The 69,887-nt window shown below is 44.0% G+C and overlaps 3 protein-coding genes across 4 annotated transcripts in view; 2 read left to right on the top strand and 1 right to left on the bottom strand.

Moving 5' to 3' along the window:
• Positions 1-2,435, top strand: part of PSME2 (proteasome activator subunit 2) — a 30,253-nt gene extending 27,818 nt beyond the window's left edge. Inside the window, exon 11 of the mRNA XM_088470252.1 lies at positions 2,224-2,435. Coding sequence (XP_088326378.1) covers positions 2,224-2,304 — 81 coding nt within the window. The 3' untranslated portion in view covers positions 2,305-2,435. The remainder of the gene's footprint in view (positions 1-2,223) is intronic.
• A 26,444-nt stretch (positions 2,436-28,879) lies between these two features.
• Positions 28,880-37,689, top strand: EMC9 (ER membrane protein complex subunit 9). Of its 2 annotated transcripts, none has more exons than XM_088470014.1 (6): positions 28,880-28,946; positions 32,545-32,740; positions 32,944-33,020; positions 33,735-33,804; positions 33,889-33,986; positions 36,873-37,689. In XM_088470014.1, the coding sequence occupies exons 2-6, from the start codon at positions 32,549-32,551 to the stop codon at positions 37,051-37,053; spliced, it is 618 nt and encodes a 205-aa protein (XP_088326140.1). In that variant the 5' UTR covers positions 28,880-28,946; positions 32,545-32,548; the 3' UTR covers positions 37,054-37,689. The 2 variants fall into 2 exon arrangements, with proteins under 2 accessions (XP_088326140.1, XP_088326139.1); XM_088470013.1 differs by lacking the exon at positions 28,880-28,946 and adding an exon at positions 29,031-29,083.
• On the bottom strand, positions 35,983-63,491 carry PSME1 (proteasome activator subunit 1). Its single transcript, XM_088470012.1, has 11 exons — positions 63,331-63,491; positions 55,450-55,482; positions 55,273-55,335; positions 46,339-46,434; positions 45,314-45,359; positions 42,688-42,785; positions 42,457-42,525; positions 42,308-42,375; positions 42,135-42,189; positions 41,921-42,007; positions 35,983-37,490 (listed from the first exon to the last, which is right to left on the bottom strand). The coding sequence occupies exons 1-11, from the start codon at positions 63,367-63,369 to the stop codon at positions 37,410-37,412; spliced, it is 735 nt and encodes a 244-aa protein (XP_088326138.1). The 5' UTR covers positions 63,370-63,491; the 3' UTR covers positions 35,983-37,409.
• Between the last annotated feature and the right edge of the window lie 6,396 nt (positions 63,492-69,887).

The raw sequence follows: 69,887 nt of genomic DNA, 5'->3' as shown, positions 1-69,887 counted from the left end.
ACTAATGGTTTACATCTTGTGGTGAACCCTCTATATTCACTCTTGTGAAGTCTTCTCTTGATTGTTGACTTTGACACATATACACCTACCTCCTGGAGAGTGTTCTTGATTTGGCCAACTGTTGTGAAGGGGTTTTTCTTCACCAGGGAAATAATTCTTCCGTCATCCACCACAGTTGTTTTCCGTGGTCTTACGGGTCTTTTGGTGTTGCTGAGGTCTCCGGTGCGTTCTTTCTTTTTAAGAATGTTCCAAACAGTTGATTTGGCCACACCTAATGTTTTTGCTATCTCTCTGATGGGTTTGTTTTGATTTTTCAGCATAATGATGGCTTGCTTCACTGATAGTGACAGCTCTTTGGATCTCATATTGAGAGTCGACAGCAACTGATTCCAAATGCAAATGTCACACCTAGAATCAACTCCAGACCCTTTACCTGCTTAATTGATAATGAAATAACTAGGGAATAGCCCACACCTGTCCATGAAATAGCTTTTGAGTTGATAGTCCCATTACTTTTGGCCCCTTAAAAAGTGGGAGGCACATATAGAAACCGTTGTAATTCCTACACCGTTCACCTGATTTGGATGTAATTACCCTCAAATTAAATCTGAAAGTCTGCAGTTAAAGCACATCTTGTTTGTTTCATTCCAAAGCCATTGTGGTGGTAAATAGAGGCCAAAATATGAAAATTCTGTCAATGTCCCAATATTTATTGACCTGACTGTATATATATACAGGAGGCCGCTCCATTTTTAGGTAGGAGGGCCCTGATTCAGAGAGAGCGCTCTGGTCAGAGCGTCCGGCTCTGAATCAGGCCCTCTGTCCCACCCACCACTTATTAACCCAATCCATTGATCAATTTCCACAACCCATTAACACATTCACTTCCCATACACGCACACACCACCCACATACACACACACACATATACACACACACACATCAATCATTAATTGACTTTCCTCACCATGAAGCCATTAAACAAATAACTTACCAAGATCCATCCAGCAGCAGCATCTTGTGACTGACAGGCTCAGGAGGACCCAAGTGAAGAAGAGGACTGGAGAAGAGGGAAGGGGTGGCCACCACACTGCCTGCACACTGCACAGCATTTAAGCTGGGTACATACTTAGCGATGTGTACCCAGCCCGATGTTGCATGCAACGGGACCCGGCAGTGGTGCCAGCATCAGCAATTACATACACATTTGCTGATGCCGGGAGCGACAGCGGGGGCCATGCTGCATCCGGCGGGCGATGTCGCTGACGACCCGCAGGTGTGCCGATATGTCATCTGATCCGCCGGGGATCAGATGACATATAGTTTAGTGTGTCCCCACCTTAAGAACTGATCTCACTGACAGATGAGAGTGCTGTGCCAGGGCAGGAGGAGGCAGGGTTCTGGGAAGATGGCCGCTGGCAGTCAGTGTTGACAGGAAAAAGCTATTCCAATCAACACTGTCAGTCTCCTGTAGGCTCGGCCCTGATAAAAGTTGAATAATCACTTCCACATACAGTGGGCGGAATTCAATTGATTTCGCGGCCCGCATCTCCCGTCTGAAGTGACAGGAGATCGCGGGCCGCTATTCAATTGTGCCAGAATTTCACGCTGATCGCGCCCATAGAGGTCAGGTTTAGCCGCGTAAAGCAGCTAAACCTGACCAAAGTGCTGGGCGCGATCGCGAAAAGTGATGTTTGGGCGCCCAAACAGGTCACTTTTCGCACATTTCAGCTCTCATCCCCCAGGGGCTGCGAGCTGAAATGTAGCGCTGGCAGCTGATCGCGCCCGACAGGAGCAAGAATAGAATAGCTCAGTCGGGAGCGATAGGGGCTGGAGAGAATTGAATTCCGCCCAGTATGTCCATTTCAGCTGAAGTTATATGTCCTCCCACTTTTATTACAGGATTTATTTAAAATGTACTTCATTGTGAAATAGACTATTGCAAAATAATGCAGGTCTCACCTTTCAAATACTGAAGAACGGGTTCCAGGTTCCAAAGTTCTACTTATAAATATGATGCATACACCAGCTTAAAACATATACTACTTATTGTTCTTATAATGAGGGTATCTTTATAAAGAGCAAATGATAAGAGAATTAGGACACTTTAATGTTGTTTTGTAGTACAGTAGTAAGTGAGGGTGGCATTATGTTATACTGAGGGAGCATTGTTCTTTGCACAACTGTTCTTACAAGTAATACATACGTTTCTATCTCTTTCAGGTTGAAATATTTGACATTATTCTCAAAAATTTAGAAAAAATTACAAACCCAAAGGGAGAAGAGAAGAGTCCAATGTACTGACTTCTATTCATGACTACTTTAAAGTATGACACCTGCCCTCATGTTTCCACCAGAACACTTCCATTTGTAATCCCAGGTCTCTTATTTCTTTCTACACTGGATACAATCAAAATAAATTGAATTACAGAGGACATTGGAATTGGGTTTCATTTCATAGTACTGGCCCCAATTGTTCTATTGCATTTTTGGACAATACATTTTAAATGGGTTTAAATAAAATAAATTACACTGCTTTATTTCATACAATGCGATATTGTTCCATTACAAGTGCCAGTTATTGCGTTATATGCATATTAAAATAAATGCAATCAAAATGTGGTATTGTTTGGGTTAGATTACATTAAATAAATAAAAGAAGAAAAAAATCACTTAAATGCGCTTCCACAATCTAGTCACTATTTGTGCAATGATATAAGCTGACACTATCTTCTGCTGGGTGATTGCATTTTTGGATGTAGTCATTAAGTCGACATTAAAAATGTTGAGAAGTATTATGTCGATATTCTCAGAATGCCGACATATGAAATGTCAACATCAGGGTTAGGCGATGGGAGGATTAGGCACTAGGCAGAGGTTACGCTATGGGGGGGAGGTTTGGGTTAGGCACTAGAGCAGCGTTTTTCAACCACTGTGCTGCGAGTGGTTGTCAAGTGTGCCGCGGCATGCTACAGGAAGTTGGGGACCCAGGGGCTGATTCAGACCCGCTTGCGAGCGCAGGACGCTCGCAAGCGGGTCGATGGTGCCGAATTGCGCATGCGCACGACGGAGGGAGCTCCGTCGTGCGCATGTGCGAGACCCGAATAACGATGGCCAAGCCGTCGTTATGGGTCTCGCACCATAGGGGGCGTGCTGTCGATGGTGAGTGACAGCACGCCGCCTTTGGTGGACGTGCCGGGGGCGTGGCTGCCAGAAGGAGGCGTTCCCACTACTGATGTCAGTGGGAGTGATTTTGGCTCTGATAGAGCCAAAATCACTCCAGGGCTTGCGGTCATCGAGACCCTACCGCAGGGTCTCGTCGCAAGCCCGATGGTCTTGACCATCGCGACCATCATCATGGACGCTCGCTATAGCTGTGGGTGGTAACCCACAGCTATGCGAGCGTCCATGAGGCCACTGCAAGTTGAGGGAGGAGGGCCCTGATTCAGAGCGAGCACTCTGGTCAGAGCTTTCGGCTCTGAATCAGGCCCCCAGTTTTTAAAACTGAGCAGGTCCTGCAGGATGCGTTGTTTGTGCTGTGCACAGTGCCACAGCAGCCAATCATCACCGCCGGCGGCGTCTTCTTAACCAATTGCCGCCAGCAGATTCTCATCAACCCATTGCTGCTGGCAGTGTCTTTCCCCGCTGGGCACAGACCGGCTGGCTAGAGATGGATACGTGAGCTACAGCTCCCAGAATCCCCATGTCCGCCTTCTGCAGCTGCCGCTCCCTCACTCAGGTCCCTCTCGCTTACACTCTGCTTCCGCCTCTGTGATGATGTCAGACCCAGGCGGGGGAGAGGACAGCAGCACCGAATTGGAGGCGACGGCCTTGGTGCAGAACGTTGCGGACCCTTTGGTGCCGCTGCTGCTGGAAGATGGCGGGGATGACCCGGCCTTCCTGGAGGCAGCCCTGGAGGAGAAGAGTGCCCTGGAGCAGATGAGGTATTTCCTGACCCTCTGTGGCACTGCTGGAGAGTAGCACCCTGAAAGGTGAGGTCCCTGTCCTGGCCAGCTGTGTGGTTCCTGGCCGGCTATGGCCCCTGTCCCTGGTGTTATTGACCAACTGTGTGGCCCTGTCCCTGGTGTTACTGGCCGGCTTGGTGGCCCGTCACTGGCCGGCTGTGTTGCTACTTCCTGATATTACTGGCCAGCTGTGCCCCCCCCTCCCAATTCTGTGACTGAGTTAACTCCGTGTAACTATGTGCATTCCTTCACTAGCCTCGACTGTGTAGCTGTGTGTATATCCCATTTACCCTGTTAACTGTGTGCATCCCCCACCTTATTCCCGGCACTGCCTGTCCCTAAACTCCCCCCTTTCCCCCAATACTACCCTAGCTATCTACCTGTGCCCCTCCCTACTGTCAGTACCCAACTGCTATCCACCCTTTCCCTCTTCCTACCCCCAGCACTACCTGACCCGAGCCCCTGCCTTGCCCACAGCACTGCATTCACCCCTCCCTACCCCCAGGTCTACCTGCCCTAACTCCCCGCTAGCCCCTGCACTACCCCAACTTTTCCCTGCAATTACCCCCAGCTCTATCCCAACTGCTGCTTGCTCTTAACCCCCTGTATCCCAACTGCTACCTGCCCCCAGCACTGTCCCAACTGCTGCCTGCCCTCACCCCCCATAATATGTGATGGGACCCAAAAAAAGTGGAGTAGGACCCACATTTTTCAGTGAAGGGTGCCTGGGACCCACTATTTTTTTCACTCAGCGCAATCACTGCTGTAGTGTGTTTTATTCCTGTGGAGGCCAATGTGTGTGTATTTTTTTATGTGGGAACCAATGTGTATGTTATTCATAGGTCGCACACGCAACATCACTGGATAATGTGCCTTGACAATTTAAAAATCTTGTGTAGTGTGCCTCGAGCTGAAAATCACTGCACTAGAGGCAGAGCCGGCCCAAACTAAGCAAATGCCAGCTGGGCAGAGGCTCTGGCAGCTGCTACTGATAGCGGGAGGGCTGCTGCAGTATGAGCCTTCGTGGAGCTCGGAGTAGTGAGTCACACCTCACAGCTCTGGGTTCCGCCTCCAGCTGCGGCCTTCCAGCCTGAGATGGGAAAAGCGGGACTTGCTGTACCTTGTGTCGGACAGTTCTGCAGGCTAAGCTCTAGTAAAGTAAGTTTGGAACTGGGAGAGGGCCGGGGGTGCTGTGGTGGTCACTGCTGGGAGAGGGGTGCTCTGCTGGGATAGGGGTGGTGGGTGAGTGCTGATACCGTGTTGTGCTGGCCACACCTCTTTTCAGGATCCCACAGTGAGGGGGGCACCACCCAAAATCTTGCCTAGGACACTAATGTAGCTTGGGCCAACTCTGACCAGAGGGAGGGTTAGGCACTAGGGACAGGTTAGGGTTAGGCTACAGGAGGGAGGTTTGGGTCAGGCACTAGGGAGAGGTCAGGGTTATGCTACGGGGGGGAGGTTTGGGTTAGGGCTATTAAAATATTGTAGCAACTATTAATGCAATGTGGCATATCAAGTAAATATGCTGGGCATTGATGTAATGTTGGGGTTTAGGGGGTAAATACACAGAATAAATTATTAGAATTAATTTAATATTGGAGCTGGTCTGGGGGAAAATGTAATCTGATTTAAATCTGAATGCTACTAATTTAATGTCGAGACTGGGAGGAAATAGATTTACTTGTTAAATATAAATGTTATTAATTTCATTTCATGGCTGGTTGGAGTATAGGAGGCACATTTATAAGACAAATATGTTAATTTAATTTATGAAAAAAAATCAATGTTGAGGCTTGTTGGGGAGGAAGGAGACATATAATTAATAAATTTCATTGCTGTTGATTTACTATCGGAGCAGGTTTGGTTGCGGGAGGACTAGAGTGGTTACTTGTTGCTCAATTTTTCAAAAGGTGAGTAGTACCTAACCTCTCTGTAAAGTGCTGCAGAATATGTGTGCACTATATAAATAACTGGTAATAAATAAATGACACTTGGTATGACCTAGACACTCTGCCATGGGTAGGACTTTTGTACTTATTTCTTGTCACGATTCCTTGCTGTACCACCGCCTGCCAGTGGTGTCACTCTCCCGATGGTGCCTTCAGCACACCTCAGACTCTTTGGGCCAAATGTAATAGGGTAAGAGTTTATAAAATATGAGAGTTTAGCAGTAAAACTCTCACACTAATAGATTGATCTAGTTGTATTTTCAATACAGGAAACAACTGGATGAGAGTTTAAATATTGAGTGTTTTTTGAGTCTGAAAACATGCAAGTCTTATTACATTGGCTGAGTTTAGAAAATGTGAATTTTGTCTCACATTTTCTAAACTCTCACCCTATTACATTTCGCCCTTTGTGTTTGCTTACTAATTAAGCACCTGTGGGTGACAGCTGGGACTTGCTAATTTATACCTGTTTCACTATGTTTTCTGGGCCTGTTCATCAAGTTAGATCCAGCATATTTGTTTCCAGTGTTTACTTGTCACAAGTCGCCGCACTGCCAACAGCTGGCCAAGTCATACCAGCCCTTAGGCTGCTGCACGGCCCAAAAGCCGCTTCATACTCTACGGCCCTTAGGCACACCTAGCCAAGCTTCTCCCAACTCTTAATGCTGTTGTACGGCCGCATCCAGCCAAGAATTCCAGCCCTCAAGGCTGTTGCAGGACTGCTCAAAAGAGTCACACATGTGCCCTAACATCACCGGCCACACATATTTTTTCTTTCAGTATAGTTGAGTTGCCTGAGGCCTCCATCTTTTTTAAGATTGATCTTAGAGGCGCATATAACCTCATCCGCATCAGAGAAGGAGACAAGTGGAAGACGGCATTTAACACTCATTCGGGACACTTTGAATAACTTGTCATGCTGTTTGGCCTCTCCAATGCCCCAGCCGTCTTTCAAGATTTCATTAATGAGGTGGTAAGGGATTTCCTTTCTTCCAGGTTTACTCCTAGACATTCAATCAGGCCCCCACCAGTACTCGTCCAGGGGCGCCATGAGTTTGTTGTAGAGAAGATCCTGGACTCTAGAATATCTCGTGGATGTCTTCAATTTCTTGTCCACTGGAAAGGGTATGGTCCAGAGGAGTTCCAGAAAGATCTTTGCATGCTCCTATGCTGCAGAGAAGATTCTTTGAGAACTTTCAGGACAAGCTTGGGGCTAGAAGTTCCTTAACCCCTCGTCAAGGAGGGGTACAGTCACAAGCCGCCGCACTGTGAATGCTGTGCGAGGCGAACGAAGGGTAAGTGTTTGCTGAAGTCATACCAGCCCTCAAGGCTGCTGCACGGTCCAAAGGCCGCTTCATACTCTACGGCCCTTAGGCCCACCTAGCCAAGTTTCTTCCAGCTCTTAAGCTGTTGCACGGCCGTATCCAGCCAAGAATTCCATCCCTCAAGGCTGTTGCAGGACTATACTCAAAAGAGTCACGCACGTGCCCTAACACTACCCTCCTAGTCTGAAGATTATCCTGACTTCTGGCTTCTTGGCAAGAACCCTACTACAGTGATTCCATTCCATTGCAAGTATTCAACATTCCTCTCTGTAGCCCCTATATAAAAACAAAGCCTAACCCCATTTTGCGCTCGCTGAAGGGGTTATGCCACCCTTTCTAAGTGTACCGCTACACTAACCATTTCAGCATGGTATCTGTGGATCTTCCAAATATCTGTGCAATCTAAATATCTGTATCTGCTTTGAGTGACCCTCAAACTCAAATTTCTATACTGCACCCTGCGTAGTTGTTGGAAAAAGAAAACAAGGTGCAGTGGTCAGAGAAAGCCTGCACAGATGGACAATAATACCACTTTTCCATCTAAATTCCGGGTCTGACCCGGAGTTGGAACAAAGTTGCTATCCAGATCAGACCCGGAATTTTGCCGGCGCCGACTCGGGATATTCCCGAGTCAGCGCCACTTACACCGCAGTCGGGTCTGCATAGACCCGGCTTTTGCGGAGTGAAAGTGGTCGCTTGGAGATGACGTCATCTCCAAGCGCCACTGAAGCCGGACCAATCGGCCGGCTAGCAGCGCACTCCAGGTCGTGACCCGGAGTGCGCTGTTCTCACAGCAGGGTTTCACGGGCTACGCCCGTGTTAAACCCTGCTAGTTACCTGGGTTGGATTGCCGGGTCACTCGACACGTCGATCCAACTCTCTGCCCTTTTACACCAGGGAGCTGCCCGGGTTAACCCTTCAAAAACCCGGGTTTTAGCTCCGGTGTAAAAGGGTTATAAGTCTGCTCTTTAGCCAATTATCCCACTAATGTGAGATGTTTTAAAATGGGTGTTATCATGCATAAAACTGTTTATTGAACAGTAAAAGAGAAAATGTACATGATATGTGAATATACATTTCAATCTGTCAGAATTCTGCGTACATTCAGTATTAATGTAAAAGACAAATGCATTAATTACTGTCCTCCTTTTTTTTTTTTTTATAACAGAATAGAAATGAAAATAATAAAACATAAAAATAACCATAGAGTAAGAATAATACGACAAAGTAGTAAAATAATGAAATAATGAAATAAAATAAAATAGAATAAAACAATATGTGCACCACACAATGGCGTCTCAGATTATATAATAAAACATACATTTTTTGTAAAAGTAGTGTGTCACCAGTAGGGTTGCGTAAAGGGTTTCCATGTCACACTTGGGTCATAACTAACACCATGAAAAAATATACATACAAGTCTAAGTGTTCAAACCCCCAAATCGGGCACAGGCCATATATAAGATAAAACGGGATGGATGACAAAAATGTAAGTAAACTTGTATCTAAACAATTTGCTTCTGTAAGAACCATTCCGTATGCTCAAACACCTTCCAGATGTTATCTTGCAAATGATCAGGTAATTGGTTTATATATAATTCCCACTTTCTAGAGAAGGCCAAAATGCCTCTTTCTATATCATACGTGGCCATCCTCCTCTCATGATATAGCACTTCTAGCATGGCATTTTTCCATTCAGATAATGTAGGTGCCGAGCTCGAAATCCAATGTTTAAGGATCAAGTGCTTAGCTACTGTGACCACAACAGTCAGCAACGATCTCCAAGGTTGCAAAGGATAAATTGATTCCCAAGAGGAAAACTCCGCAAATAGAAATGGCGTAGCGGTTTTAGGCAACCGTGCCTGTAACATGGAGTTTATGTGCTCCAATAATTTGTTCCAAAATTTAGCAATCTTACCACATTGCCACAAGTTGTGAGACAATGATGCTTCGGATTGACCACATTTAATGCAATTGCCCGAATCAGAGGGAACAAAATACTTCCTTTGGATGGGAGCTACATAAGTACGGTTTAAAGTACGAATATGTACTTCTTGTAAACGGGCAGATTTAAGGGCTGGCAAAATTTTATCTAGACAATCAATAATTGATTCAAAATCTGATAGGTCAGGTAATTCTGATTGCCATGCCTGGATGGTTGATGACCACGTATGAGGAAGAGCTTCAACTAGATGTGAATAAAGGTGCCTGATGTGGTATTTAATTAATTTACAGGAAGATAGTATTGATAGTAATACATCTGAGGAACTGAGGGTAGTCGGAGGAGGGTCTAAGGACTGAATGTAATGGCGGATTTGTAAGAACATGAAAAAATGTGAGTGGGGGACATCATATCTTTCCCTCAAATCTGCAAAAGAAAGGAGATGGCCACCTGGGTCAAATACTTCCTTAATAGACATTATGCCCTTCTGATACCAAGTTCGGAAATTCGAGTTAGTGAGAGGGGGGGTGAAAGATGGGTTACCCCATATGGGTATATATGGAGACGAAAAGGGATTTCTCTTTAAATTTTTGTTTATATTGATCCATGCTCTATATGTGTCCCAAAATAGTATATTGGATTTAGGCCCTCATTCAGAGCCGTTCGCTATTTGCGGTCGTTCGTTCAAAAACAAGGGGTGGCTATTCAAATGATCCGTTCGCAAATTGCAGTCTGTTCACACCTCTAAGTCTGAACGAGCGAGCAAAACATACGCTCGTTTATTTGTTAAAAACGCCCCCTGGCCGCTCGCACCATACGTCATGTCCGCTATTTATTAGATTAATCGAGTACATCGACCAGCGTATGAACTGCTCGCTATTCTTGTGGTTGGTGTTTGCTACCACAAATTTGCGAGCAGTTCTGGCTATAAAATAACCCAGTGACGTGGTCAATGACGCTGCTGTATTAATTATGCACACCCATAATACGCCCGTTTTGACCTTTAAGCACGCCTGCGTTCGGATCTCCACTCCCCATTTTCAAGCACCTTCCCCTGTTACCACCCACATACGCCTCATTCTGTCACTCAAAATAGCAGGCACTCGCTATATAGCGTACAAACGATTTTTGGCCGCACTGACTGGTTTGCGCATGCGTACTAAAAACCGTACGCATGCGCAGATGTGCAAACATCGCTCGGAACGAGCGTACTGCCGCTAACGAGCGGCTCTGAATGAGGGCCTTAATCCCTGAGGGAATTTGCACAGTTGGAGTGTGGAGTAGAGCTGCTGGGGCATACGGATGAATAAGGGCCTCCTCTAGGACAGGGTCAGTGTAATTGCTAGTGTGTAGCAGCCAGTCTGTTATATAACGAAAGAGGGCAGATCTGGCGAACCCCTCAATATGTGGCACACCCAGACCACCTCTAGTTTTAGGTAAATAAGTACGGGAACGGTTCATTCTGGGTTTACGGTAATGCCAAACAAATTTAGAAAAAATCTGCGTGCACATTAAAGCATCAGCCCTCGTGATCATAACAGGCAGCATTTGTAGCAAATACGCCAGCTTAGGAAATATTATACTTTTGATTACTACTACTCGTCCTAATAAGGATAATTTAAGGTCTTTCCAGTGTAATAATTGGGTTCGGATTTTATGTATGACTGGTGAGAAATTACAGCTATATAACGATGAAAGTGTCGTTGGTATAAAGATACCCAAATATTTACGTTTATTTGGTGCAACTGGAAATAGCGAAGTAACAGAAGGGTGAGAGCTTAAGAAAGAGGGTGCATTGATTGGGAGTAGTTCTGACTTGTCGATGTTAATACGGTAGCCTGCAAAGGAGCCAAACAGATCAACAATTTGTAGTATGGCTGGAATATATTGTAATGGTCTTGAAATGAAAAGCAGCATATCATCTGCAAATAAGGATAGTTTGCATTCCTGGTGACCAACTTTTATGCCCGTGAAGTCTTGGTTTTGTCGCAGTGCTATGGCCAATGGTTCAAGGGCAGCTGCAAATAATAAAGGGGAGAGAGAGGGCATCCCTGCCTTGTACCTCTCTGTATGAGAAAGGAGGGCGATAGGTATTTATTAGTTAAGACTTGTGTTTTAGGGGAAGAGTATAAAGAAATTATATGAGTAAAAGAGGCGGGCATGCCAGATCGCTTAAGAGTCTCGAACAGATGATCCCACGTCACCAAGTCAAAAGCTTTTTCAGCATCTAAAGAGAGAAGGAACCCGGGATCATCCGTCGGAGAATCACGAAGGAACTGCATAACAGCAAGAACCTTCCTGATATTAATGGTTGAGCTACGGCCCCATATGAACCCGGTCTGGTCCGGATGTATAACCGAGGGGAGAATAATTTTGAGTCTTTCTGCCAATAATTTAGTAAAATTTTATAATCTACATTAAGTAGAGATATGGGCCTGTAAGACGAGGGGAGAAGAGGGTCTCTACCAGACTGAGCATCCGACACTTCAGTGATGCTCAGTCCTTGATCCTTGATGCCCTCATGCGCAAAAATACGAAGCCTGGCTGGGTACATAAGAGTAAATTTAAGTCCCGCTTTAATCAATTGAGAGCAAATAGGTGACATATTTCTACGAGCCCGTGAGACTTCGGCCAAGTAGTCTTGAAAAATCAGGAGGCGTTGGCCTTCATATTGCAAAGGACCCTTCTGTTTTGCCGATACCCAGATGAGTTCTTTATGTTTGAAGTTTAGGCATTTAAAAATTACAGCTCTGGGTCTAGAGTTATTAGAGTCTCTAAAAGGTCCCAGACGGTGGGCCCTTTCAATCTCCAATGAACACAGTTCCGAGGACAGGCCTAACAAGCCAGGAAGGTCCGACATCAAAAATTTGGTGAGGTCTGGGCCCCTTACAGACTCCTTCAGGCCCACGCAGCCTAAGATTACTACGTCGAGACCTATTTTCTAGATCATCCACTTTAGCTAATAAGTGCGTTTGATTAGACGTTAGAGATGAAACCTGTTGCTTCAATTCAGAGATCTCATGGAAATTAGTCCCGATTCTATTTTCATTCACAGAAATTTGATGTGTTATTGAAGATATTTGCGATTTTAGATCAGCCACAGCTACCATGAATTTGTCTGCCTGTTTTTGAAGTAAAGGTTCAACCGTTTCTTTTATAGCTCTGACCATCTCAGCATAGGATAGTGACGGTATCGCAGAGGTAGAACTGGAATTACGGTCAGTGGTGTTAGCTGAAGGGAGAGACCCATCTTCCACGGTATCCATAGTTTGGTCGCCTTTTCTGCCACCGCCCCTAGCTCTTTGTGTTTTAGGGGTGGTTGGAGCAACAAATTTATCCATAGTGCAATCAGTAGGTCAAGGAAAGACAAAATAGCAGAAATGACACTTGATTGATAGTCAATATCGTAGTAGAATGGCTGTGACAATGCCCGTCACGAAGGTTCACATAACTGTATACAGCAACTTCTCAATAAGATGAATTATGTCACCATCTAGTGGTGGAAAAATAAAATAAAATTGTGGATGAAAAAAGAAAAATATATAATTATAGCCAGGTGTATTATTATCCCTCTAGTGAGGCCTGACCCGCAGAACCACACTCATCCAAGGGACAACAAGCTTGGCCTGTGGGGGCTGGGTGATGACAGTACCTGTGGCAGGGAGAGCGGGCAGGCACGCTTCAGCTGAAGAGAGAGATTCAGGGCCACCAAGCAGCACCTCAGGCTACAGCAGCGATAATGCCTCCGGTGCCTGTAGGAAGCGGTTCCCCTATAACTTGAGCGACCGCAGGGACACGCTCAGCCGCTCGGATCCCAGGATCACGTGTCCCCGCAGCCGCAAACTGAGGTCGCGGCTCCAGAGGTGTGGAGAGGCCTCAGTTATTTCCGCCGAACAACCGGAAGCGCTCCGGGTGAGCCGCCGCCTCGGTGGCTATCAATCCAGGGGATCCCGTGAGGTAGGACACACCCGGGTGACTTGAGGTAGGATGCGGGAGGGTCCGCGTTCGGCGTCACTGCAGGCCGGATCTATCACTTGAGGCCAGGGATGTGAGCAGCCGAGTAGGCCGCGATGCTCCCGCCGGCCCGACTCACTCGGGAGACCAGACAGGGGGTTCACCGGGCTACCGGCAGTCTAGTATCGCTGTACAGCCCCCAGGATCAGCACAAACCAGCGATTATAAGGCTTTTTCTTTTTATACTTGCAGGAGCCTCGTGGAAATGCTTCTGCTCTGCCTGCCCTCCAGGCCACGCCCCGGCGTGTTTTGCATTTAATATTATTGTTTTAAATTCCGTGGGCAAAACCACGGAAAATTGGCAGATTTGAAATCCTACTGCTAGTAAATATACTTCCAAAAGTCTTTAGGGATGGGCAAGTGTGATATTAGGGATACGTGTACTAAGACACAGGTTCTCAAACTCTGTCCTCAGGACCCCAAACAGTGCATGTTTTCCAGGTCTCCTCACAGAATCACAAGGGAAATAATTAGCTTCACCTGCGGATCTTTTAAAATGTGTCAGTGAGTAATGAGTACACCTGTGCACCTGCTGGGTTACCTGGAAAATGTGACCTGTGTGGGGTCCTGAGGACCGAGTTTGAGAACCACTGTACTAAGAGTATGTATAAAGGCGCTCCTTAACCTATTATCACAGTAAAACAGGAAGAGGTTACTGCAGAATGTAACAGGAACCGGTGTGCCGAAGTGGGTGAACAATGAAATCACCCCCTTGGCAATTTGTGCAGAGACGCAATAATATGTCTTTACTATTGTCCGCGAATGCGTGATTACATGAGTTATCTCACCCGGGAAGCAGATTAAAGATTTAAAAAGAAATGTGAACAAACTTTATTGACAAACGACTTTTCAAACATTGACCATTTCCTGCTTCCCTCACACTCTGCACATTAGTAGAAGCACATATCGGAAGCTTCAAGTGGCAATATCAGTGCTGTAAAAGAAGCCCAATTGTAAATTACTTTCATTTTAGTAATACCTGTGTTTTCTAGCATTGCCATAGGTGCCTTTGGCAGCGCTGAGAAGAATGCCTGCTTTATCGTTTGCAGGGAGAAGATGCAGGTAATCCCTTTTGTACATATTTGAGAAACGATATGTACAGGGTTTTATTCTGCCTTTTCCGTTTTTGACCCTAATCTATTTTAAGTACATGTACCTCATTAGTGAGAACAATTATGTTGTCCCTGAATTTGACAATTTGGGGGCAAGTCCACCAGATGTTGTAAAACGAGCCTAGCTCCCCACATCCAATCCAACACTGTGGGGATTTATACTAAATATCTTCTGTAGTCTTGGTGGCACTAAATTCCACCTATATAATTTTTGTAAGTTTTCTTTAATACGGGTTGAAAGAGAACACTTTTACTCTAGATAGCTTACACTTGAGGACTATGGGCCTGATTCAGAGCAAAAATATGAGATATGGTAAGAACTTACCTTTGTTATCTCTATTTCTACGAAGTCCATAGGGTTCCACAGGATACCTTGGGGTATAGGTGATGATGTCAGGCATCGGGCACCATAGAGTTAAGTTTTCAGTCCTCCCAGGATGCACTAGGGTCCCCCTCCTATACCCCGCCCCCGAGCCAAGGTATCTCAGTTAGTTACCAAGCCATAGGCCAGAGGAGGAGAAGGAAGAGAGAGAAGAAAGATCTGGACACACACAAGAATCACATTCTCACCAGAGGGAGACGGAAAAACCGGTGACCAGAGTAAAGCCCATCTGCAGCACAGGTGCGACAGGGCGGGAGTCCTGTGGAACCCTATGGACTTCGTAGAAATAGAGATAACAAAGGTAAGATCTTACCATATCTCATATTTTCTACTTCAGGGTACATAGGGTATCCACAGGATACCTTGGGGATGTCCCAAAGCAGTATCCTTTAAGGGTGGGGACGCTCCTGTGCTGAAAGGAGAATCCGCCGCCCGAAGGAAGCATCCTGAGAGGCGAAGGTGTCAAACCTGTAATACCTCACGAAGGTATGGACAGAGGACCACGTAGCAGCCTTGCAGATTTGGACTGCAGAGGCACCACGTTGAGCTGCCCACGAAGGACCCACAGACCTAGTGGAATGAGCCTTCACAGAAGGAGGAACCGGCAGACCTTCATGAAGATAAGCTTCAGAAATAGCCATACGGATCCAGGCTGCCAAAGTTTGCTTTGAAGCAGGCCAACCCTTTTTACGGAAGCCAAAGAGGACAAACAAGGTGTCCGACTTCCTAAACGAAGAAGTGCAGTCAACATAAGTCCTTAAGGCCCGCACAACATCCAAAGTGGCCTCACCCACTGAAAGGCCAGGTGAGTTAAAGGCCGGAACAACTATTTCCTCGTTAACATGAAACTGGGAAACAACTTTGGGAAGAAATTCAGGACGAGTGCGTAGCACTGCCCTGTTCCCATGAAAAATCAAGAAAGGGGGTCTACAAGAAAGAGCCCCTAACTCAGAAACACGTCTGGCCGAAGCTATGGCCAGAAGGAAAACAGTCTTAGCTGTTAGCCATTTAAGATCCACTGAGCCCAGTGGTTCAAACGGCGGTCCCTGGAGAGCCCTCAGGACCACAGCCAAATCCCAAGGCGCCACAGGTGGAACAAAGGGTGGCTGAATGCGTAGAACACCTTGCATAAAGGTGCGCACATCCGGGATTGTAGCAATCCTACGATGGAACCAGACAGACAGGGCCGAAACCTGCACCTTCAAAAAAGCAAGGCGAAGCCCATGGTCTAGTCCCGCTTGCAGGAAGGCGAGAATCCGAGACAGACGAAACTCCCTCGGTGCATAACCTCTCGGCCGACACCACTGGAAGAACGTATGCCACACGCGATGGTATATTCTCGCGGAAGACGGCTTCCGAGCTCTGAGCATGGTACGCACTACAGAGCTGGAAAACCCCCTGGACCTTAACATGGCCGTCTCAACAGCCACGCCGTCAAAGACAGCCGAGTCAGGTCCGGGTGAAGACAAGGACCCTGTGGCAGAAGGTCCGGACGTAGCGGCAACCGCAGAGGACTGTCCACGGACAGACCCTGAAGGTCTGAGAACCAGTGCCGTCTGGGCCATGCGGGAGCTATCAACAGGAGCGTCCCTCCTTCCTGTTTGAATTTCCGGATTACCCGTGAAAGAAGGGAAACCGGCGGAAAGAGATAAGCAAACCGGAACGTCCACCGGACGGACAGAGCATCCACCAGAGACGCCTCTTCGTCTCTTGTGCGAGACCCATACACCGGCAATTTGTTGTTGTGCCGGGACGCCATGAGGTCGATCTCTGGAAGACCCCACCTGTCCACCAGCAGTTGAAAAACGTCCGGGTGCAGGGACCATTCTCCCGGATGAACGTCCTGGCGACTGAGAAAGTCCGCCTCCCAGTTTAGCACTCCCGGGATGAAGACAGCTGATATGACCGGAAGATTGCGCTCCGCCCATACCAGGATCCGAGACACCTCTACGAGAGCCGCCCGACTTCGGGTTCCTCCTTGCCGGTTTATGTAGGCCACGGTGGTAGCGTTGTCCGACTGGACCTGCACTGGGTGACCTTGGAGAACCCGACGTGCCTGCTGGAGAACGTTGAACACCGCTCGGAGTTCAAAGATGTTTATTGGAAGCTCTGCTTCTGCCGGAGTCCACCTGCCCTGGAACAAGTGTGGACCCGAAACTGCTCCCCAGCCCCGAAGACTGGTGTCCGTCAACAGGACCCAATTCGCCACCCAGAACGGACGACCCTTGTTGAGATGGGTCGTCTGCAACCACCAGGCAAGGGACAGGCGAACCTCCGGAGTGAGCACTATCGTCTAAGATTTTAGAGACTGAAGCAGTCCATTCCACTTGGACAGGATCAGGTGCTGCAGAGGTCTGGAGTGAAACTGGGCATATTCCACCATGTCGAATACCGACACCATGGAGCCCAGTAACCTCATTGCCGAGTGTAGAGACACTCGGCGGCTCTGCAGACAACTGCGCACCCTCGACTGTAAGGCAGAGATCTTTTCCCCTGTCACAAAGATCCTTTGCTGTCCCGAGTCGGAAGTGGGCCTGTCAGATTTCGATTACCTGCTCGTTCATTCTGCATACATACTTTAATCGTATCATGCCAATCAATATATTAATTAGCTTAATTGCAGTTCACATGTTTGCCATCCGTTTTTTTTTTTTTTTCAATAAACGTTATTGTTGTCCGTGTGTGTAATTTTACCCGCAGAATACGTACGGTTTCACCAATGGTTTACTTTATCAAAAAAACATGTTGTAACCAATTATCCTATTGTTTTCCTGTGTTTAGGATATTCCTATTTTCAGATTTAAATTTCTTTATTTAAATTAGCTTACGCATGTCACTGCATGAATCCTATCATAACTCACATTATATTTTGGAGCCTGTAGGACACATGACTCATACAATAACCAATACAATGGTTCCTATTAATTTACAAAGTACATTAGCCAATCAAAAGTTTTCTCTGGCCTTTTTTAAAACTGTTTGTTGTAAAAAAAATCATTGCCATCATGAGAGCCTCCGCATTTACAACACGGGAGCTGTTGGTCCTCACAGAGGTCATGGACCGGAGGATCACCAGCCAGCCTCCCCCCATCACCAACCGGGCCAAGCGATCGGTCTATGCGGAGGTTCGCCACCACCGGCGCTCCTTCGGCTCACAGCGTAATATAGGCCAATTAGAGCGCAGGTGGTCTGATCTGCGGTGCCGCACCCCCCGCTTGCTGGCATGTTTTCGGCAGCGGATCGCTGCAAGTAAGTGTTTTTTTTGTTTTGTAGGATTTGTTTTCGGCCCTATCTACGTGTGCTTGTTTCCAGTATAGCCCTGTTTTTTTTTGCGGCCCTATCTGCGTGTGCATGTTTGTTTTCAGTCTAGCCCTGTTTTTTGACATGTCTGTTTTCAGTCTAGCCCTGTTTTTTGACATGTCTGTGTGTGCCTGTTTGTTTTCAGTCTAGCCCTGTTTTTTGACATGTCTGTGTGTGCATGTTTGTTTTCAGTCTAGCCCTGTTTTTTTTTTTTACACATGTCTGTGTGTGCATGTTTTCCTTTTTTAGAATGTTTGTAATTTTTTTGGTGTTGTAATTTTGGCTCCCACATCCCCCCTTCCCAAACAAAATTAAAACATTTTTCCTTAATCATTTAGGGGCTGAACGCAGAATCCGGACTCTCCGCAGAGTTCGGCGCCGGGCTCGGCCCCTGCCGCCGCCGACCAGTCCGAGCCCATCTCCCCAAACTTCCCCCAATTCCCCCTCCACTCCTGCCCGGCCAATAGCTGAGGCCCCTCCCTCTCCCAATTTGCCCCACCCCCAAAATTCACCCTCCCCTCCAACCCCCCCTCTCTTTTCTTCACCCTCCCCTCCACCACCCCCTAGATTTTCCGGCCTGTCAACAATTTCCAACCTCTCCCCTCCCTCAACCCACCAGCACTGGCCCACCTCCGAGGAGGAGGATGGAGGTCCTCCCAGCCCAATGACCGGTATGTTTACCTTTCTTTTGTTATAAAAATTCATTTTGAATTGGATATACAATGTCTTGGATAGTTTCCACTGATACATATCACACATGTGAAAACACTCATTCTTGGGGTTTTGTGCTTTACCCTAACAAGGGTACTTTGTCATGTTTGGGTTTTCATTTTGTGTGTTCATTTATAATTTAGTATTGATACCATCTTAGCATTTGCCAGCACTTGTTTTTTTAACACAAAACTGGATCTTGTTTGCAACTAGATTTATTTGTTTAGTTTGTTTATTCAACTTATAATGTAAGGTGTCATTTCATTAAGGATCCCTTTTTTTTTATACCAACAGCGGACCAGAGGCGGATGCATGGTATGCAGGAGGGCGTGGCCGCCTTGCGTGGGCACGTCATTTCCATGCTCGTGGTTCTCGACCACATGGCAGCGCTCCTTGATTTTTTGTTTGTTTGTAATTTAGTTATGTTTTTTTGTCAAAATAAAATAGCGTTGTATGTTATGTATGTATGTCTCATTTCTTGACTGAAAATATTACATTGTTTAACCTTCCATAAGTCCACTATTTGGTCATGTTCTTTAAAGTAAGGTAAATTATATTGTAAAAAGCGCTAGAAAGTATGTAATCTGCCACATTAAACACCTCACCATACCAATAGGTTTGTGGCTAAACCAACAGTTTGTTTTTTTTCTTGTGGTGGGTAATGTAAATAGAAACTGAAACCTGCTTAGGCCTCTTTTTTAACAAACTACTGATTCACCCTAATACCTTTGTTATTTTTTCTAAGCCACAAAGCATGTTCAAAGACTTAACAATTTCACACATTACAGGATTCGGCATTATGAAAGGTGGCATTTTTTGAGACAGGTTACACGTGCTTGTAATGTGTAAATAAACAGTCTTTTTAACGGAAAAGAAAACTTTAATACACAGCAAACACAAACAGAAAGTGAATTGTGACAAGCAATTCACACAGTGAAAACACACTACAAAAAACAACCTACACCAAACGCAAAAAAAACAAACAACACTCAAGAACTGTTGAAATAAGTAGCAGGCCAACATGAATCCACAAATGAGGCGATGAAATAATTTTTCAACAAGTTAGTTCCAATGTGGCCACATGTAGACAATTTAGTGGATCAGGTAGTAGGCATCGTTTTTACATGGTTTGAAAAGGAAGACAAGAAAAATAAATGAAAAACAAGATTAAAAAGGCACATTACAATCGTACATGTAGACATTGGGACAATTAAGTAAATGTTTGTCAATAATTACCTGAAAAAACGTGCCACCACATCATCGCGTATGGCCCCCCCACATACTGACCACCGACCAACCTCGGGGGGGCCATCCTCGGGTAAGGCATCCTCTGGCTGCATTGGGACACCACTCCTTATGGCGATGTTGTGAAAGATCCCACACAGGACCACAATTTTCGAAACCATAGCCGGCAAATACATGAGTTCGCCACCAGAGCGGTGGAGGCATCTGAATCGGCCTTTTAAAAGGCCGATACAGCGCTCCACCACCTGCCTGGTGGCTGTAAGTGCAGAATTATACTCACTTTGTGGCCCTGGTGTGGGAGCCAAATAAGGAGTGAGCAGCCAGGGCGTGCAAGGGTAGCCACTGTCTCCTGTGAAAAAACAAAACAAACAATCAGGATCACTGTGTATCAAGCTTTGCATTGGTTACAACTAAAGGTCTCCACTTACCCAGAAGCCATGCATCACCAGCTTGTAGGTTGGTTAATTTATGCCAAATCCCTGATTGCCGAATGACGAATGAGTCATGTGCACTCCCGGGTAATTTTGCATTCAGGGACAGGATCTGGAGGGAGGCATCACATACCACCATTACATTAAGTGAGTGATAGTGCTTTCCGTTCCTAAAAATTGCCTCCAGCCGTGCTGGAGGCTGAAGTGGTATGTGAGTACCATCCACAACCCCTATGATGTGTGGGAAGCCAGCTATTTGGTAAAAATTGGCCTTCGCCACACTAAGGGAACCCATATCCAATGGCATGTTAATAAAATAATGGAGGTGCTTGAAAAGGGCCTCCATCACTGCCCTCAGGATCCTTGAAAATGAGGATTGTGAGATTCCGGCCACTATTCCCACCGTGGTTTGAAAGGATCCTGAGGCACAGAAATGTAACACCGCCATTAATTGCGTAAGTGGTGGTATTGCTGTAGGACTGTCAATTTGCCGCTCAAGATCACTCTCTATTAATGAGAGTGTCTATGATGATTTTTGGAGGAAGACGGTATCGTCGTAAAACCTCATCATCAGGCATTCCAAAAAGGGTGACACGTGTTCTAAATATCTTGGGCCTTGCACGCCTACGATGCCTACGCCTGGGCCGAGATTGAGGTTGGTCGGGTTCTGGAAGCATGGCCATAACAATACGACCAACATCAACCTGAAATGGGAAGCCAGGTAGTTATTTTTTTAATAAAATGTCAAACCAAAAATATACTTATCTTAGGTTAAAAATCCAAAGATGCTTACATGCTGGGGTATTGTCATGAGTGCAACAACCTACATTTCCAAAATTGAAATTCAGGTTAGATTTTTTGTGGCCCATATTTGATTCTTTACAAACAACAAAAATGCGTTCAAAGATAGGGGGAGCACACATTATTTAGAAAATTAACCCTACATTGAGAGGACAAAAAAGAATGGGCAAATTTATACCCAAACAAACATTATTGCGCTAAATAGTTCGCATTTGGCGAAGGAGAATAAGGAAACATTAGTGCGCTAAATAGTTCGCATTTGGCGAAGGAGAATAAGGAAACATTATTGCGCTAAATAGTTCGCATTTGGCGAAGGAGAATAAGAAAACATTAGTGCGCTAAATAGTTCGCATTTGGCGAAGGAGAATAAGGAAACATTAGTGCGCTAAATAATTCACATTTGGCGAAGGAGAATAAGGAAACATTAGTGCGCTAAATAGTTCGCATTTTAACATAGAAAAACCAAGGAAAAATATTTGCCAATAACTGACGCTATATTTAGTGTTAATACATGATAGCAACAAATATAAATAAGACATTAATGTTCCAAATATATGCGAGACCAACACATCAAATTGTTCAAATAATGTTAAAATCCAAACTTACCAAAAGTCGAACAATAAGTCACAGTCCAAAAACTTCTCTGGGGCCAAGCCAAAATAACTTGAAAAAACAAAATTAAATATAAAAATGAAGATCCCTTATTTTTAAAAGGACATGAAAAAAATACTTACTCCCAAAAAAACCAACAAACAAACTATCCGCTAGCAAAAAAAACGAACGGAAAATAGCCAAAAAAAAAAATTCAATAACTCCACCTCCAAAAAAAAGCCTCACAACCACTAATCCCGCCAACAATCCACTACTACACACGATACCTCCAACAATCAACGCCCGCCACCTCGACTCGAGTCGCCCATATCCATAGTCTTTATTTTCCCGCTCAAATTAAGGACGGATCATAGGAGCGCACAATCAATGATGTGTACCAAAAATAAGAACGCATGTATAAATACGTCACGGAAAAGCCAAAACGGTCTGGTGTAGTTCAAGTTGTTTGGATCAAAATGGCTACAGACCAGCAAAACGATGGCCAAGAGGCGCCCGGTAAGTACTTCTCTCTTTCTGATTAAAGGATTAATTAGACCCCGAATTTAGAGACAGTTGGACATGTAAATGATAAAAATTTTGTGTTTAAAAGGTGTGGAGGATGCCATGGAAGAGGCTGCTGGGCCGAGTATGCCAACCAAAGAAACCCAAAAAAAAAGGCAGCCACAATTCACAAGAAAGGAGATGGATGGAGATGGTACAAATGTGTGTTGACACCCTGCCACAGGCAGATCGGAATATGGGTTCAAGCCAGAAGTGGAAAATGTGGGAGGAGATAGCCAGTGCTGTCAATAGGGTGGGTGAGTTTGAACGTCTAGCCCGGGATGTCAAACGCCGGTACGTAAAAACTACATTTTTAATATAAGTGGTTACAGGCCCAAATACTGCGGGAATAATGCATTTTTTAACACCCACAGATGGACCGATTATAAATATCGGCTGAAACAAAAACTGGCAGAGAGGGCTAGGCATGCAAGGGATACAGGTGGGGGTCCCACCCCTGTGTCATTGGAGCTGAATGACTTGGAAGAGCTGGCACAGGGGTGTGTGCAGTATGAGGAGGTGTTTGGCGTGTCCAACATGGATACGGACATGCCAGACTTTGCGGCTCCTCATGTTGTCCCAGGTAAATGTTGTTATGTTACCAACTCAGAAATGTGTTTGTGACCATATGTAGATTGTAATGTTCCTCTTTTCTCATTTTTCTCACAGGGACACAGGCGGATGAGTCTGCTCCAGAGGGGAGCCTTGGCCGCCGAATTTCTGCTGGCTCTGCAGGGGAGGAAGCAGTAGATCCGGCTGGGGACCCTGCAGAAGCCAGTCCAGGACAATCCCCCTCGCAGGCAGTGGCCCTCCTCACGGATCTCAATTTTAAATCGGATCACCACACGGAGATTCTGCTGAGGATGGACGCCAGTCTGCTACTGGTGGCGGAGGCCATGGAGCAAAATGCTGCGGCCAACGTGACCATTGGTCAGGCCCTGGCGGAAAATACCAGGGCCAACATCCGAATTGCCAATGCCCTGGAGCAGCTCGTTCGCCAGCACATGGCGGAGCCGGCCTCCCTTCCTGCCGGAACATCAGGATCCTCCACCTCTGGCACAACAACAGCCATCCCTCCAAATGTGCCTAGCCCTCTGCCTAGTCCAGAGGCCACAACATCTGCCTCTGGAGAGGCCAGCCAAAGGACATCCCGGACCCGGTCAGGCTCACACCCTACCCCAGCCAAATGGGGCAAAAAGCGATGACAGCACTGGCTAATTTTCCCACAATCCTTCTGTGCTTGACCCATATTCCTTAAGGGCCAAAACTTCCCTCTCCTTTCTTGTGAATTGTTTTTAATGTGTGTTATTTTATTTTGGCCAAATGCCACTCTTGGTTTTTATTTCATTATGTCATTTTTTGTGACGTTATCCAGACCTGCAAACTGGCAAATGGCCTTTAAAAAAAAAAAATGTGTGTTAAGAAATAAAAACATTCTAAATCTTCAACATTGTATTGTGACATTATTCCAAAAATGGTTTTTAGGTAATCCCGGCCCCAAAAAAATAAAATAAAAAAAATATATATTCTAAAGGGTTAAAAAACAATTCGGAGTTTAAAGGAACACTTTTCCCTAAAAAAATGTCTGTGAAATTTCCGTGAACATTAAAAATGGAGAAAAAACACAAACATGATGACAATATTGTTGCAATAACATAAACCCAAAATCAAAAATCTGTAAAAAATGTTGGCCTAAAAAATGGTACACTAATTGATTGTCTAGTCCTGAAATTAGCAGCTGAGTATTTCACCTGCGTAAGGTTTTGTGCTTCCAAAAAAAAACTAGTTGCTAAACACATTACAAGCAAGTTTTGTAATCAAAGTTGATTGCTTTTCTTGGTAAAAATTAAACATCGATGAAACATCGAGGAGGCACGGGGAGGGGGCCGTGCCCATCGACATTGTGGTAGAGTATACCAGACCCAAGCTGTGCGAGCAGTTTGAACGGAAAGTGGATCAGACAGTGACGTATGACTCGTTCCGATCACATTTGCCGTTCGCATGAGATAATTTAGGGACGCCCACAAAATGCCTCGACACGCCTGCGTTTTCCCATCTCCACCCACGTCACCGCCCAAAAACGACCTGTTCTGTCAATTACATTTGACATGTCACTTCCTGTTCGCTATTTGACGAACGACTTAAAAAAAGATCTCAATCAGCCGTACGCACATGCGCTGTGTAACACCGGCGCATGCGTGGTTGCACAACATCGGAACGCTACGAGCGTACTGCTGCTAACGAGCGGCTCTGAATGAGGGCCACTGTCAGCATTTTCCATGCCACTTTGAATTAAGACTATGGCCAGACATTCTACCAAGATCTTTACATATATTTTGACATCCATTTTCTACACAATGCAGTTGGAAAGATCCTTGCCTCCTTCTGGATAACTACAGTATATTAGAAGCCTGAAGATCTTGGTTTGCAAAAAATTAATCTTTTAAAATACTGTTGAACGGCGAAGCAAGGTGGACTAGTGCTAACAGTTTTCTAGAAGAAGGATAGCGCTGAGCAAGGATCGCACTAAAGGTGCGTATACACGGGGCGATATTACTGAGCGACTGCACGATTACGACATCGTAATCGTGCAATCGCTCAGTAATTGTGCACAAATCGTGCACTTTTGTGTCAGAAACGACCAGCAATGCGCGTTCCCGCTGGTCGTTTCCGACATTGTCCATCGCCTGAACATGCAGCCCAATCTGCCGATAACGACAGATTGGCATGTTCAGGAATGGACTGTGCCTGTACTGAACGAGGTGATCAGGATCGACGTACTGTCTTTCCTGATCGCAGAGTGTGTATGCACCTTAAGAGTTTTGTAGTAGAAGGCTGTGTGATCTGAGCCCCGGTTTTGCTTTCAGGTTGGTAATAACATGACACTGTGCAGTTCGCTACTGCGCATGTCATTACACAGGCAGACCACTATTCCCAGCAGCCTCTGCAGCTGCTCAAGAGGTCAGGAGCATGTCACATGAGCAGTGTCAGGTGGTAAGGCAAGTGACAGGTGAGTGGCAGCTGGTCGGACAGAGCTGCACGAGGCCAAAGAGCAGGCACTGACAGTTAGGGGTCTTAAACTCGAGGTAACCACTGAGAAGCACCGGTGAGGCTGATGTGTCGCTAGCGGCAGATGTGGGGGAGCAGCGTCTCGGAGACCAGGGCTGTGGGAGATAAATTTGCCTGAGGCACTGATCGTGTGGTGCTGAGGATCAAGGCGATCCCTCCCTCTATATCCTCAGATCCGTGCAGGCTGGTATGTGTGTATAGTGTAAAAAACAGAAAAAATAAAATGAAGTGAGGTCCTCCCTCCCAAGCATAACCAACATTGGGTTTTTTGAGCGTAAGGGTCCACCGTATTTCCATTAATAACCCTGCGGTTCCCATTGAAGTCTATGGGAGAAGCGGTTATTGAATGGTCAGTCAATACATTTCTATGGGAAATTGCGCGGCTGACCTGACATTCAGGAAGTACTGTCCTTAGAGGAGAGTACAGTGTCCATGGGCTCCGCAATTTTGTTTTTTTTATTTTACCAAGACCCTGGATGCCTACATGGACCATAGATGACCTGAACCAAGGGGTGGGTGAGTATGGTTTATTTTTTCTCCAGCCACAATTGGAGATGCTACTGGACAAGGGGACAGACTGGTGCAAGGGAAAATGTAAGTATGTAGTGTGAGTGCAGATGGGCGAATGAGTGCATGTGTAATAAAATACTGAAACATTCTCTGTGTGTGTCAATGCCTTTATTTTAATACTCCTTTTACAGGAGGACTAGGCACCAGCGGGCTTTTAATGCCCTGCATGCTGGTACTTGTAGTTCCACAAGACTGGGACCTGTAGTCCCCCTGTAAAAGACAATATTAGTTTGAATCTATTTAACCCTATCAACCCTGCTTCCGCCAGACAGGGATTTGGGTGTTAGCCCCGGGCTTAGGTCCCAGCTAGGGGTACCCTGGAGACGGGAGACCCCTTTATTGACCCGACCTGGGCTGACTAGTGTGGGTAATGAATGCTTTGGCCAGGGGGACCCTGTAAAGCGTGCCCCCCGGCTGTGGCATTACAGCCCCGCAAGAAAGTGCCCGCTGGTTGATGGAAATACGGGGGAACCCTGCAAATGGTTTTCCCTATAATTCCTCAACCAGGATCGGCTCAGGAGTCCGCTGCTGGTTCATTGAAATACAGGGGACCCCCACGCCGCTTTCCCCCATACTTCCTGAACCAGGACCGGTTCAAAAAGCCTGGTGCTGGTTATGCTTGGGAGGGTGGACCCCACACTTTTTTTTTAAATTATTATTAACAATTTATTTCCTTTATTACAGTCAGAAACATGTACAGATCACAATGATCTGTGTATTTTTCTGCTAAACGCTGCTCAGGAGGTAGTCTAATTCTAACTTCTATTTTGGACCAAATTTATTTAATTTACACCCGTATTTGCAATCACGATTCTTGGTAAATGCCCATGTTATATTCCTGTCTATGGAAGGTACTTGTGAGTTTGGCTGATGGTGTATTTATTTCTATTTATGTTTTCACCTGTGTTTTGCAGAGTGAATCATGATTTTACCCCCTCGTGTTTGCCTTTATTAAATCTCAGTGTTTGGAAAAACTGGCCAAACACACCCTGAATGACATCTCGGCCAGACACGATTTTCCACTACCCCTAGTATCCCCCCAGTATCCATAGGTCACCATTGAAACAACATTCCCAAGTAACAATAGATCCCCAGTGGCTTTAACCCACATTTCCCTAATAATAAATCCCCCAGTGGTTTTGCCCCCAGCACCTTAGGGACTCTAGGTCCCTATTCAAGTCAACCCAGGGGCAAAAAAATCAAGTAACAGTAACCCCCACTGTCAATAAATGACCTTGTGGCATTACCCCTCACCCCCCTGTATCTATTAATCTCCCCTGTGGCTATAGATGCCCCCCCTCACCATGTCACTCACCCCTTCCCGTCATGCAGATTGGGTCAAGAGTGGACTGATCATTAGTCCTCCAGGTGACCTTTGTACTTGGAGTGTAGAGATAAGCTAATATTAAAGTTTCCCTTTTTGCACTGGATTTCAACTTTAACTGCTGGGTGCAAGCGCTCCAGAATGCAGTTCAAAAGGCATTGAGGCACAAAATTGGCAGTGATGTTGGCCATCACAGACTGCTACATCACTGCCGGGGAGCTGGGACACCAAAAGGAAATAAGTTCTGCACATATGCAAAACTGATTTCCGATTTTAAACAGCAGGAACGCAGCGACAGCGCACGGTTGCATGGGACGTGTCAGGGCATTCGGTACGAGTTACCGCCGGCCGCATGGTTCAAATCCCGGCAGCGGCAGCCTGACAGAGGAGGAAATCCCGATTTTCCTAAAGGTAAGTGTAAACTAACCTAGTTTTACCCCCTAACCCCCCCTCTAAGTGCCTAAACCTAACCTTCCCCCCTCCCATGCCGCCTAAACCTAAGTCCCCGGGGGGGGGGTGCCCAACTCCCCCGTTTCCCTAGCCTGACCCTAACTTCCCGGGGGGTGCCTAGCGCTAAGTCCTCCCCGGGAGCCCTAAAACTAACCCTGCCCCCCACACCCGCAGCTGTCTCGGTAAAATGACAGGCATCCAGATTTAGACGCCTGTCATGTAACCCATGCCGGGATTAAGTAGTCTGGAAGCCGGCGGTCGGTATCGCATCCGCCGGCTTCCCGTACGTATGCGGTGTCAGGGAAAGCCCATCTGGTAGTCTATCTGAACTGCAGACTGTTAGGGTGCCTTGAGGACAGAGGGCCTGATTCAGACCCAGACGCTGTTTGCGGCCGCTCACTCTAAAAAAGGGGACGGATATTTAAATTGAGCGCTCGCTCTTTGCGGTGTGAGGTCGCCTCTATGTCTGTGCAAGCATCCGCTAAATGCGCTCGCTATTTTTTCAAGACGCCCCTTTGCCGTTTGCAAATCACGTCATCTCCTGTTTTAATTAGATTATTCGGGAACATCAAACGGCATCTGAACTGCTTGCAGCGCTTGAGGTTGGAATTACTTCCTGTAATCACTGCGAGCAGTTCAGGCTCTTGACAATGTCTGCATGCTTTATCTTTGTAGGTGATGCTGCATGATACATTGATTAGACACTTGCATTATATTCTAATAAAGTTATGAGTACAGTTTCATGTAATCTATGTAGGGCTCAGATGGTAGAAAACATTTGGCCACCGAGAGGTAGAAATAGACCCTCTCTACTATCTCAAGACTTCTCTGACTAGGCCGCTGCAGCATCTTCTCCATGAGGGTGAAGCGCACCGTCCTCATCCTCAGCTGCTGCACGCTCAATAACACCCTAATAACAGCTCACAGGGCTAAGTGCTACCAGGCCTTCCTAGTGGGGGATGACGGCAATACTGCATTGTGCATAACTGCATACATACACACAGTACTGTACAGCGAGCAGTCGCCGGGCCCTTTGCCAGCAAGGATATGTTACCCCATTGGCTAACCTCACCTTAATAAGGCGTAATCAGTCACTCCGCCAATCAAAGCTCACTTTTACAGCGTTGGCGAGTCCTTTCGCCAATCAGCGTGTTTTATGGGCGGAGCTAGTTAGCCGGGGAAGAAGTGAGCTGGGAGCTGACAGGTCAGTTTTAGTCGTTGCTAATTTTCACAATATTGCCGGTACCGGCATTACCGAGCTATGTACACACACGTTTCCGTATAGCAGTAACAGCACTGGTGTGAGTGCCGGCCGGAGACAACGCATTAGGGAAAACAGATGTAAGCCCAGATGCTCTTGCAGCATGTGTGGCTAACACTACAGTACATACAGAGACTAGGCTACACACACATTACATACAGACTACAACAGACGCACACTACATAAAACAGACACAACTACACTACACACATTCTGTTATCGATAATATAGTAGTGAGTGTTTGTATGAGCTATATATGAATCGCCCTGTTAAGTAAACCTAGATTGGAAAATGTCATTTGTAAATAAATGCACTGTTTTCAGTCTTCAACACCACACTATTACCTTCTGTACTCCACACACAGCAAAGAATAACCCAATGGCACTTAGAGCAAAAATGGAGATGGTTAGGCTTGTTAGTAACAATTTATGTACTGTAGGTGCGAGCAGAATATGTCTACCATAAATGGTGGATAAATGCGCAGCTCGCGGCTAATTTAATCTGCCCTTTGTGTGCTGCACGTGTGCACACCGCACACACTAAAATACCTCCAACACGGTTACTCCACTCCAGGTGCAACATACGCATTGCCGATGATTACGAGAGCATCTTAATTCCTACCACCAATACCATGGGGCCCATATATCATTAAATATTTGCAGCTTATTCCCTGAAAACACGGCTAATACCTGCAATTATCTAGTATCCCCTGAATGTATTATGTAGGGATCACAGCAAATATCCGATATCTGCGCACCCTAGCTATTTCTAATGGGATGTGCTACCTAGCTGAGACTTAGTACTACAACATAAAAACGGGGAGAGCAGGTGCACCATACAACCGTTTAATAATTATACATCATATATGAGGTTTTTGGCATAAATTTGGCCAAAGTTATGAGCTTACCTAGCAATGTCAAGGTAACCTCGTCGGGTAAGCCCCTAACATTATAGGGGTTCATGTCTGAGGTGTGGGGCTCCCCCAAACTACCCCAGGGCACCACACAAATGAAAGATAGCAGTGAAGTGTGGAAATGTTAGGTAGGTGAAAGTAGCCGCAAAGCATTCTGGAACTTGGTCCCCGCAGTTTACGCCGTCTTATGGCACAAGCCGCTGTTGCTTATGGGCTACATATCGCATAACTAGGCGGTAGAGGGTTCCACCGCTGACATGGTCACATCACTGCCAGCACATCATTCCTGCCTGTGCTTTTTCATACATCCAGGCGGTATTGTCGAATCTGGTTCTTTGGACCTCACCGGGCCCAAAGAGAGCTCTGTATATGTGTCAGGAATCAGTTGTTTACGGCCGGCTCGGAAAGAATAAAAACACACAGCAAGGGCTGGTTTAAGATATTCTCTACAGTGTATTATTTTCAATTACATTTTATAGCACTCTGGTAGCAGTTGGTAAGAGTCTCTTAGCCCCCACCTACTAGATATTCTCCCTTGCAATAAGATAAGCAAAAAGCTACAGTATGTACATGTAGAATTGTCCTTGGTTGTGCACAGCCTGGTATTGGAAACTATTGCTTCTCAGAAATAATTAGCAAGTGAGTGAGAGTCTCTAATCTAAGCATTTCAAAACATTTCTTATTTCTTGAAAGTCATGTTGCTGACATGAAATAGGTTCATGAATAACATCTAGCACAAAATGGTCAAGATGGCTGCCGATATTACAAGATGGCAGCCGAACATACACAACATAGTGTTAATTTTATCAGTATGATCGCATCATGGGCGCTAATATCAAGCCCAGATCGCATTGCAAATGTGATTATTAATAATTGGGCACCTATTACTGATATTAGTGTGGCATTGGTTCACAGCACAAAGTGATTCCCATTTGATTTTTATTAAAGGGGAAGATAATGGATGTTTGTATTTAATTTAACTCCATTAATAGTTTTATTTTGTATTTGCATCTATATTCAATTGTCTTTTACATGGTAAATGCAAGTTTATGATATACTAATAACACTGTCCAGATACAGGAAGACTATTATATGTATATGAGGGTTGGGTATGGGATGCTAGCTCTCAGGATCCCTGCAGTCAAAATCCCGATGCTGGCATCCCGACAGGGTATTCCTGACAAAAATGCTACATTGTTAAAATCACTAAGCTGCAATCAATGGTATTATTTTTTTTTGTAAAATAAATGTGTTTGAACAATTCTTTAGCAGGAAAATAATCTGTGGTTATGTGATTTAATACATGGCTATTTCTTTATAGGATCATAGGGCCTGATTCAGATTTGTGCATTAATGCAATCTCAGCTGCTGTGCGCAAATATGCAAATGCATGCAGCCGCCTTGTATGGCGATGCCCACCGGCGGCTTTGCAGATCCAATGGAGTGGTGCTCGCAGATCCTACGATAATTGACCATCGGAGTAACCCTATGGTCGTGCGGAATGGCCATGGGAACTGAGATGCTGGGGTCATATTTTCTGCATACATGAGCGCAGATACACGCCTCAAAAACGGTCACGTCACGCCCGCGTTTTTGCCACCACTCCGTTACTTCTGACATAACGGCTTCTGTCTGTCAGTCACTTGTGAATAAATCCTCACTACAACTCTGGTCACATTTGATCGCCGTCCATGCGCTTTGCGACTATGGCGCTTGCGCAGTTGGCCGATAGTAGCTCAATATCTGCATTGCGTACATATATGAATCAGTCCCATAGTGCAGCACTTGACAAATTTTTCTAAAATCTAGGAGCCAGGATGAAAGTGTAGGAGCCAGATCACTGTCTCCCCAAAAAAATTACAGGAGTGAGTGAGGCGCACAGCTCTGTGTGTTATATAACTGTTATACACACTATACTAGTCCACAAAATGGTCACAGTTGAATAGATACAGTAAAATGGAGGCCCCCTCACTGCTCTGCACAGCTCCCCTGCTCCACCCACCACCCTCCAGTAATAACGGACCACATTTCACATAAAATAATGGTGCCAGAAAATACAACAAAACTCCCCTCCCCTCGTGGTCACACCATTATCCATCTGAAGCCGCTCCGCAATCCCTAGCCACGCATAGACCCTACTACCGGAGAGCTTTATGCAGCCGGAGATATGAGACAGACAGCCGGGACGTACAGGAGGATCAGCGTAGACTGGGACAGACAGCAGGGATCAGAGCAGGCCAGGATGGAGAGGATTCATCAGTGCAGGCCGGGACGGACAAAGGCACAGCAGTCACCGCAGGCGACACTCAGCACATGCACTCCTGTGCATGATATGAACACCGCAATACTATAGGCACGAATCTCCGCCAGAGCTGATGAGGATCTGCTTCCTCCCTCACTGCAAAATCTAGTAGCCAGGCAGCAAAATCTGGTAGCCATGGCAACCTGGCCCCTGGGATTTGTCAAGTCCTGCCATAGTTCATTATCTAAGTCATTCTAATGGCTTAGTACCACTGAGTGGCTTTATGTTCCCTATAATCGGTGTGTTTGGGTTGCCTGTGTGGCTAGATGCATATATGAAACAATCATTTCTTTAGCTTGGTAATTAATATTTACTGTGTTTTTCAGGAAAATGTGTGAAGTTGAGCTCAACACACGTGTGTATGTAAAGATGATTTTACATGCGGCACGCTACCCACAATGTACAGTGAGTGGGGTACTTCTGGGACGCAGGACACCGGACTGCCTTACTTTATGTGATTGTGTCCCTATCTGTCACCTGTACCTGCCACTGGCACTCAGTCTAGAAGTGGCTCTAACACAGGTACTATATTTTATTTCATCGTATAGGTAGCTCTTCCTCTCCACAGTCATCTTTATATCTCATATCCTTTGTACTGTCCCTTTATAAATGTTTGTGCGTAATTATTCTTGTGTGTATCTTTATATATTTCATCCGTCTTTACCGTGCTGTATACAGTATGTCACTTCCTTTCACGCTCATCTCTCTCTCTGGCTGTCCTACAGATAGATTCATGGAGTGCTCTTCAAGGACTGGTTATTGCTGGTTTTTACCAAGTGAACGCTGGCATTAGGGATACCAGGTGATAAATATTAAAACAGTATATCTAAAACTAATTGCTTTATATAGTGTATATATTTTTTTATATATATGATATATGTAATTTTGCCATTTCAGATAGCCTATTTATATTAGATCATTTGTGTTTTAGTAAGGGGCCAGTTTATCAGTAATCACATGCGCATTGCATAGACATAGCACATGCAGGGACAGGGACTCTAGCAGGACTCCTACGCATGCGCGGTGGCCATTGCCAGAGAATCCATACCCTGGTAAATTTTGCTAAGTGTAGCCTATAGGCTACAGCGACTAATGGCAGCTTCAGATGGCGTAGCTGCGGCGGCCAAAAAACTTTGTAAATTTGACAGCATTGCACCCCCATAGAAACGTATGGGGGTTGTGGCTGCTGTCGGAAATGGAGAGACCACAGATCCCTCCATAATACATCTGGGGGATACTTAATCATTTTTGCGGGTATTCCCCGAAAACTGGTGTTTTGGGGAATATACTGCAAATATTTAATGATAAATAGGCCCCTAAATGGTTTAACAGTTGCAGGTGCCTTTAGTGAAATGCATTATAATCGCTAGACTATATTGCTAGTGTAGCCCTAACTTATATTAATATTGTTACTGTTCAACTGTGTATACTTAGCACCTGATCCAGACAATGCTAGCAAGTGTGCACTGTGCTTCTCATTTATGCATTTGTTTTGTTTTTCTCTTGCCTTTTTCAGCATCAGTTCTGCTGCTCTCAGGTCAGCTTCCCTGATAGCTGAATACCAGGAGGATGCAGTGCTAATACTGGTGAGATAATGGAGTGTCGCTCTTGTCACCCATCATTTTGTATATGTTCCTTCCTCAGCCTGTCTTTATTTTGTTCCTATTTAGATGAATAATGAGCGTCTATCAGCCAGTCCTGGGGTCCCCCCTCTCACAGTTTTACATCAGATCAACAGCAAGCAGTGGGTTCCAAAGGACAAAACCTTGTAAGAACCATTTCTTGTGATATATCCAGCAATATTTCTTTATAAACCGTCATTTCAACATAAGAGGGCAAGTATCAATCTCAAATATATAATATACGCAGACACTGAAGTGCCAAAAGTCACAGGATAGCAGTATGTAAAGGTAATGGTAGGTGGTGTCACCGTACTGTGATGTCTTGGAAATTCCCAGACCTGCATCAGTTGTAATCTGTCATCTCGAACACTGGCTAGGCTGTTCATGGCAAGGCGACATGCATTATCAGAGTTCGAAAGGGGAATGATAATCGGTGCTCGAAGGATGGGAAATTCCATTTCAAAAGTTGTGCGGACATTGAACAGTCCTTGATCTACGGTGTCACGTGTGTACCGAGAATACCTCATTGAAGACAATACTGCCCACTGTGGACAGCACAGTGGCTGACCACAGGTGCTTAATAATAGTGACCAGCAGCGTCTGGCTAGAATTGCCCGTGGTAACAGACCAGCGACACTGGCTCAGATCACATCCACATTCAATGCAGAAGGTACCAGATGCATATCCAGCAGGTCAGTGCAGCGTTCTTTAGCTTCCATGGGATATGGGAGCAGAAGACCCACCAGAGTGGCCATGTTAAAACTACAACACCAGACACAGCGCCTCATTTGTGCTTGTTACATCGTTAATTGGACCCTGGAGCACTGGCAGAATGTAGTGTGGTCTGATGAGTCACAGTTTCAGTTGTTTCGGGCTGATGGGCGCAGACCCCAATAGGCCATGGACGTCAGTTATCAACAAGGTACTGTGCAGGCTGGTGGTGGTTCCATAATGGTGTGGGGTGTGTTCATGTGGCATGGGTTGGGGGTGCTGGTCTATCTGAACACACCATTTCCCGGTAAGCGCTACCTTGCCTAGCTTGATGCTCATTTGCAGTCCTTCATGGACTTAATGTACCCCCACATCGGTCCCAAGTTGTCCAGAATTGGTTCGAGGAGCATTCTGTCAGAGTTCCGACAAATGGAGAGGTCTTTTCGCACCCAAGATTCTGCATCTACAAATATTGGAGCTGTGGGAAGCTGTCCAGACAGCATGGGTAAACACCTCTCCAGAGGTCTTCCATCCACTTATTGATGCCACATTGAGTTACTTTACTTCACCGGGCTAGAGGGGTCCTGCACGATACTAGGCACCTATCCCATTACTTGTGGCACACGTGTGTGTGTATATAATATATATATATACACATATCAATGAAAATGAACCGCACACAAAACATCAGTCAAAATGCCATATTGGGTGCAGGGCAAAAAAACGTAACAGATATATAACCACTACCTAAACGGAAGTGGAATCCAGCCAGCACACCGTTTGAAAAAGAATATTATTTATTTTTAATATCCCATAGCGGGATATGGGATATTAAAAATAAATAATATTCTTTTTCAAACGGTGTGCTGGCTGGATTCCACTTCCGTTTAGGTAGTGGTTATATATATATACACATACATACATATTAGTTATTACCAGTTATTTATATAGCGCACACATATTCCGCAGCACTTTACAGAGAATATTTGTCTATTCACATCAGTCCCTGCCCCAATGGAGCTTAGAATCTATGTTCCCTACCACGTGTACAGTACACGAACACACTTACACACTAGGGTTAATTCTTGTTGGGAGCCAATTAACCTACCAGTATATTTTTGGAATGTGGGAGGAAACCGGAGTACCCAGCGGAAATCCACGCAAGCTCTGAGGGAGAATATACAAACTCCACATAGTTAGGGCCATAGTGGAAATTGATCCCACGACCAGGACAGTTAATGAGATGTTCAGGAACTGAGTTCCTGCAGAAAAATAGCACTGCATATATATACAGCCATGGCCAAAAGTTTTGGGAATGACACAAGTATTGGTTTTCACAAAGTTTGCTGCTTCCGTGTTTTTAGACCTTTTTGTGAAATGTTACTATGGTATACTGAAGTAAAATTACAAGCATTTCATAAGTGTCAAAGGCTTTTATTGACAATTACATTAAGTTTATGCAAAGAGTCATTATTTGCAGTGTTGACCCTTCTTTTTCAAGACCTCTGCAATTCGCCCTGGCATGCTGTCAATCAACTTCTGGGCCACATACTGGCTGATGGCCGCCCATTCTTGCCTAATCAATGCTTGGAGTTTGTCATAATTTGTGGGTTTTTGTATGTCCAACCACCTCTTGAGGATTGACCACAAGTTCTCAATGGGATTAAGGTCTATGGAGTTTCCTGGCCATGGTCTCAAAATTTCAATGTTTTGTTCCCTGAGCCACTTAGTTATCACTTTTGCCTTATGGCATCATGCTGGAAAAGACATTGTTCATCACCAAACTGTTCTTGGATGGTTGGGAGAAGTTGCTCTTGGAGGATGTTTTGGTACCATTCTTTATTCATGACCCCACTCCCCTTGGCTGAAAATCAATCCCTTACATGAATGGTCTCAGGATGCTTTACTGGAGACAAAATTGTATGAAAATCTGTTTTTTTTTTGATAAATTGATGTTGATTACATTTGTCTGTAGACATAAGATGGTGGCAGTGTAAAAAACGTGTCCCTGTTTGTGTCATATCAGACACTCATCTTGAAAAAGGCGCCGCAGAGTGTTGAAACGCGTTGATACAGTGATTTGTGGTGGTTCTTTGCCACAAGATTTATAGGTTTTTTAAGGCAGAACCAAAATCTGGAGACAAAATTGTATGAAAATAATTTTTTTTTTACAAATTGATGTTGATTACATTTATCCATGGTATTTAAATTAATTCTATCATTATGTATAACAGGTTACAATTTTTCAGTGCAAAAATCCTTTCATATGTGAGATATACAGAGAATGCTTTTATGGTTACTTATTGCCATTTTTTTCACAGAGTGATGTGGGGTCACTGGGAAGAGACCCAACGAATTACAAAACAACTAATTCAAGCTAAAGCATATCAACAACTGATTGACTTTGACACCCATCTTGAGGATATCAGAGCTGACTGGACCAATGAAAAGCTGAATGTTGAAATAGCACGGCTAGCTACAGCAGCCAATGGCAGCAAATGAACTCTAGGGGTAGTGAGTAGAGGCCTGTTTTATGCTGTCTTACATTTGTATGTATACAGCCTGTGTTTGTGTAACAACTGTATAGTTTTACCATGTACAGCTATACTAGTATATATGTTATTTATGTAAAAATCTTACGACCCATTGGGACTTTAGCTGATCACCTCAGTTCATATAAAAACTCTTTAGTTCAAAGATCAATGAATATGTTTATTGTGCTTCAAGTGCCTCCTTAACTTGAAATCAAACATTACAGTAGAGAAAATGCAAATGTATTGTAAACCATGTTTAAATGTATTGAAAAAAAGCATGGCACAATCTATTGCCAAAGAGAAAAACTGATAAGTCAACGTGGTTTAGTAGATGAGTCTCTTGGTGTCTCCACGGGGTCTTTTAATCTTGCTGTAATTCTTGATGATGACATCACATAGCGTGGCCTGTGAAGAGAAAACATTGCGGTCAATGACACAAGTAACCAATGCAACTGTATGTTGTAATTCGTTTTATTCATAACTACGGTCAGCAGAAAAAAATCTTTAATATGTTGGAGATAAGGTGCCTGGTTCTCACATAGTCATATCCAGTGGTCCAGCATAATAATCAAACAGCTGCATCTCGGTGTGGATTGAAAGATCTACAGTAAAAAGGTAGACAATGTCTAGATAGACACCAAATGTTAGACAGTCAGTAGGTCGACAGTGACAAAAGGTCGACACACTAAAGGTCGACAGGTACAAATTGTCGACAGGGTCAAAAGGTCGACATGAAAAAGGTAGACCAAAAAAAATGGTCGACACGTGTTTTTGTTTGTTTTCTAACCCTAATCTTCACCTTAACCCTCCCCTTGGTACCTAACCCTCCCTTCTGGTGCCTAACCCTAACCGTCGGGGTAGGTGCCTGACCCTAACCGTCCTTTCTAGTGCCTAACCCTCCGGTAAGTGCCTAACCCTCCCTCCTGGTGCCTAACCCTAACCGTCAGGGAAAGTGCCTGACCCTAACCGTTGGGGTAAGTGCCTAACCGTAACCCCCTGGTGAGTGCCTAAACCTAACCCTAAAAAAAAAAAAATGTGTCGACCATTTTTGTGTCTACCTTTTCATGTCGACATTTTGTCCCTGTCGCCCAGTTGTACATGTCGACCTTCTTACATGTCGACCTTTAGTGTCGACCTTTTGTCCCTGTCGACCTATTGACTGTCTAACATCTGTTGTCTATCTAGACATTGTCTACCTTTTTACTGTAGATCTTTGAGACCGGATACCGCTGCATCTATGTCCAATTTGGTGACACATATGGCAAGCTACATTATACACATTTAGTTGTTCATTAATTAGGTTGAACAACTATATCATTTAAATTCCAAGCATTACATTGGCGTAATGACGGCACCAACATGCAATCTCCACTCATTAGTTAATTTGATTTACCAACAAGTGCCGACCCCACACGATGGGGTGTAGCTTCCAAGGCTATAGAATTGTAATATTTTGTAGTAATAAGATGTGAGAGAGGAGTGCAGGTGTTCTGAGTAGTTCATGAGAAAAGATTGCATGTCTTCCTTTTATTTAAACAGGAAAAACTAAGTTACTCCACTAAATCCAGAATGATTAATATGGAAAATGGTGCACAACTGCTTTATCTGACATTATTCCAGACTGTTAGTATATATTTAATGTGGTGGATGGGCTCAGTTATCAGGAGCTGAATCTACTAAACAATGGCATAATAAGTATATATCCTATAGTCATTACTTGCGTATCTCACTTGTGTATACATTGCACCAAGATGTCAGCAACATGTGGAATTTGGCAGATAAACTGCACCTTATATATCATGTTTAGAACACTTTCTATACATTGCAAGGGCTACATATAGAAATAACTTATTTTCAGATTTGTTGGGAGTAAAAACACAATGTTAGTGCAATGAGAAATGCTGGGGAAAGAAAGTGACTTACTGTAGGCAATACCATACACATTATCAGTAATCTAATAATGCAGACCATATTGCATTGTTCATTGTCTCAATCAGGTTTGCTAAGCAATGCGCTTCTAAATCGTTATGGTCTGCTATGCATCTGTATGCACAGAATCAGTATCAGTTACTACTGTGCATACTGTATGGTGCAGCTACTTTGTCACATACTGAAAATGTTTAGTTGTGACACCTTTGATGGAAATGTATAAATACACTTATTCCAACACTGGTTTATTCAAAAAAGCTGATGAAATATACTGTGCGCATGTTTGCTAAAGGATCTTTACTGTACCTGACAGGCAGAATATAGTATACCCTATTATGAGGCTGATGCAGAGCTGAACACTAGTCGATCCCGTGGACATATCTTGCGCATTTATGAGCTGCGCATGCTCCGCAGTCAAGTGTACGCAACTTCTGGTGATGCTGAGTCATACACATTTCAGTCGCATCTATATGTAACTGGGTAGGAGGAACTGGTTACTTCAGGGGCATTCTCACATAGGTGACGTTCATCAAGGTTAGGCCTGGTGCAAGTGTGCACTGATAATGAGGACAGCTATGGGTGCAGGGATAGGGACTGTATAGCACCAAAAATATGTAGAACTCAGTATACGCATTTAGGGCCTGACTCAGAGCCGGACGCTCTGATAAGAGCGCTTGCTTTGAATCAGGGCCCTCCTACCTCTTATTGGAGCGGCCTCCTGGCCGCTCGCATAGCTGTGGGTGACCACCCACAGCTTATGCGAGTGGCCAAAAAGATGGTCGCGATGGTCAAGACCATCGCGACCATCGGGCTTGCGACGAGACCCTGCGGTAGGGTCTCGCTGCCGCAAGCCCAGGAGTGCTTTTGGCTCTATCAGAGCCAAAAACACTCCCACTGACATCACTAGTGATGTCAGTGGGGCCGGCCCCAGACAGTAGGCGTTCCCATGGGAACGCCTCCTTCTGGGCAGCAACGCCCCGGCACGCCCACCAAAGGGGGCGTGCTGTCAATCAACATCGACAGCACGCCCCCTTTGGTGCGAGACCCATAGCGACGGCTTGGCCGTCGCTATTTGGGTCTCGCGCATGCGCACGATGGAGCTCCCTCCGTCGTGCGCATGCGCACTAGGGCACCATCGACCCGCTTGCGAGCGCTCAGCGCTCGCGAGTGGGTCAGAATCAGGCCCTTAGTTCCATGCACACAGTACAGGGGCAGGTACAGATGACCTGCGTTCGTCTGTGTATCAGCCCTTAAATCTTAATCTCCAATATAGTTATTACTATTAGTACAACTGTTGTAAAACTGCATCCTTCCATCTCTGCCTTGAAAGTCCTATTTATCCAAAGTCATATGATCTGTTGGGGTAGGCTATCCTGATAGCGATTATAATTAAAGTGATTATTCAGAAGTCTATGTGATGTGGGAGTTTTATGTACTATGTGTCATGGGCCCATTACATTTCAGTTCTCCATGTTCACACTGTCATTGAGCCTCATGAACATTATGTACTTGACAAGAAGATGGCTAAAGTCATGTTTGCATATAAAAACGTGTATATAAAGGAGACTAGACGCCTGTAACAAACAATAACACGCGCACACATTATATTTAATACGAAGTCTGTTACAGTGTAGATAACAGGTATGCTTTCAATAAAGACAAATTGGGCTTTGTTTAATATGCACAATAGGTATATATCATAAAATGATATAGGATATTAATAATATATTTTTGGAGCCGAAGGGCCATATTCAATTAGGTGCGAAAAGTCATAAACATATTGCCAGATATGTCTTCGCTCTATTCGCCAGTTTTTGTGCGATCTTTTCGCGTATTTTCACAATGTGCGCTCCCGTTTTTCACCCTATCCAATTGCAAAAGATGCAAAAACGCATATGTGCGATACGTGCGCATAGCCAAACCAGCGAAAAGTACAGCACATTTTGGGGAAATCAGTCTGTTCCCTATAAAACGCCTAACGGACATAGAATATATAGAAGTGTATTAATATATAGAAGTGTATCAATATAGAAGTGTATTAATAGCCCTAATAAAGGTTTTTTGGGTTATTAAAATGTGTTAAATGGTTGTTATATGCATGTTTGTATAAGTGTGGAAAAATTATAGAAAGCAATATTTTTTTGAGAAAATAATTTCTGCAGTTAAAACGGGGGTACATTAAAATGGGTGCAAGTATATTTTTGTATCTATAAAGTGCACTTTTAAAAAATTTTAAAAATACACCTGCTGCACCAACCAGCAATTATTTATTATTATTACCAGTTATTTATATAGCGCACACATATTCCGCAGCGCTAGCAATCCTAAATACCTGATCCAGTACTTTAAACGCATTCTCCAACACTTTTTACATTTTCACTTTAAAAATGACATGTCATTATTAGGGGGAATTAAGTAAAATAAAAAAAATATTTTTGCCTAAATAGTCATTAGGGGGGGGGTGTCCAAAGGGTTCTAAACCAAGTCCTCACATTTGTAGCCAAAAATAGAGATTTCGCACGTGCAAACACTGCGGGAATTGGATAGTGCGTATCGCACTTATGTGCGAAAAGTTCGCACTCGTGAATGCTTTTCGCCAAAACGCGACTTTTCACACCTGATTGAATGTGGCCCTTAATGTTTATTAATATCATGTTTTGCATACATTTGCCCTATATATGAAGGTTTGTTTGAAACCACTTTTAAAGCATTTCCCCTTTAACTTTTTAACATCTTTCCCATGATTATAGTTTGAAAACTGATTATATTGCATGGGTAATAATGGCAGATTAGGACACTAGTTTTATCAGCTGTCACTTGTATGTGCTACAAGAACTAGCTGCTTTCCCACCAGGCCAACTAATGGTCTGATAATGACAGATAAGCCCACTCCCTGCCACACTCACATAGAAGTTCCTTATTTCCAGAGCTGTGATCCGCAGCTCAGAGTACTGGGATTCATCCAACTGATGAACTAGAGCCCGATAATCACCCTGAGAAAGGTAAAAGAGAAGAGGGGTTTGATGGGAAAACATGAGAAAGAATTTGGGTTCTCATTATAATTAGTGATTTTATCCTACAAAAACAGAATCCATTCCAACAAGCAAAACAGGCTCTTACCACATGTGGGCCTTTTGATGCTTTGGCTACAGCATCTCCTCGGTCAGAAAGATATCTAAATGGAATATATAAAACTGTTGAGAACAAGTGCAAATATTTGTATATCTGTAACTGCTACTACAGAGCACCTAAGTTTTGTTAGGAGAAATTAGCGTGATCTGAAAAGTGCTTACTTGGATATCTGAGTATTAGATGCATCTAACTTGGTCCTCAGACTTGTCATCACTTCAAATACTTTTTCCTGAGAATAGACAGAGACTGAGATAGTCTATGTCAATATAAACTGCAGCGTTGCATCACGCACAAGTGTCACATGACTCACCTGAACAGCAACGCCAAAGTTATTCCCGTCCTCAATCTGCGGAATCTGAAGCTGCAGCCAAAGAGAAACCTGAGAAGGGCAAGAAATACAGAGTATAGGAGAAGTGCTTATCCCATTACTTTCCAATTCTCATTTTCAGCTATCACATTCTCACATCTACAACTTCACAGCTCCTGTCTCCATTCCACACCTTCCCTGCCCCTATATTCCTTTCATTCCCTCTTATCTCACCATATTCAAATTTTCCTTTAATTCCTGGATTTCACTCTTGATTTTTCTTTGCAAACCTGTGATTTTCTCATTGCAAGCAATGGGACCACAGGGGGGACCTACAGAAATGGAGACATGGAATAAAGCACTTACTTGCATGTCAGCTATTTTTATATGCAATCTGCAAATAAAAGGATCTTGTATTCCTTTGAAACTATGCACCCTTGGCCTTTTTATTGCTTGGCTTATGTCTTTGCATATGTAAACTCATTTTTTGTTATACCTTGATATCTTTATGTGGAATAAACTAGTCTCTACTATTGCAATTACGAGTTTCTTAAAGGCCCCCCAAACACGGTACGATGTGCAAACGATACAATCTCGTTTGTAATTTCCCTTGAACTCCTGAACACTCCCGGATAAACAATATTGTGCCTACACATGGAAGGATTGTACAAACGACCAAACGTTATAGATGGATCGTTAATGACTGCAAATCATTAACAATGTATAGTTTGGCAGCAATCAACCTCACGATGCATCTGCTGGAACATTTAAAAATAGTGGTGGGGAGTGGCCAGGATCAGTGACGACAAATCGTCCATCGCATCGTTCATCATGCACACATGAAACGATGTGTGCCAAATCGTGAAAGATAGGTTGATATCTTTCTGCAGGTTCAATTGATCAGCGACCACGATCAACAACAGCGGGAGCGCACATCGGCATCATTATCATGCCCACACACGGAAACTTTTTAAACGATTTGTTGTTCCAATCGGTCGAAAATGGACAAATCGTTTAAAAAATTGCACCGTGTGTGGGCGCCTTTAAGGGCTAATTATTGCTTTCTTGGGTGTATCATTTTTCTTGCATATAGTAGTAAAACTTTCTCATATTCTCCTTTGTGGTTAGCTCTGTAACATTTATGGGCTCCACATTCAGGTACGGGCTACTCTTAAGGTTAGGGCAAGGTGGGCTAAAAAATGTCACAAAGCAAAATAAATATATTACAGTTAAAACCTTAATAAACAGAAGGTGTTAAATGTCTGATTGTGCTATAAAATAGGCTTATTGCTTCTTTTAGCACAGCTCACCCTAAACGTAAAGATTGCTATGTAGATGGGATCACTACAAGTCTGCTACAATTGATATCCCACTACCATATGCATTAAGTGTTTCCCACACACATATTAGATGAGTAGCAGGTTTCACGTCATTGTATTTTATTTGTTTGAATTACAATACCCTCAATGTACAGCAGTGAGTACTATTTTGAAGCTTCAGAAATAAAAGTTGATACAATCTACTATATTGGTAAAAAGCATTAGCGCATATTAAAGTTACAATGTGCTGTGAACTAACATTTTAGCATTTAAACTTTAGAATGATGATGGTGAATGATACTTTACTACCTTTATGCTATTATTATGCTTTATTATTATGTATCCCAGTTGGATTCCTGTTTCCAGAGGAAAGTGATATGTATTTTTTGTTTCTGTAGCTTTGTAATATTATACATTTATTTTCCTTGAATTCAGACTGATGATGCACTGAGGTCAACAGAATTAGTGGTAACATCTATAGTTCTTTTAGATTTTTTGTCACCCAAAATGAATCAAGTTTAGGCATTTATGAAATCAGCAAATTTCAGGTTACACTTCTCTGTTTTAAGATGATGGGTTCCCTGTGCATTAGAACTTCAGTGCATTAAAATAAAAAAATGACAGCAATTCAGCTAATTGTAAAGCTACCATGTTGTCACTGGTGTGCATTATCTACTGTTGTAGTAAAAAAAAAATGTTGTTGTTAATTCTATTGTTCCTGTAGAAGTGCTGCTTTACATAATGTAATTAGGCAAGGTAAATGCCACTATTAATAATTACTACTACTAGTAAAACAGTAAACATATTGCCTACATGCTGACTATGATGTCTAAATCCTGTATTCTTTATTGTATTCTAAAACATACTCATAATAACTGTAGGTTGTGCGTTTTGTTACAAAGTGTTCCATAAAAAGCTAACATTTTACTGAATTATCATTCTTTTACTTTGTAACACAAAATACTGTTCCTGTTATATGGCTCCTGAACTATAGAATGTAAAGGGGTAAGGTCCAGTCTTCCTAAGCCTATCTAGTATAGGTTCATCATTTTTATTTTTGTCATCTTTTCTTCTAAATGTTAAATTATTCTTTAAATTTCTCTTTTGTTTTGAAATTTTGCCTAGTGCTATCAAGGCGACTTCCAACTAAGGCTATAAAGGCCTAGTTGGGTATGGCTCACAAGCCAGCTCCTATATACAGTAGATGTTACTCTGTACCTGAGAGGTGAGTGCATTTAAACTTGGGGTCACTTGACGGGGGCTGCAAGCTTAAATGTTTTGATCAAAATATGAACAAAATCCCCTTGATTTGAATTGCTAGATACACACAGATATGTAGTATATTATTGTTAGCGCCGATTGCAAAAGTCTTTCTGTTTTGTATACAGAAAGACTTTTGCTATTGGCATTAATACTGCTATATGACGTTAATACTGCCGCGCAGCTGATACAATATGGGTAAAACCAAGCGTGGTCATATTACTGAAATGTATGTGGGTAAAGTTAAGTCTTCCTAAACCTATCTAGTGTAAACTCTTTACCTTTCTCCTCTTCGTCATCTTTCTTTTTGTCATCTTTTTCTTTCTTCTAAATGATAAAGAGAAACAAATAATTTAGTAAGTAAGGGTGTCTATTTCTTCTATAGGTCCATTAAACTGAAAATTATGTTATGATCACATAAATCGATCATGGAGATAAATCATTACTGTAATACTTTGTCCTTTAGCATTACAAACCATGCATAGATAGCTGTACATCACCTGCTGCTCTATACCATTCTCCAGATATTGCTTGCATGGATATTGAGACTGATTGGTAAAGAGAATAACAGCACCTAAATCCATGACTGTGGACACTCATCTAACCAGTTACTAACAGTGCTGAAGCAGGACTCAAATATGCCCTGTGCAAGCATAGTCCACCCCCAGGATATGACATCACTAAACTACTGCTGGAGGAGCTCAGAGGTAGAAAATAATCTATGTAGGCAAGGAACCCCATAAGCTGTACACAGTTGCCATCAGGGCAGTGACCATAAGGCCTCCTTGGCTACACTGGTTGCATACCCCTCATTATGAACCTAGGTGCCATCATTTTCCCATACAGTACTATCTGGTCTGCCTGATTTCCAGAAGAGATAAGTGGAGACTTGAACAGAGGAGCAGGCTGCCCAGCCTCATTCCAGCAGGTGATGGAGCACTAAGAGAATCTATAAGCAATAATGATTCTGAGTGGATGGAACACTTGGACCAACTATTGGGAAGACAACCCCCTTAAACACTTAATCATTTATTTTACTGTTTGTCACTTTCAGCCACTATCACTAGGAAAGCCTTATTGCAGTTTCTGAAAACAAGTTGGAGCTGGAAACAGCCCTCACACTGCGATTGCTGACTTTTTAAAGAACTTTCACAGCTCAGCTGTAGGACATACAATCTATGTAATCCCCACTTCTGCTGTTCTGTGGTCTAAAACAACTAGCTGAAGCAGAAAGTATACTAATGTAGCCAACACTATGGTGGATTTAATAGGAGCCTAGAACTGATCTGTGCGGTTACTCTCTCACCTGTTTTTCTTTTTCTTTCTCCTTCTCAGGGTCTGGTATTGGTATATCCAACTCAGCTTGCAGTGTTGTCAAATCAGAAACATTCAACTCTGGAGACTAAGAGAGAACACAATATAAAAATGACAGTAGACAAATCCCTATAGAAGAATTGCTAAACTCTTTTACCACTCCGCACAATAAAATGGTGCTCCTATAAAGACACTGCAGCACCTCTTGTTGGCTGCATCAGGTCACTATAGGAAACATGGGATCTAATTAAACTGTTATGATTTGTTTACATATACTTTTTAGATTTAGGGTTATTTGCAATCGGCAGGATTTAAGGGCAGACTGAGCAGGCTGCAGCCTAGGGGCTCCCACCACTAATGAGATAACCCACAGTGATGAGGTATCACTTTCCAATATCCCTGTTGCAGCTGCGGATAATTAAGACACTGCATCCACGGCTGTCCCTAACTACAGCTCTCAGGATGCCTTGGAGACAGTTAATCAGGTGGGAGCATGCACAAAAGGAGGCAAGACCAAGGGTACTTTGCAGCAGATGACACTAGAAGAGGAGATGGAAACTTCGATAGGCTCACAAATCGACAAAGGATTTTTGAAAGGGGAGAAGCAGATGTGATGGCCAGGTGGCCTGTTGAATGGAGGCAGTGCCCAGGAGCCCGTGAGCACAGGAGGGAGAATAAGAATGGAGATAAGACCTGGGCTGAGAGAGCTGGTAAGAGTTTAACCCAACAAGAACCTTCAGAAGACCTTAAGAACCTACTGAAGCAAAAAAAAGTTGCATTTGCGCCATCAAGACTCAAGTTGCAGAGAACAGAGAGTCCTATCCTGACCTCTGCTACATTTATGGAGATAAACTTTCTGCTGCCTTTCCTGACCTATGTTATGTTCCTGGAAATCCACTTTCTGTTGCCTGTCCTGACCTCTACTACATTTCTGGATATCTACTGTCTGCTGCCTGTCCTAATCTCAGGCTATGTTTACTTAGGCATGCTCATTTGCCATCTGCCTGTTCCTCTTCTAGCCTCAACATAAGTCTTAACAAACAGAGTGCCAGTTTTAGTACTTCGAGGATATACAGCGCATCCGGAAAGTATTCACAGCGCTTCACTTTTTCCACATTTTGTTATGATACAGCCTTACTCCAAAATTAAATACAGTCATTTTTGTCCTCAAAATTCGACACACAATACCCCATAATGACAACGTGTAAAAAGTTGTTTTGAGATTTTAGCAACTTTATAAAAAAAAAAAAAAACTAAGAAATCACATGTACATAGGTATTCACAGCCTTTGCCATGAAGCTCAAAATTTAGCACAGGTGCATCCTGTTTCCACTGATCATCCTTGAGATGTTCCTACAGCTTAATTGGAGTCTACCTGTGGTAAATTCAGTTGATTGGACATGATTTTGAAAGGCATACACCTGTCTATATAAGGTCCCATGTGCATGTCAGAGCACAGACCAAGCATGAAGTCCAAGGAATTGTCTGTAGACCTCCGAGACAGGATTGTCTCGAGGCACAAATCTGGGGAAGGGTACAGAAAAATATCTGCTGCTTTGAAGGTCCCAATGAGCACAGTGGCCTCCATTATCCGTAAATAGAAGAAATTCGGAACCACCAGGACTCTTCCTAGAGTTGGCCGGCCGTCTAAACTGAGCGATCGGAGGAGAAGCGCCCTACATGCAAAAAAAATTGTGTATTTACACCCCTTGCATTGCAACATGGTTTGTCCAGGTACACAGTTAAGTGCTATCTCTCTCTCTATTCCCAACTCTGAATCAGGCCCATTATTTACAGTGGCAGGAGCCCTAAATCCATATTCTCCTTTTTTTAGAGAAGCGAGAACACCAAGGAATCCAACCTTTACCATACCTTATGGCACTCCAGTTGCTGCGGAACTACAATTCCCAGCTTGTCATTCCACAGTGTTCGCATGCCCTAACAGCAAACCCATGGCAGGGCATGCTGGGTAAAGTGCAGTTCCACAGCAGCTGAAGTACCCTTGATCTATTAGCTTTATTATATAACCAGCTAGTATGTCAGTCTAGAAACTGTAGAGAGCTGGATGGAGGTCTGTACTCTTCCTCTTCTCACAGCTTTTATGGACTGCTCGATGAACACAGCCTCTCTTCTCCTCAGGGTACCGTGCCTGCCCCCCTTCCAGACAGAATGCCTGATTCAGAGATGTGCTCTAACCCATTGGTTAGCGCACATCTCCGATGGTAAGTGTTCTGCGCTTGTGCAGGACCCATTCTGTGCATGTGCAGTACGGGTTCTGTGATTCCTCCAAGCCTCTGCCTAATTGACAGGCACGGCCTGCATTCCCGTTAACGGGGACGTGTCGTCCCCATTTTCTGAGAGTGCTAAGTCAAGGGTCTGCGTCCATGGACGCAGACTTCCTGGCTATGCAAGCCACCAGGACCCAGTCAGGCTGTGGTAAGCTTCAGCTACTGCAGCCTGGCCATAGGCCCAACAATTGTGACCGATGGTAATGTTGTATAGGAGGTGCTTGCTCATATGTGGGTCCGGAAGGACAAACGAGTAAGAACATCTTACTTTAGGATCAGCCTCTTAATTAATTACAGCCAGTGGCGTAACGTGGGGGAGTTGGGTGGGGCACGTGCCCTGGGCGCCGTCGGACCAGGGCAGTGCAATCTGCAGCACAACACACTAAAACAAACACGTGGTGGTGTTTTAGCAGCCAAGAAGAGTCAGACAGACTTATTGGCTGCTGCACCCAGGGCGGAGCCGAGCTGGAGCTCACTCATGAGCTCCGCCGACCGGCTCCTGCAGTGTGTGAAGGGGGAGACGTCATGACGTTTCTCCCATAGTGCTGAGCGGGAAGGGAGGAGCAGACAGCGGCATGAGCAGGGATTTTGGTAAGTATAATTTTGTTTGTGTTTTTTTAAGAGGCACTACTACTGGGGGCATTGTAAAGGGGCACTACAACGGGGCATTGCATAAGGGGCACTACTACTGGCAGGGGCGTAGGGAGGGCAGCTCCAGTGGAGAGCAAGCTCCAGGCACTGAAATGATTAGAGGGCACACCACAGCCTGACCGGCACCTGCCGCCCTGAGCTGTCTAATCAGTGACAGCCCGAGCCGCGTTAGTTTTTATCCTCGCTCCTGACCCCGAGCTGTGCATGTGACGTATGACACCAGATGGGCGGGGACTGCACTGCACAAGAGAGGAGACTGGAAAGAGGAGCCGCCCAGGACTCACCGATCCACCGTGGAGGGCGCCATCCAGCAGGGGCAAGTGAACTGAACTGTACACTGCCAGGCTGACACTGGGGATGGGGAACAGGAAGTGCGGTGGCATACAGTACAGTGAGCACAGACGGCACGCTACTTCTTGGAGGAGGGGGGAGGGGATACAGATAGAGGCACAGAGAGGAGTAGGGGGTACAAAGAGGAATAGGGGGTACCAATAGAGGCACAGAATAGGGGTACAGATAGAAGCAGAAGGCTGCACATATTCCCAGAGAGGAATATGGGGTACAGACAGGCTGAAGAGGGTACAGTTAGAGGCACAGAGAAGAATAGAGGGTACAGATAGAGGAACAGAGAGGTAGAAGTGGGCACAGTGACAAATAGTAGGGGGTACATATAGAGGTACAGAGAGGCAGTAGGCAGAACAGGTAGACGCACGGATAGACACAAGTGAGAACAGATAGTAGGAAATGTGTAATTGGGTTGGTTTAGGTAACAATACATTAATTAATTTTGTACAAAGGTCACAATTAATTTAAGGAAAAAAATGGTGTAGAGGCATGTGGGCCTGAACTCAGAGGGTGGACTGGACGTCTACTGGAAGTACCAAGAGGCCGACACCAATAGAGTAAATGTTAGTAAATATGACATATGCTGGTTTATACTGACAATGCAGAGGCGGATCAAATGGGGAAATTCCGTGAATCTTTAACTTTCCTAGCACTCCATGAAATGATAATCCAGCTCTTCCGTCCGGACTGTCCAAGCGACCTTGAAACACACACACTGTCAGTGTGTTAATGTGTGTGTGACAATGAGACAGACTGAGAGTGCTGTGCCGTGGAGGTGGGGCTTGCTGGCACCGCTCACCTTAGTATGCAGGAGCACCCAGGGGCAGGGTAGCTACTGACGACAGTCATTGTGCCCTTCACCCTGGACAGAAACAAGTGAGTGAAGTTGGGCCATAAGTGACACACAGCAGTGTGCCCTGGGTGGAGAGTGGTGGGGTTAAGAAAGTCACAGTGAGTAGAGGGACTCAGATAGGACAAGGGAGAGATGATAGCGGCACAGGGTGCATTTAGAAAAAGACTTATCTCTGTAGATCAGTTATGTTTTTTTAAAATGTAGAATTGACCACGTCCGCTTTACCAAAATTCAGGCCCTGATTCAGAGCTGGACGCTCTGACAGAGCGCTCGCTCTGAATCAGGGCTGTCCCTCCTACTTTTTGGAGCGGCCTCCTAGCCACTCGCAGCTATAGCGAGCGGCCAAAATGATGGTCGCGATGGTCAAGACCATCGCGACCATCGGGCTTGCGACGAGACCCTATCAGAGCCAAAAGCACTCCCACTGACACCACTAGTGATGTCAGTGGGGCCGGCCCCAGACGGTAGACGTTCCCATGGGAACGCCACGCCCCCGGCACACCCACCAAAGGGGGCGTGCTGTCAATCACCATCGACAGCACGCCCCCTTTGGTGCAAGACCCATAGCGACGGCTTGGCTGTCGTTATTCGGATCTCGCGCATGCGCACGACGGAGTCGCCTCTGTCATGCGCATGCGCACTTGGGCAACATCGACCCGCTTGCGAGCGATTGTGAGCGCTCGCGAGCGGGTCTGAATCAGGCCCTCTGTGCGGAGGGGGGGGGAGTGTATGGGTGCTTGTATAGGCATGCTCCGGGCACCATGGCTCCATGCTACCTCTCTGACTACTGGGGGTGCTGAATGAGGGGCACTACTACAGGGGGCATTGCATAAGGGGCACTACTACTGGGGACATTGCATAAGGGACACTACTGTTGGGGGCACTACTACAGGAGGCATTGCATAAGGGGCACTACTACTGGGGACATTGCATAAGGGGCATTACTACTGGGGGCACTAAGGTGCATAAGGAATGTTCCCAGAGTGATGAGAAATGGTGGTGTGTCATGTTAACACTCCCCCATTTTTCAGTGGCTGTGCCCCTTGTGGCATGTGGCCATGCCCACTTTTTCGCGAGCACACAGTGAAGGGGGGTCTTCGTTTTTCATTTTGCCCTGGGCTCCAAATAACCTAGTTACGGCAATGATTACACCTCTTCATTCCTAAAATTCTCAGATGCGCCTCATTATTTATTAACAAAATCATGAGAGGGAGGAGACATTGAGGGTCAAGTTTAATAGAGTGAGAGGTTAGAAAATATGAGAGCAGAGCAGTAAACTCTCACACTTTTTAAACTTGGCTAGTGTAATAGAGTCCGAGAACATGCAAACTCACATGTTTTTAGACTAAAAAAACTCTCACGATTTAAACTCTCATCCAGATGTTTTCCCATTTTGAAGATAAAACTCGACCAATGTGACAGTTTACTACTAAACGCTTACATTTTCTAAACACTCATCTTATTACAATTGGCCCTGAGACGTCACAATAGACATTTGATTGTTATATATTAGTTGAATGTACCTTGAAATGTATTTTCCTATGTAAAGTGCACCTGGAAAGTGCATAAGGTGTCCCTTTGTACATAGAAGCTAAGGTTTATTTCCACTACGCCTGAGGATCTGTAAAAGTGCTATTGTCGACAGAAAAATGCCCTGCCTCAATCATGTATAAAAGAACATCCCTACATTCCCAGAATGCACTCTGGGCCTGATTCAGCGCCGGACGCTATTTGCGCTCGCTCGTTCAGAAAAAGGGGACGGCTATTTAAATTGAGCGCTCGCTTTTTGCGGTCTGTTGACGCCTCTATGTCTGACCGAGCGAACGAAACATGCGTTCGCTATTTTGAAAAGACGCCCCCTGGCCGCTCGCATCATACGTCATCTCTTATCTATTTATTAGATTAATCGAGTACATCGAAAGGCGTCTGAACTGCTTGCAGTGCTTGTGGTTGGATTTTCCTACCGCAAACATGCGAACAGTTCAGGCTAAGAGACAACCAAGTGACGTGGCCGATGACGCTGCTTTGTTAATTATGCACACCCTTAAAACGCCCGTTTTGACCGTTTGGCACGCCTGCGTTAGGATCTCCACTCCCCGTTTTCAAGCACCTTCCCCTGTTACCACCCACAAACGCCTCATCCTGTCACTCAAATTAGCAGGCACTCGCTATTTTGCGAACACATGTTTTCCGACCGCACTGACTGGCGAATGCGCATTACGACCCATACGCATGCGCAGATGTGCGAACATCGCTCGGAGCAAACGAGCACCCGCTTACGAGCGGCTCTGAATCAGGCCCTCTATTCTCAATTTGAATCTCATTTAAATAATATTTCCCTGCAAAATTAAATTTTTTCGTACATGTGTAAAACATGGCAAAACAATGAGCATGAGATGGCCTAGCCTGCATTTTCTCAAGGGACAGAGGCTCTGTGACTATTCCCTGGCAAGGCAATGCCCCAATTGATACGTCCCCTCTTCACCCCTTAGGTCTGATCCTACAACACTTGAAAAGTTGAACGGAGATAAAGTACCAGCCAATCAGCTTCTAACTACAATGTCACAGACTGTGTTTGAAAAATTAGTTAGGAGCTGATTGGCTGGTACTTTATCTCCATCCAAGGCTTAGTAAGTAGAACCCTAAAGCCAGGATGTATTAAAGGCAAAGCTGGATTAAGGCTTCATTGCACCCTAGGCAAGGTACTCGTTTGCCACTCTTCTGCTTTCCATCTGAACTATCCCTACAAAAATACATTTTCTAAGCAACTGGAGCTAAAGCCTGAAAAGTGCCCCACCCACTATACATAGAAATGAACACATATATGAGGAAAGGTGGCACTCCAATCCAAAACAGATAAGGGTGTAGTAAAATTTTTTAACATTCGGAATGTCGACATAAACATTATATCGACATGTCGACATTCACAATGTCAACATGGATATGATGTCGACAGTCTGCATGTCAACATAGCGTTTTTAGTGGATTTGAGCCCTAACCCTAACACAGCCGCACGCTAATATGGTCTATCAACATTGTGCCTGGCGACATCCTCAATGTCGAGGTTATGACAATGTCATCATTATAAATGTCGACATTTTCACTATTGAAATTATGTTGATTCTGAATATCCACATAATAGCTGCCTACGAAAGATAATAACTCCAGGGGCCAGAGCAAAAAATATTCAGTAAACAAATGATTGAAACAACAGCTGGTTAACAGGCGATGGCTACATGCCATTGCAAGGCAATGCCGCAACAAACCATAATGATTGCTATGGGTATGTGTATGGTGTATGACCATCATACACCTTTCAACTTTGCAAAGATACCAACACACGTCACCCACAGAATATATGTATCTCCTGTCTGACGGGGGTTAAGCCTGAGCCTAGGGAACGCTGAGAAAGTGCTATGATGGCAGAATGGTAGTTATAGAAGATTACGGGGCTGGGACTGGCAAATGCAGGATTTTGAAAGGGGGGTTTCCAAATATGACGTCTCTCCCATAGTGCTCACTGCGGGAGCTGGAAGCTGGAGCTCAGGAGTGAGCTCCAGCCAACGGCTGCCACTGTGGGGAAGGAACCGAGTGTCCGCCGGCAACAAAATCTCAGCGGGCGCCCGGCAAATGGAGCCTCCCTGGGGGGGGGGGGGGGAGGAGTGCGGGTAGCTGTAGCAACGGGCAGGGTTGATTTCTAGGTACTCAGAAACCCCCCTTGCGTTCGCGCATGGGGTGATGATCACAGAGGGGCTATGCTGAATCTATGGAGATAGCAGTATTAGTGTATCATTTTCATAAGGACTAGACATGGGATGTAGTTACTATCCCGGCGGTCAGGATGCCGGCGCTCAGAATACCGGTGCCGGAAACCTGACAGCAGTCTGAATCCTGGCACCAGAATCCCGATCGCCGGTATCCCGATGGTAAGTATTAGGGTTAGGGGGAGGGTAAAGGTTAGGCTGCGGGAGGGGGGGGTTAGGGGGAGGGTTAGCATACTTACCTTCAGGCATCGGTATTCTGACCGCCGGCATCCCGTACCCAACCCCTAGGCATGACTGGATTTAGAAACTTTAAATGTTGTCCCAATATATATAGGAGTTATAAATAAGTAAGAGAGCACAGTCACATGCCTTAAAGTTGCGTGATCATACCATGATGTGCATGAATATGCCCCATTAGGCTTATCCTTCCCTGGGGACAACTTTGTGGGGGAAGAAGGGGGACTGAGATGAGAGACAGAAGAAAAAAACTCCATGTAATGCTGAGAACCATAACCAGCGACCCGGCGTATGACAAATACTATTCAAAACTATTTGAATATACTCTTTATTGCTTGTTCCTGGGATAGATTTAGCACAAATGTTCAAATGAAATCAGGAAATGAAAACGTTCCTTATGTTTTCCTACAATTATAACTGAACATAAATTACGACAAGCAGAATTTTACAGAAAAATAAAAGTAACTCATTAAGGTGAAGGTCCTAAAGTTATAGTAGGCTGAACTTTCAAATAACATTTTTAATTTTTCCACCGTCTGCGCTGCCAACTCAACAACAATGAATTGCTACAAATATCACAGTGTCACTTCCTAAAAGCAAGAAAGTAGACACACTCCTATGTATTCACAAGACCACCAACAGGAACATTTGGCAAAAGTAACTAAGCTTTGCACCTATTTGACAATTAGTAAATGCTGTTAGTAAATAACCCTTAATATGTAGATTTGTAAAACTCACGGTTACAAACAGCAATGTATCCATAGTTATTGAGAATGCACCCAACTTACACTGAGGAGTTTGTCTAGCTCAGCAATCTTCTGTGGAAATCCCACTGATATCAGCAAATCAGCCTGGAGAAGTATAGGGAACAGTGTGAGAGGGAGAGAGCAGGGGGAGGTCAGTGTCTGACAACACTAATGACAAAGCAGACAGATTACTCAAGTAATAGAATAACATCTCCTTACCTCCTTACAGAGTTGGCTGCGAAAATCATCCACCTGCAGTAGTACAAAAAAAGATTGTTAACAGGTTTGTTTATAATGAATATGGTTTTGATCTGTTGCTTTGTATTACAATATATATAGTAGACAGCTCTACCTGATAGTCCTGAAACAGACCCAGTTTTTAACCAAGTCTAGGAGCAGCCAGCTACGATGCCCGTCACAGAAGGATCTTCTTAAGATGTACAAACAATAAAATCCAGCTCTAGGTTCTAATCACTGAACAGCCACATATTGATCTAATTTGGCCACATATGTGGGTAACCAAAATGGACAAACTCAATCTTTCAGTAGTCATGCCAAATAGCCAAATGTCTTGCGCGCCATTAAGTTTGTCTGCCCAATGACAACACACAACAATTGAAATCTGGATGGATTTGTAATAGTTTTCAACCCCCTTGGTGATTTGGTCTAAATTAGCAACCACAGTTATGGCCGCCTTTACCCTACTGTATATCTCACTGTCATCCTTAGCTTCCATTTGTGTGACAATTTCTAGCAATGAAAACATCACTACAGCAGTGGGACAGAGACTGACTGCTAAGGTAGCACATTAGCTGGGACTCTTGTACCCTCAGGTACAGTTTTAAATCAATTATGTCAAAGCAGCACCACATTCTCATCTTTACACCTGGATGGTGCATCCATAACAGATGATGTTTTCTGTCCTGGAGGTAAATCACCATATTGGCCTAACTAAACTTAATGTTGCACGGATTTTCTTTTCTTATAAAATAAAATATGTGTGTAAGGCTCCCATAAATGAAAGAAAAATAAATAAACCAGACACTCAGGTGACATGAACATTGCTTATGCCATAAAATCGCCTGTTCATTTCTTTTGAGTATCAATTAAAAAGTTTATTAGTAAAAAATGAAAATGAAAATGAAGCTGTAGTAGCTTAAATGCTAAAATACTGTAGAGAATATTAGCTATTTAGAGTTCTATGTTCTGGGCACTAACAAGGCAGCAAAATCAAGTTCTGAATTTTGTTGGTCAGTTCTTTAAGATTTGGCAATGATCAAAATTTGTTTAAAAAAAACCTTGGTATTTGGCCAATTTGTGGGGGTATTCTTAAAAATAAATGTATACCGATGTCTAAAGATAGATCTGATAAAGCAAATAAAAATAGCACTCGATTAACATTACACTATAGATAATGATAAAACTATACACATAAACACACATATATATATATATTTATTTATTACATACACAGTAATATAAATATATATATATATATTAATAATTCTTTATTTATATAATGCTTTTTGTACTTTTGAGTGTGAGGAAGCCATCTTGGTCCATTTTAACAGGAGATAATATTACTGTATGTTACAATATGTTTTTGAACTGTGTGGGGGGAAACCAGAGCACCTGGAAGAAACCCATGCTAACATAGGGTGAACACGCAAACTCTGCTGATAGTGTCAGTGTATGGGGCCCAGAACCTATTAATGTGAGGCTGCTGGTCTCATAAACTTTTAGCAGAGTGGCGGCAGTGAAGATGTGCAGTGGAATGACACTTGGTGGATTTAAGGTCATGTAAATAGCCCCACTAGATAACAGTCAATACACTGGGCCAGTGTGCATAAGGTGTTAAGTGTGTTGTGCAGTTGTTCGGTGATGGTGGTGGGTAATCCACACAAGGTACAGCTAAACCAGATCTTAGGTTTATTGAACAAGGTAAAACAACAATGAGCATAAGATACAGTCCTCTGTAGTCTCTTCTGGGCGGGTATATCTGTGGGAGTCTCAGCGTTGTGTCCATTCATTAGGATCGCCAGGGAGAAAGACTCACGAACAAGGCGCTCATTCACAGTGGCACATGTCGGAGTTCAGGCCTTCCGCTGAGCTCTGGTAGGTCCTAGAGACCGCTGGCTTAGAGTTACCTGTTTGCATCAAGGATGGAGGTAGCGCATCCAACATCCCCCCTTGCTCAAGACTGCCCCCCATCACATGGCACAACATGAGCAACACACACTTTGACATCCCACATGTAATGAGAACCAAGAAGGGTTATGCAAACATAACATTAAACAACAAGAAAATACATTCAAATATGTTCCAGTTTACATCCCTGCAAGAAAACATTCTGGACATGAGAAATCAAAACTTTTGTCAACATGTCGGCAACGTGTCACCTGAAACAAGAAACACATTAACCAAAACATTTATTATCAGCTCCCTAACAAAATTATGTTTGATAGCAATGTCAATGGCCTTCTCTGAAACAGAAACATTCAAATTACATTTAGTCCCAACAGTAGGGAAGGCAACTGCAAGTACTTCTCTATCTTCTCCTTTTGATATTAGACATACAACCTTTGACACTTGCCTTTAACTTAAGGACTAATGGTAGATTTCCATTCTTGCCAAACACAACTTGTTTTTGGCTCATGAAGTGTCTAAACCACACAGCAAACAAGTCCAACAAACTCCTCACTATACTTTCTTGGTGGTTTCCCCTTGTTGCTTCTCTTGGAACTCCTGCTCCTCGAATGGTTATCAGCATTCAATATCTCATTCTTTGACACACTTTCAGCTGCAGGTATGAGTAGCATCACAAATATCTGTGGCTGTACAATATTCTGACTGTCTTTAGCTGAAGTTATCTCATAACACACAACATACCTTGACAGTACGAGCTTTTTGTTGCTAGGGTCCCATAGACCTTTGCTCTGTTTACAGTATCATGGCATGATGCACTCAGTAGATTTAGAATTAGGTTTGTGTATTCTCTCTTTAGGTACTTTTGTGATAAAGAGCTGTTTGTACTGCTTTGGCCCAAAATTTTTAGTCAAGAATTGCATCATTCATGGCTAAAGTATGGCTCGAGTTCTTTCAACTATTATCTGATTTGGTATGCCATTTTCTCTAAGGTAGTTGGCTAGATCTTTATTCTCATATTCTCAGCCATTGTCAGATATTAGTACCTTCAGTTTCAGACCTGTTTGTTTTTCTATGAGATTTTTGTACACTTTGAACTTAATTTGTTACTTTGTTTTTGTTCGTCAGAAAATAAACATGTCATCCTTGTAGCATCATCAATGAGTGTCAATAAGTAACGTTTCCCACTCATGATTTCTACCTCCATTGGTCCTTACACATCAATATGTACTAATTCCGATGGCACTTGTGCTTTGGATGCAAACTTGGGAAAAGTGCAACGTGTTTGTTTGCCCCATACGCAATTTTCACATTCTGGTCTTACAGGATTGTCCATTGACAACCCAGTCGCCATACCACTTAGAAGCTTCTGTATCTGTATTTTGTCATAGACTGGGTGTCCTAGCCTCCTGTGCCACAGCTCCATTGACTGGTTGGATTCAGCAGCTACCATTGCATGGCACTGTGCCTAGGGTATATATTTGTTGGTAACAGGTTGCTGCAGTAATTACAGTCCCTCTTTGGTTGTACACAACACACCAATGCTTAGCAAATTGGACTCTGTATTCTCTCCTTTCAAGTACAGTGATGGCAATTAAATGAGTTCCTAGGTTAGGCACAATTAATACATCTCTAAGGCTGTGACAATTTCCTTGCCTTTCACCTTCAAGCATAGAGTAATTGTCTCAAAATTTTGCGGCATTTAGGACATTGGGGTCTATTTACTAAGCCTTGGATGGAGATAAAGTGAACAGAGATAAAGTCATACTCTTGCATAAGATTTTGCAGCATTGCTTTTGCAACCTCCTCATCATCTATTATAATGCCTACTGCAATCATTCACATACAATGTGCACCTGAAGTTAATTCTTCTCATTAGCCCTTTATCTTCAGAAGCTATTTGCAGAGTTAAGCTGGGTACATACTTACCAATCACCTGCCCGATGTGCTGGGTTTGACAGTTGAACTGAGCGTGTATTTAAATTGCCTGCCCAGTTAAGCTGTCAATCACCATCGGGTCCCTGCAGCATGTGTACGGGCAATTGGCGGGTCCCACACACACACCAGCAGATTACTCATATATCTTTCAAATATGTCGGCCATCTGCTGTGCTGCACAGCAGATCAGTTTTTCTGTGAATTACGTAGTTCTCTGACATATCCACTGTACACAGCTTTTCCCACAAATCATGTGAGGTCTCTTTACCCTGGGTGATGGAATAAACGTGTGATTACATAGCTAGACCGATCCTACCATAGCTCAATGTACTTCTCTAGAGCTTGAATTATCACCCGGGTTGCTAATAACTTTCAATAACTTCTCTTGCTTTAACTGCATCTCCATGACAAATTTCCATGTAGCATAGTTTTCTGCACCTGACAGCTTCTCAAAACTCATGCTGATCCCTGCACTATACATTTCTCTCAAACAGGTGAATAAGAATCCTCTGTACTCACTCAGATCCTCTTACTCCGTGTTGTTTGCATCTTTATTGATCTTGATATCGGCTTGTTCCATATTCGGGCTATCTGGTCTTTTGGCAGCTGGATTTGGTAACTGCCTGGGTTCAGATCCCACTTGTGCTAGTTAAAGACTGTATCTGGGGTTTGAGCCATGACTGGGTCCATAACCTGTTGATAATGTCAGTGTATGGGGCTGTGTACTTGCGGTACTCTGTGGGCTCTGCAGAGCTGGTATATCTGCGGGAGTCTCGGAGGTATGTCCCTTCACTTGGAATGCCAGGAAGTAAAGATGCGTGGCTAAGGCACTAATGTGCACTAGTGTATGTCGGAGGTCAGTTAATCTGCTGAGCTCCGGCAAGTCTGCTGGCTCAGTTACCTGTTTGCACTGAGGATGGAGGCAGCGCAGGAGTGCTCATCATCCAACAAACTCTACACAGTGACAGGACTAGTCATAAATCAAACTCTTGACCTCAACGCTACTACACTGTACACATATATGGCTTAAAGCTGTATCAAGATAACAACAAAACCTAAACACATTTCACATAATAAAACAGGGTCAGTTCACAACTTTGCAATATGTCGGACATGCTTGGACTCCCTAAAGGAGTTATGACATCTGTTTAAAAAACAGCTGGTGACTATACCACTTACGCCATCAATAGGTGGTGTTATTGGTATGGTCTCCATTGCCGGCAATAACCTTTCTGGCTTCAGCAAACTCTTCCAGGATTTGCGGAGTCCCTGTTGGGTTTCTGTACTATGCTCATGCGCCCATCGTGTATGGACATTAGTCAGTAGCTCGTCACTAGTAGCGCTATGCTGCTAGCAGCTCAGCAGAGGATGTCGCAGAGAGGCGGGACACCGCAGACCTCACCGGACAGGTAAATTATGTGAAATATCATGGCATATTTGTTAGTATCATGTGATACTAAACTAAATATGATGCCCAAAAATAGTACTGGTAAATGGAGCCCATAATCATTTATCCCAATCACAAAACAAATGACTGTGAAAATGTGGACATACATACTGTACATATATACTTGCTTACACTCCAGGAGTTTTTCCGGTAGACTTCCAACTGCGGAGAAGATCTTCTGGAGATGTCCTGCATCACAAACCTCTGGCCACTACTCCCGGGAAGAGGGCAAGGCTGTGATGATGCGATTCACTATGAACTACGCCATCATGCCCTTGCCCCCCACAATATAGAGGGATATTCAATAAGGGAGCGAAAAGTCTGTGCTGGACTTTTTGCTCCACATCGGAGATTTTCCTGGGATAAAGTATCGGGCACGCGCCCGCTTTATCCCAGTATTCAATTAAAAATCTGCAAAAACGGGACCCGGCGAATTTAGAGGAACGAAAAAAAACGGGAATTTTCGGGAATTAATTGTAGGACCCCCCTAATGCTGTCCAGATATGGGGGATCACTATGGGTACCCCGTTTTTGGCTGCAAAAGAAAGTCGGGGGTTTTAAATAGCCGTGGCAGGTGTTTTTTTCCCGACATTGAAGAAGTGATGCAGAAGAGCACTTAGGTTTTTTTTTTCCGGTTTTTTAAGTGGTCTCATCAAATTTGGGGTACATGAAAATGGGGGTAAGCATTTTTTTAAGTCCCTAGAATGACTTTTCAAAATTCTGCAAAAATGCACCTGCCGCTAGCACCCGCATTCTAGAAAACACCTGCTGCATACATGAGGACCCCCCTGAGGCTATTCCGCTAATTTAATAATTTTTCAAACACTTTTTTTTTGTTTTTAAACCCCAAAATTAAAGTAAATTTTTTGGGGTGTCCCGATTTTTTTTTTTTTTTACACAGTTCCTTTTTAAATGACATTAGAAGGGGTACAGGCTAATTTTTTTAAGCCTGCACCCCTAAACCCCAATTCTGCCCTTTTTTTTCGCCATTAAAAACATGGTGAAAACTTATCCCTGTTTTTTTTCAAAGACTTTTCGAACCTGCGAGAAGTCTTTGAAATTGAATACGGGGTTAATTGAAACATGCGAAAATGACATCATCGGCGATAATTTATCGCCGATTCCGACTTTTCGCAGCCTAATTGAATACCCCCATAGTGCCATGAATTGCTGCAATATGTCACAGAGGGTGCCTCAATTATATGATTGTTAACACCACATTCCATCCCCCCCATACTTCCACCCTAGATCCCTGCTTCCAGTAGCTGCCAGTAATTGGTAAACAGAATAGAGTAAAATAAAACATGCAATTTTAAAAGCAATAGTTCATGTAATTCATGATCATAAAGTATTGTTATAAGACACATGATTCTGAGACAAGGATAGTGCAAGGTGGGAGAACATTGCCAGGTGAACGCCTGACAGGAGGCTTGTGCAAATACTGCTGGTAAAGTCACCACGCCATGTCCCAGCAAACTAGTAGAGGTTTCACTATTTCTGTAGTGTAGGCCATGTTAGGGTAGACATAAACTATAAGGCTGATTTGCAGACCCCAGCAAACAGACAAGTGTGTATATTAACAACGCATACCCTGGCTGCATGCAAGAGATTTGTAGTGATATTTAATCCTCATTTGGTTTGTCATTTAATCCTCATGTTTCTTGCTTTTCAGATCTTCCGCTAGTTGAATTGCAGATCGTATTCCTTCACTTTCTGTATTGTAAGACTCCGTTTTCAACTGGCAAAAATTTTGACAGGCCAAACAAATCGTAATGTCTGTTAACCTTTAATTGTGAGTTGTGACTATACATTTCCTAGTTGCTATAGATATTATTATATGAAGCGATTATATGTGCAAGCCACTGTGCACGGTTAGTTTTTCTGACTCACAGTACTGGGGTCATAGGTTAGATTCCAACCATGGCCCTTATATGTCTTGAGTTTGTATGTTCTTCCTTCCTTAAGTGGGTTTCCTCCCACATACTGGTAGGTAAATCAGCTCCTGTCAAACTTAACCCTAGTGTGTGTATGTGTGTCTGCGTTGTAAGGTGTATAGAATGTAAGCTACATATAAGTTCAGCAGAGTACAGGCCTCAGCCTTATGACAATGCTGTTTTCACAGTATACTGCTTGCTAGTGTGTTGTGAAAATGGATCTTTGTATAATGTGAGCGTGCGTGGTATGACATTGTGCTGTTTAATATAAAGTTACTATAAGAACCTGTGACATTCCCTGACTACAACAGATAACATTCATGTGCATCCAACACTTTTATCTACCTACTCATGTAATCTCATAAATACGTGTAATATATACGTGTTTGGACTCGGAGGTGCTCACATTACCCCGCACACGCCCCGTCCTTACCCATATGACTGAAATATGAAATGTGCCAAGCATAGAGATAGTTAGGGGCTAAAAAGTACCCACAGAACTGGTGTCTTTGTATGTGTGATATATACTATATATATTATATATATATATATCTGGACCTAGAACAAATAAATACATACATACATACACACACATGTATACATATTTAGAAACACATACACCTACTGTGCCTCTCACCTTGTCTACAGCTGCTGGTGAAATATGTACGTCTGCCATTTCTATAGAACAATTAAAGTCACAGGTAGGGAGAACGTCCTGTATGTGTCTTCTTCTTCCTGTGAATATAGACGTTACGTTACAGCTTTTAAGAGAAAGTGAAAGTAAAGAGGAAGGGACTTTACAGAATGAGGAGGGGCAAGGTCTCTGTGAGAGGAAGGGAGGAAGGGTTAAAATGTGGTGGGAGGGGGATTTAGCAGTCTTTAGAAACAAGTGTTAGGGAATAATATGCTGTATAGACAACATAGTTTGAGAGAAGAATAGGGAAATTATGTGATATCTGGAAAGGAGGGAATATATACTGATAACACAGTTAGTTATATTTCTGGACATGTATGTATGTATGTATAAATGTAATGCAATAGGCCACAAGATTACATTCAAATTAATTAAACGATCCACAAAAAAAAGATTCATACATTAAAATGAACATTATGGGCCAAATGTAATAGGGTGAGAGGTTAGAAAATGTGAAAGATTAGCAGTAATCTCTCACACCACTTTTTAAACTCGGCCAATGTAATAGAGTCGGAGAACTGTACAAATTAGGGAACTCTTTAACAGTCATTCTAGAAGCCTAAAAATAAATATTGCCTTATTAATGTACCTTTTGGGGAGAGTAATGAACTTTGTGTTAAAAAAAGTTCATTTGTATTTTCAATATACAATCAAATAGATGATTCTAAAAAAATATGTAATGGTTGTGGGCCGTGCTTTATGAAAAAGGTACTGGCATTCACGTAACTCTGTATTTGCAAGCATTCTTAATCCAATTGAAACATAATTGTATAAATGTAATATGAAATTCCTGATACTTGTTACCATATAAAGGGATGAAGTTAGAAGTTATTACAAGAGCTATTGTAGCTTCCATACTCTGGACAAGCCTCGAGACACTTATTAATTTCTGTAATGATTTCACTAATATCTTCCTGTGCCTGGAACTAGCTATAAAATAAGGTGCTGCTACTGTGTACTATTAAGTACTATAGATATATATATATATATATATATATATTATATATATATATATATATATATATATATATATAAAAATACCGGTTGTGAGTAAAATTCAGATCCTTCTGGATCCATACTAAAGTCACAGAAAAATCTGTATCCACACTAAGGGCCTCATCCAGAGGCGGTCGGAGGATGCAAGCGGTCGCTCAGAAACTGGGCTTACGACGAGAACCTAGGGTAGGGTCTCACTTGTCGTAAGCCCCGGAGAGCTTCTGGCTCTGTCAGAGCCGGAAGCTCTCCACTGACATCACTAGTGATGTCAGTGGGGCCTCCCCCAAACGGTAGGCGTTCCCATGGGAACGCCTCCGTTTGGGTTGCCACCCCCCCGGCCCGCCTTCCAAACGGGGCGAGCTGTCAATCACCATCGACAGCTCACCCCCTTTGGAAAGAGACCCGCTACGACGGCGCTGTCGGTCATAGCGGGTATCACGCATACGCACGAAGGAGCCGGCTATTTGGCAATCTTCCCTTCTGGCAAAGATCCATCTTTTTGTGTGGGTCCTGCTTTGTATGTGAATTTAGGGCCTGATTCAGACCTGGTCGTTAAGCTGCGCTCGCTCGCTGCCAAAAAGGGACGGGTATGCAAATCCCGCGATCGCACTGTCTTGCTTAAGGACGCCCTCTGTCTTACGCAGGAGTATAAAGCCACCCACCTTTCTCTCTTAGCCCACGTTATCTCCAGGAAGTGTGTGATTAATCGGTAATATCGAGACCCATCGGAGCTGCACGCAGCACTTGAGGTAGCCCCTACTCCACTGCAAGCAGTGCGATCAGTTCAGGCAAAAATACAACCAAGTGACGTGTTCAATGAGGCTACTTTGCTAATTATGCACACCCATTAAACTCCGTTTTGACACTCAGACACGTCTGCGTTCGCACATCCACTCCCCCGTTCACAAGCACCTTGCCCTGTCACCACCCACAAACGGCGCTATCTGTCACTCAAAGTAGCGTCCACTCTGTGTACTACAAGCGCACGATTCCAGGCGGCAGTGACTGGTTCGCGCATGCGTACTTGGACCATACGCATGCGCAGATGTGCGATAATCGCCCCTAGCGAGCGTTCACAGCTTAGCTACCAGGTCTGAATCAGGCCCTTAGTGTGGATCCAATGTTTGTGTGTGAATTTAGGGCATGATTCAAACCCGGTCGCAAGGCGCTATTTTAAACAGCGCTGCTAACATACATAAGTATAAGAGTAAAATAGCGCTGGTTAAAGCGCATTTGTCACTTAGCAGCACCTTGTACATATTCCCCAAAGGTCAGTGTAGAGAGAGAAATATTACATACAGGAACTCCCTCCCACCATATTTTTTTTGCCAAAAGAAAAAATAAGAGTATAAAATCCATACTAAACATACACTTACCTTTATTTCTTCTTTGATTTTTTCTGCTTTTCTCTCTCTCCACTTTCTTTTCTTTTAACTGGGTTCTTCTCCTTCTTTCCTTCAGCTCCTCTTCCCCTTATTTTTCCCTGGTAGGCTGTATTTCCCCTTCGCGCTAGGGACCTGGAAGTGACGTGAGTGAGGGCGGAAGTGCAGTTCCTGCCCATGACAGCCAGCTACAGAAGTACTTTGTCCCCACTTACACAAGTTTGTTGTCCGCTCGCCACGCTTCGGGCACGGTGGCTCGCTACGCTCGCCACATGGTTATATTCCCCCTCTATGCCCACTTGAATGGCAGGGAATGACGCTGGACACTGGCTGATGACGTCAGGGTCCTCTCGGTGAAGGGGATTTAGACATTACCATTTTTCCCTCCAGTTCCTTTCATACTCAGGGTGTAGCCAAGGGTGGACTTTCAATGGCCCTGCCTATTTATCAGTCACATATCCTACCAGGGGTGGGCTATAGCTGAGCTGCACACTGGTCCACCTCCACAGTCCTTTGCAAGGAGGAGGTGGGCGGCCCACGATGCTTGCTAATAGAGTGGCCCGGGGGGCACATGGCACCCTGCCCCCCGGCCCAGCCCGCCACTGACGCCAAGTGTAATGTCATGTCACATGAACTCTCAAGCGCAAAAACCCCAAACATCTATTCCCTGTTCTCACACTGTGAATCTAATTGCTTGTGGTGGCTAAGTAATTAAGACCATGGGTACGGCCACGCTGCAATCCACAAACTGCAGTTTCATATAGTAGACAGTAATGTTAAACTGCTCTTAGGTTTCCAGGACAGCATAAAACTGGGGTTGATAACTGTAAGTGCTGATGTGTATGTCATTTAACAGGATGTTCCAAAATTAAAAGACTTTGCTGATCTGTTAAATTGAAATTCTATTGGGAAACTCCCATTCACCTATCACATGCATTTCTCCCACAGTATGTACTCCCAGACATGTGCCTCTGGGCATAAAGGACAAACTGATAGCTGCGTAACAGCATTGGGTGTCATTGCTCCAGAGGTAGAAGTTAACCCTGTGGTTGTTGGCTATAGTTGACGCAATAAAAAAATATGGGAATATGCATTAACCCTGTGCATCTGAACAATCTGATGAAACCACATCACTCCCTGTGGAACAAGTAATAGCTGATATGCCAAATGTAAAGATATTTGCTACTCTGGATGCCAAATGTGGATTCTGGTAGATCACATTGGTCAAGGAATTATCCATGCTCCCCAGGTTCATGACACCTGTGGGCAGGTACGTCTTCCTCTGAATGCCCTACAACACAGGTTCTCAAACACGGTCCTCAGGACCCCAAACAGAGATTATTTTCCAGGTCTCCTCACAGAATCACAAGTGAAATAATTAGCACCACTTGTGAATCTTTTAAAATGTGTCAGTGAGTAATGAATACACCTGTGCACCTACTGGATGACCTGGAAAACGTGAGCTGTGTGGGGTCCTGAGGACCGAGTTTGAGAACCACTGCCCTAGAGCATATGCATTGGCAGTGAAGTATTCCAAAGCTGCATGGAGCATCTCTTTAAGTGATACCCTTGTGAGATCAATGTGGATGACATTATCATTTATATGCCGCACCAAGGAAGAACACGACATGCGCCTCTGTAAGGTTCTTCGAAGAATCTGTGAAATCAACATGCTGTGTGGTGAGAGGGGTGCTCTCTCACCTGAATTGCCCACATTCCTGTGGGATCAGCTCCCTCCAAGGGAGTCTAGAGTGAAGCCTGTCCAGTTTGCAGCAAGGGAGATTTGGAACTCCGGATTTTCACAGTTACACAGACCCAGATGCAGTTCATCACTCAGGAACAGGAAGATTTTAAAACTCTCATACACCCACTGCTCTGGGCACTGATGCTGACTAGTGGCCAATTTAGTAGGCCAGTGTTGTAGTGCCAGGGACTGACTATTAAGCACTGGGAGTGCTGGGACATTTATTTGTGTTATATGCCTGTGTGTCCAGGCCTAAGCCTATGCATGCTAAAGTGCAGTGGCTACTGCCATTAAAGACACAGCTTTACCGAGTAGCTGCCTGTATTGAGTCCTCATTTCTGCACCCCTGTGTTACAGCAGTTAAACCCTGACAAGTGTAGTTTCAGAATAACTAAGGTCCCATATGTTGGTTATCTCCTAAATTCAAAGGGTGTTAAGCCAGATCCTGCCAAAACACATGCCTACTACCACAAATAAGTAGAATTTTTTGGGTATGATCAACCTCTCAAAATTTCTGCCACACTACAGTGAGGTCACAGCTGCTCTGCCAGCTTTTGCATAACAAGGTTGAATGCCATGCTGCTGCTATATCTCACCTCAAGGCTGTGCTAACTTCCAGCTCGGTTTTGATGTACATGTTCCTGTTGTGATCTGTGCCAACACCTCCCAGAATGTTCTTATGATGTCTTCCTGCAGCTTAATAAACTCAGCAGAGAAAAAAAGAAAAAAGAACTCTCTGTTTGGGGTCACTCTGTTGTAATTTACAAATCAGTTAATAATTAATAAATAACCTTTAATAAATATACATTAAAAGATCATATCTGCCAAGTTAGTGGTATAGGTCCCAACTCCCAACATAACCATATAAATGACAATAAACAAAACAAGACAAAACAAACAATCATAGAAAAAATATATTAATATCACTGATTTAGAAAGTAAAGTGAAATATTAAACAGGTGTCATCGGAGGGTGAGAACAAATGATGAGATCATCAAATTAGATCTCTGAGTACACCTCCCTTGGTAAAAAACAAGGTGATATAATTAACGCAGTACCAGGACTGATTGATAATTGAATCAGTATAGGAGTACAGTGACTAATTAGTACATGCGTGAGCACATAAATAAATTCAATCCATATGAGAGTGATACAGTTGTCATAATGCAATCACTGTTGAAGAGAATTAATTGAGGTACAGTGACCAATAAATACATCAGCAGACACAAACATTTTTTTGATTCTATAGATAGTAGAAATATCATATAAATATATGGTGGGAACTCCCAGTGTTCATATATTTTGCATTATGGGAAAAAAACATTTTACACATGTATAGTGATAGCCCAAAATACACGGATGAGTAAGCTTTAATGAACACATGTACATCAACCAATTGCCATATATACAAATAACTACAGGTACCAGTGAAAAATAGTTGGATAGAAGAAAAGGAGAGATATAAAATAGACTACTCCCTTTATCAGGTATCAGAACAGCAGCTGCTGCATGTCATTATGTAATGACAGTGAATGGCATGTGAGCGTGCTGTTAGGCTCACCCAGGGGGGAGAATGAGTGTGTTGAGCATCTGCTGTCAGGCCCAGTTAGGAAAAGGGGCCTGGTATGAAATAGTGCAGGAGCCTATTCAAACCAGACTCTGATGAGAGTGCCCATAAGAAGATAAGATAAAAAAATAATAACAGTTTTAAAATAACACAGTATGGAATCGAAACTGGTGCTGCTGCTGATCACATGCCACTAAGGTAGTGGTGAGTAGTGAGAAGCACAGATTCATATACAGTGATGAGAAGAAAATTAGTTCTGGCTGCACTGTGACATATACAGGGTGAGTATCGCTCTCTGCCAAATGGGTGTTGCAGAGCTACTTACTCTCACCGGTAAACTGGTCACCACATGACTGAGGAAGCAGCTGTGAAATGCGCATCTCAGACCCGCACGTTCCCGCTGTATACAGGCAGGACAGCATTCAGCAGCACACGCTTGGACTCCCCACATGACAGATTTTGCTCACCTTATGCCAGCTTTACTTGGAACACTCAGGTACCTTTCTATTTCTTTTTCCAGGCACATGTGGTGACCAGTTTACCGGTGAGAGTAAGCAGCTCTGCAACACCTTCTGCTCAACTTCTTTTGTCCAGGTGCACCTGTACCATCATTCCCACCACCAAGTTCAAACTTAGGGCCTAATTCAGTTAAGACTGCTATTGCGTAAGCAGCTGCAAAATTCACACGGAACGCAGCTGCAAATGTATGCTAATGCCTGCCATAGCTCATCCGGCATAGAGTTGGCCACTGCTGCTTTCTCACATCTGTAATACCTCGCACTCCTGCATATACATCGGTACCATCAACACA

The sequence above is a fragment of the Taudactylus pleione genome, unplaced genomic scaffold (assembly GCF_031769625.1).
Source record: "Taudactylus pleione unplaced genomic scaffold, aTauple2 ptg000095l, whole genome shotgun sequence".
Classification (NCBI taxonomy): domain Eukaryota; kingdom Metazoa; phylum Chordata; class Amphibia; order Anura; family Myobatrachidae; genus Taudactylus; species Taudactylus pleione.
The sequence above is the reverse complement of the archived record's forward strand: the minus strand, read 5'-3'. Positions and strand labels throughout refer to the sequence as shown.

Coding starts and splice junctions, on each gene's coding strand:
- PSME1 (XM_088470012.1), bottom strand. CDS start 63,369: ATGGCAGACGTACATATTTCACCAGCAGCTGTAGACAAG. Junction 46,435..55,272: donor AGCTAGACAAACTCCTCAGT/GTAAGTTGGGTG, acceptor GTTCTCTCTTAG/TCTCCAGAGTTGAATGTTTC. Junction 42,376..42,456: donor ACTTTGGCGTTGCTGTTCAG/GTGAGTCATGTG, acceptor GTCTATTCTCAG/GAAAAAGTATTTGAAGTGAT.
- EMC9 (XM_088470013.1), top strand. Junction 33,805..33,888: donor AGGATGCAGTGCTAATACTG/GTGAGATAATGG, acceptor GTTCCTATTTAG/ATGAATAATGAGCGTCTATC. Junction 33,987..36,872: donor GTTCCAAAGGACAAAACCTT/GTAAGAACCATT, acceptor TTTTTTTCACAG/AGTGATGTGGGGTCACTGGG.